General features: G+C 40.9%; 5 protein-coding genes across 6 annotated transcripts; 3 read left to right on the top strand and 2 right to left on the bottom strand.

The window, feature by feature from the left end:
- The first annotated feature begins 16532 nt into the window (after positions 1–16532).
- On the top strand, positions 16533–18968 carry msx3 (muscle segment homeobox 3). The gene is made up of 2 exons (XM_041947858.1): positions 16533–16985; positions 17400–18968. The coding sequence occupies exons 1-2, from the start codon at positions 16628–16630 to the stop codon at positions 17804–17806; spliced, it is 765 nt and encodes a 254-aa protein (XP_041803792.1). The 5' UTR covers positions 16533–16627; the 3' UTR covers positions 17807–18968.
- A 465-nt stretch (positions 18969–19433) lies between these two features.
- znf511 (zinc finger protein 511) lies at positions 19434–22420 on the bottom strand. The gene is made up of 6 exons (XM_041947943.1): positions 22182–22420; positions 21977–22050; positions 20883–21084; positions 20592–20716; positions 19903–20172; positions 19434–19623 (listed from the first exon to the last, which is right to left on the bottom strand). The coding sequence occupies exons 1-6, from the start codon at positions 22335–22337 to the stop codon at positions 19551–19553; spliced, it is 900 nt and encodes a 299-aa protein (XP_041803877.1). The 5' UTR covers positions 22338–22420; the 3' UTR covers positions 19434–19550.
- A 1053-nt stretch (positions 22421–23473) lies between these two features.
- adam8a (ADAM metallopeptidase domain 8a) lies at positions 23474–32395 on the top strand. Its single transcript, XM_041947535.1, has 25 exons — positions 23474–23563; positions 23646–23755; positions 23896–23969; positions 24106–24184; positions 25190–25266; positions 25682–25913; positions 26469–26546; positions 26742–26810; positions 27401–27570; positions 27657–27738; positions 27843–27985; positions 28098–28275; positions 28383–28472; positions 28641–28836; positions 28929–29010; positions 29107–29287; positions 29379–29465; positions 29550–29634; positions 30004–30115; positions 30245–30443; positions 30654–30701; positions 30821–30877; positions 30984–31034; positions 31132–31212; positions 31499–32395. The coding sequence occupies exons 1-25, from the start codon at positions 23518–23520 to the stop codon at positions 31541–31543; spliced, it is 2652 nt and encodes an 883-aa protein (XP_041803469.1). The 5' UTR covers positions 23474–23517; the 3' UTR covers positions 31544–32395.
- Positions 32396–32577: 182 nt separating this feature from the next.
- spef1 (sperm flagellar 1) lies at positions 32578–36026 on the top strand. The gene is made up of 7 exons (XM_041948163.1): positions 32578–32686; positions 32895–33006; positions 33616–33763; positions 33972–34017; positions 35160–35244; positions 35328–35433; positions 35913–36026. The coding sequence occupies exons 1-7, from the start codon at positions 32578–32580 to the stop codon at positions 36024–36026; spliced, it is 720 nt and encodes a 239-aa protein (XP_041804097.1).
- Positions 36027–41675: 5649 nt separating this feature from the next.
- Positions 41676–49444, bottom strand: erlin1 (ER lipid raft associated 1). 2 transcript variants are annotated; one of them, XM_041947261.1, is made up of 12 exons: positions 49315–49444; positions 47868–47996; positions 47401–47482; positions 46745–46791; positions 46596–46657; positions 46358–46483; positions 46155–46228; positions 45631–45689; positions 45389–45480; positions 45131–45220; positions 44938–45017; positions 41676–44374 (listed from the first exon to the last, which is right to left on the bottom strand). In XM_041947261.1, exons 2-12 carry the CDS (start codon positions 47978–47980, stop codon positions 44183–44185), a joined length of 1017 nt encoding a protein of 338 aa, XP_041803195.1. In that variant the 5' UTR covers positions 47981–47996; positions 49315–49444; the 3' UTR covers positions 41676–44182. The 2 variants fall into 2 exon arrangements, with proteins under 2 accessions (XP_041803195.1, XP_041803196.1); XM_041947262.1 differs by having other exon boundaries at positions 49391–49444.
- Positions 49445–51718: the final 2274 nt, after the last annotated feature.

The raw sequence follows: 51718 nt of genomic DNA, 5'->3' as shown, positions 1-51718 counted from the left end.
CTTATTACTGCTAAGACTGAGGAATGCAGCCGTCATGTTTGTACTTGACTTAAAGTGGCATCTTCATCAAGACCTTTCTACTGGCAACGAAACAAATAGAAAACAGAATATTTAATAGGGGACAATCAGCTGGAGACATCAGACTCCACGCTAAACCTCAACGCAAACTGCATCTCTGTTTGAAATGTGATAATGAACATATTGTGCGCCTGGTAGGTAAACAGAGAAGTCACTCCTCCACACTAAAACAATCATCAGCACCAAAACCTCATCATCACCGTCATTACTATCAGTAAATCCCATAAAGGTCGTCCCGGAGCGCAGGGCTGTATTTGAGGCTAACCACCCCTCTGTCTTTACTCACAGTCTTCCGTCATATCCCCCACACTCACAACATTTAGGAAAGCTGGGGTTTTCTCAATAACTAAAATTAACTCAATGATCTACAATTAACTTAATTGATGCTTCACCAACACCCATTAAACACACATTAGGTATCTCACGGAGGAGCGTAACCGCACGAATTACAGGGCTGGGGGAAGGACCTCCATGGAAGCGCAGAGGCGAACATGAAATGTTGTGACGACGGTCTGGTGAACAGGGGAGCTGTCAGACTTATGAAGCGGCCACTGAGAGAATTAGCGAGCCATCTGCTCAACAGTCGCATGCAGGCACTTCAGCTTTTAACACAGCCTTTAACATGTTTCAGTGCTGATGTTTAATAAAATGTCTCCTCGATGAACAGGTGGGATTTCGGGGGGGTAAAATGAGGGGAGTGATGAGCCAGTCAGTCTGGGGCCCGGAGCCACCTGACTATCTGGCTCCGCAGGTAATGCCTGAGGCAGCTTTCGAGCAACAATGGCGCTGATGACAGCCAAGGCTGACGAAGGGAGGTGGGCTGGGAGCTGCAACAGACAGACAGACAGAGAGGAACTTTCCCCTCTGTCTGTTATGTAACTGATGACAGAAGACTGGGACGCTCTTTGTCTTTTGGAGAGGAGACGCAGAGGAATATGGTTGACCTTTTTTGTCCAGGGCAGCTAATCTGTAAAGCTGATCCGAGTATCTGTGTGAGAGATGGCCATTAGCGACGCTAGCTGCTCAAGCTGACACAAAGCCATTACGCTGCTATGACAGCGTGTCTCAACCATGGAAATATTATATTAAGACACAATAATGAGAGGGAAAGCTCAGGTGGTCTCTCTCTCTCACACACAGGCACATAAACATACCGTACGCCCTTATCCTCCCTCAATCACACCCCTCATAAACTCAGTAAACATGTGGGAGCTGTTAAAGTAAGTTTAATGGCTATTTACTGTGTTTTGGACGCTTCTCATTAAACACTTTTTCCACTAGAGGAGAACTAATGTTTTGGAAAACTCTGTTAAATGAGACACACATCATGCCAACACTTGGCACATGTGGCTCATTAATTAAGTGAACTGCCCTCTGCAGGATAATCCGGGGAACTGCAGAAACTTGACTCCTGACACACACCCACAAGAGTCACACATATTGCTTTGTCTGTTATTCATTTTTAGTTGCAAATATTAAACGTGCAGTAACTGATTTTTTTGGCCACTCTGGGACAGTGGAAACAAACTGTGAACACTGACAAATCATCACCTTTTAGGTTGATATTATGAACTTGTGGGCAAACAGTCCCCCACGTACATCCAGCAAACACTAGCATTTGAAGCCATGTTTCTGGCCACCTGAAGTTCAATATTCACTATTAACTATTCTTGTAGCTCTGTTTTTGGTCTCCACCCAACTCCTTACCGAAATCTGGCTTTAGTTGCTAAATATTCCACTATATGAGTCACTAAAGTTGTCTATCTGCTGTTCAGCACTGGGCCAGCACATTTTCCACTGAAAACAGCTGCTCACTGTAACTGAAAATGACGCTAGCGGTGACAGTTAACCAAAAAAGGAAAACCAGAACACCAAAACAAAGAGATCAAACTCGCCAAGTCATGTGATCCATTGTTAACATAAAAACATTGATTACAGCCAATTTCACTTTAAGATATAGAGAAGAAAAATGCTACAAATATTTTTTTATTCAGCGTTTTCTAACATCTGAGAATAGTGATGGTTTATGCAAGAGGGGAAAAAGAAGGCCTTGAGGGTGGAGTACATCAAACAAGACAGAAAGAGAAACAACTTCAGCCTCCCCCCGCTCCTCTGCCTCCACCTTCTCCCCCTCCTGCTCCAGTCACTGAATGCCTCCTCACTGGAGTCCACTGCGGCCCTGGATGCCAGCTGGAGTACCCCTAACCTTTAACCTCTGACCCCCAGCACCACAGAATTCATCACAGAGCCGTCAGCTCAGCGGGCTCAGCGGGGAGCACATCCTGTGAAGCACCGTCACGGCGACAGAGGGGAGTGACAGTAGTGAGCACAGGTGTTAACAGTGAGTACAGGTGTTACAAATGTTCTTTACACTATCTGCACTGCTGCCCCTTCCCTTGATATTCACAGCACATTGTACCCGTAAGATCTCAGAAATCCTCTCAGAGTCTGTCACGCTCTGAATTTGTGTCTGTGTATGTTTGCATGTCATGGTCCCATCTGTCCTGATGCTCCTGGGTTAAAGAGAGGATCCTGCTGTTCCTTGATGGAAAGCTGCCTGCAACAGAGAGATCCGGTTACAAGAGTGCAGCGCTTTCATCCTTATTAAAGAAACATGTGCCTGCTCTGTGCAGTTATGTCGGCAGATGAAACTTTTTAGCCTCTCCTCTGTTTTTTTTTTTCCTCAATACAAATAAGGATATTACACAGATATGATCAGTTGACGTTCATACACTTCATACACTCTATTGTAAAAAACCCTCCCTGCAAGCTCAGCCTATGAGAATATATAAAGATTATATATAATGAAAGACTGTTACTTCTATCTAAGGGAATGCGCCTCATGTTTCCACTTTGTGCATCTTAATACTTAAAATAGTTGGTTTCTTTGTTACACAGTGAGAGGATAATTACAGACCCCCTGGTGCCAAAGAATGACAAATCCAGCTGATTTAATTAAAATAATCACTTAATCTTTGGTCTTCATCATCTATCCGCAGCTAATTGGAGCAGCGCTTCTAGGGTTATTCTCATGTGCAGGCCTGGTATCTCAGCAATGCTCATTCCCACCACAGAGGGACCAAATTGTCCTAAACTCTCAACCTCCTCAAAAATCTAAGCATATAAAGTAGATTTTCCAGCACCTTACGACTCAAAATTTTGGGAGGTTTAGGCGAGAGGGAAAATGATAAATAGCATCATATAGAATGTAATGACAACTACGATAAAAACAATTATCTGTTTTATATTTAAAACACACAGAAAAACAATTATCATGAGGCTCCTGATGTCAGGATGGAGACAAGAGGAGGACTTATAGATTTTGCTGTAAATGTTTAACCTCCTATGATGCTGGTCGGCTATTCCAAATACAGAATTGTTTTATATTTTCTAATCAAAATTAATGTTTTCCAACAGTATTATGTGAATTGCAAGGAGATATGAATGCAATGATAAATAAGATTGTTAACTAGAAATTCTAATTTAATGTGATTAAAAAGTGATCTAGGACTTTATGTGATGTCGCCAAACTCTATTTAATTGTGTTTTGATGGGTAAATATAAGGTGACTGTTGTGAACATTCAAGGTTGTATTGCTCCTGTTTTAATCCAAAAACCTCCAAACAAAAAAAAACAGTAAAAAGACACAGTATATATAGTATATGAGATGTCTCAACCATCTTATAAACTGCCTCCTTATATCAACCAGTATTATTTCCAGTATGTAATAAATACTTACAATGCCTATTAGCCCCTTTGTATAATTTGTTTTGTGTGCTTCTATGTTCAGTAACTGCGCTGCGTCAAAATGACAAATTGTAATCAGATTTGAAGAATCCTGTTACATGTAATGCATCGTTCATCAGCTGCAGCTACTATAACAACCTCCATTTATGCCAGATTGCAAAGTTGCTCATTACACATCATTCAACGCCACATAAACTATCCTCGGCACAGTCAGAGGATGTGAGTCAGACCTCCAAATCCACTCCACTAACAGACTTTCATTTCTCGAAGATGACTGTGCCTCTTAGATGTCTATCTCTGTAGTTTGTAGCCACCATACAGCTACTGTGCTCCCTGACCTCATCTCCCAGACCCCTGCTTTGTTCCCACGCTGTGGCCTGTGGAAAGTCTGGCTCCAACCTTTTCAAACCATAATTACATACCTGCAGAACGTAGACAACAGCGGAGGGAAGAGAGACACAGCATGAAAGGGAAAGGGGTCACCATTACTGATACGTGATAACTTGCTGTTGCATCTAATTTATGTTACAGGACAGCACTGAAAATAAGCCTTTTCAATGCATTGCTTATTGGTGTTTTGCCAAACTAAAGGTCCAGTGATAAGATTATTGCTGTAGGACATGTTTGCATAATGTGGATGAAAACAACTACAGATACTATACAGCCATATGGTTCAGAGATAGAAGACACGCTGCAGTGATGTTTACACAGTTGAGAATAAGATTGTGGAAGTCAAACTAACATATGAAGATTAGCAAGTACAATTTAATTATAATACCTGTCATTTGGGCACTGACAAATGAAAATCACACATTAAATGAAAGTTATTTTATTTCTGCTGCATAATATGGTGTGGTTTGAAATTTCTCAGGGCTCAATTAGCCTTTTAGTGATATGAACGGTGACTCATTGCTCTAATCACTGTTAAATTAGGTGTTTTCAAGCTCTCATGTTATGCAATGTGACAATAAAGCACAATATGCAAATGTAAATGATCTACCAGAAAGTCCAAGGTGTTCCTCTCAATCAAATTTTAATGAGAAGCAGGTTTGGCAGGAAAGAATGTTGTTGTTCAAAGGTGTGTGTCACTGCTTAGTGTAAGACATTAAGTCTGAGAGTAGTATTCACTCTCTGCTGTCTTGGTTTCTTTATCACTTGTAATGAGATGTGATGATGTGCAGAAAATCTGAGATTGAGTACTCAAAGGTGCATAGAGCAGAGTTAATAGAATGTTGCAGTTCACATCAGCAAAAGTCACAACTGTAAATTCAATAAAACAAACCTGGCACGCCTCTGTGCTCACGGTATTTTCAGCAGGAGCTACTTGGCGTGGAAGGCACCGGACTGAATACTGGATTTATTTCAGGATCTACTCAAACAGCGAAGAGAGTTAATATTGCACCAGGAGAGATTAAACTCAAAAGTTACAGCATTCTTTGCAAATTAAACACAGTAATGATGCCCACTGTGTCCTCTCCAAACAAGCCAACACAACATGAATCTAACTAAAGAGGGTTACTATTACATTATTGGTTTACATAGCCCTGTGAACTTATCCCTGAGGAAAGATGCTTGCCAGAAAAGGATTTTACTAATGTCACTAAACACTCCCAGCTGGCCTGACTGCAGGAAATGCTTCTTTCTTCTCAAAACCTCAGAGCAAACAGTACATGAAGCGTGGCGCATTCATGAGTATGTCTGTCTTCAGAACTTGTGTTGAACTGTCTGTCCTGGATTTCATAGCATTTAAGGTCCTCCAAGCCTGCGGTCATAGCCTGTCTCTGTTAGTCTGCTCAGCCCCTGAGAGCCCCCATTCACCACTTGACCTTTCAAAAATGGTCGACGAACTTCAGGAGGAAAAACGATTCCCGGTCTGAGAAGGTGTGAGGAACGCCAGATCAGCGAGGATTGATTCCATAATGATGGCAACAACCGCCATATGGTCAGCCACACGGTGACTGTGGGTCTAATAGACATTCGAGCAGGCTTTGGTCTCAGGCTTGTGAAAGCAGTTTAGCAAAGAGGTAAACAGCCCCGGGCCAGCAATAATAGAGTGGAACTGATTAGAGGAGGAGAAGGAAGGAGGGAGAGAGGAAGAGAAGAGAGGAAAAATGAGACAGGGACTGATAGCATCTTCTTACCCAACTTAATTATATTAGACAACTAAAGGCTCCATAATCTCTCAGACGAATGTGTGTTTAAAATCCCATGTGAATGTAAACCATAACAAAAGAATGTGCTGAAATATTTCTGTATTTTGGATCCGGGGCGGGTCACATGGGAATAAAATGTAAATTACAATCATTGACATTCATTTTAAAAGGAACTTTACTAAAGTATTCATAATCACATGGTAAAATCTAACCTTAAACTTATGTTATTAAGTCACAGGCTAAGTATTTTACCAGAACAAAATATCGCAAGCTTTTAACGAGATATATGTGTTCACGCATTTAGGTTTAATGCTGAAATAGGGCTGTGACTTTTTCAAAAAAATCTATTCATCAAACAAATGCAAACTAACACATAATTCATTCTAATTAATTAGAACATGACCCATGGAGCCTGTCCTAAAACACCTTGTGGCTTTGATCATTAAAGAATGGGGTGAGACATATTCGCTGCAGGGACACTGAAAGACCTAAATGACAAAAAAGCGCTTGATAAGAAGCTGAACCACTTTCATGGAATGCTGCTGCTAGTCCAACAGCCACACCAACGGTTTGCATCTTCAAAGATATTTTCATCGTGGCAGCCTGGGATAGGAACACCTCCGCCCTGGGCAAAACCAGTGTTTAATTCCAGTATTTCAACAAACTGTGCCGAGCTTTTCAAAAACAGATCGAAAATCTGTAGAACATGACCTCTTCCGTCAGATGGTGCTACACGGCAGCTGCAAAGTCAGCAAACAGACAAACATTTGTGCCGCGACCACGCTCCATCACTCAAATATTATATCTTTTTTCAACTTTTAACTCAATTTAAACAGAAAGGGCCATATTTTGGTACAAATTTAGTTTCATTCATTTCGATGTAAGAACAATTTTGCCCATGTCACTCTGTGATTCAGTCACATGTTTTCAAAGCAAATTGACTGTGAAGATTCTCAGTCATCCAGCTCATTGTTACCCGAGGAGGATTGAATTAAGGGCAACTGGACTCTTATCCAAGGGGATTTTCAGTCCTACACTGACCGTAATAACGACAGCACAGAGGTTAAATTCCCGGGACTCCCCACAGATCAGCTAGAACTGAAGAAGCCCCCTGCATGACACATTTTCAGGGCACTTGATTTTAACCCTCCTTGGATTTGCAAAGCAATCCTCAGAGAGAAAAGTTCAACAAACTTACCCAGCAGCAGATTGTATCTTTACATTCATTTTTTGTTATCTCACAGACGTCTACTTTCTTTCTTTTTAAATTCAATATTTCACAGAACAACTGGATAAAACATATGTTCCATCGGAGAAGAAAAGCACAGCAGAGTGCTCGAACAAACGTTTTACCATTCTTGGCGAACAGAAGACATCTGAAAGACAATATATTTTAATGTACAATTTGCAGCTGGATAACAGGTAAGCAGCAATCTTTTGATTTTTCCCCTAAAGTGTGTGTAGGGAGCAGTAAGTGACCAAATCGCAGAGTAACAAGGTCTCAAATGGGTCAAAAGAACCATTGTCGATTTGCACCCTGTCCTAATTTGAAGGCAGAGATTCAGAGATCCAGGTTGTGAAACTGTATTTCTGTTTTTTGCTCTAGTTTGACAGGATATGGACATGCTGCAATTACGAACAAAGAGAGAAGATAACCCTCTTTTCCTTTCTGTCACTGCTCCTGTCTATCCACACACGTTTAAACCCTTTCTCCATCTCTCATCCCCTCCCTCCCCCTATCTCTCCGCTGCCAACTCTTCGTATGTCAGTGAAAGCTGTTGTTAATAAAAGTTAAAAAGCAAACTATGAAAAGGAGGTGAGAGGGAGCAGAGGGAGGCGCATTCTTTCCTGGCTGCACTGGAAGAATTTTGCCGGAGCGAAAGGGAGTTCCAGCGGTCTGGGACGGGAGTGCAGGGGAGGGGGGAGGAGAGAGAGGAGGTGTGGATAGGAGCTGAGTGTCACCCCCGTCACCCCAGGACAAGGAAGAAAACATTTTGTTTCGTCAGGTTTCAAAGGCGCAGCAATTACATGTGGGACGCAGGATGACAGGACATCCCTGGACTGCAACACCAGAGCTAAAAAAAAAATGTTGAGGGGAAAGAACCACGCCTTCAAAAACTTAACAGGGGGAACTCATCCTCTCCTCTCTTCTCTCATCACCTCTCCTCGACATGGCTATAAGCAACACTAAAGCAGCACTCCAATGGCTCATCTCCATCTTCTCTGTGTCCAGAGAAGGCGGCCATTGTGTGCCCGTTCCTCTCTCCCCAAGTCAGTTTCCTATTGAGGCTCTGAAAGGGCCTTTGAGGGGCCCTGTTTTGGCTGTGCAGCTCACCTGCAGAGGCGAAACTATGGGTCTATTCTAAGGCCCAGCAGCTGCCAGGGCAGAGAGGCTGGCACCCAGTGGGAGAGAGAATAGCGGCCGCAGAGCCTTTCAATATGAAGCCACTTAGTAACAGAAGGCATGTGCCAAGCCTGCAAAGCCAGAATGAAGAGTCACCCTTTGGAGTTCACTAAATATTAGAAAACTCATCTCCTCTTCGCTCCATTTCTCCCTTATTCACTATGCCCTATCTTCGTCTGTCTGTTTGTCATCCAGCCTCCCTGTTTATGGAATCATAATCCATGGATAGCAGGACACAGAGAGATAATGGACTGCAAAATATACGGTAAAGAGATTTAGGTCAGGAGGATGGAGGTAAATAAGGTTTTTGACAAACGCAGATCAACAGGTAAGATGGTAGAGGGGAGAACAAGAACCATGCTAACGGTTTCTTCATACATGTTCAACAGTGATCGGCGAACTCATTGTCGTGCGACCGATCGAGCCGTGATACTGCTGTGAGGATCTCAGTGTCTGCGGGCCTGTGAAGAAGCCTTCACAACACAAAGCCCCTTTTCTGTCAGAAGGAGAGCTCCCACACTGGCGCTAATTTACGATGCCCTCACAGCAATTTCCACAGTCAGAGAAGTTCAATTGTGTTTTCCAGCTCATTAAGCATCAGCACAACAAAGCTTTCATCTTCTCCTTCATCCACTTCATCCCCCTCTTCTCTCCCTCCGCCCGTCTTCCTCGCCTTGTCCGACTGTCCGCTAATCTGCCTCTGTTTGCAAGCGTCCAATCTAAAAAGATTAAGTAGTACAGACAAAATGGGCTTCCTTATTCGAACAATTTTCCCTCTCCCTATGTTTAATTCTGTTCCTGCCCGGTTTTGTGTTTTGGTTTGTTTAAAGCACGGCCCCAAGTCTGAAGGTTTCCCTCATGGAGGCGTAGGGAGAATTTAATGGTTGTTTATTCAGGGGCCTCTGCTGTGCCCTCCCATCTCTTTCAGAGCTCCATGAGACGACGTGGAGGCTATTGTAAACTCAGAAGAATCAACTCAGCATATTTGTTCAGGTTGTCACTGCACTGAGATCACAGGCGCACACTCACGTTCTCACACAAACACAGGTTAGTTCCCAGGTTAGTTTAGTTCCCTAAATATATTTTAATGAAATTTTGCATAGAATCTGTATTCGAATATGAGACAGTTGAAGTACTGAATTTGTCAGAGCAGCGGGCGTGTGACCAGAACATCATACTGGCTCAAAATCTGCATGAGGGGAAGCAAATGCAATGGGTCATTCCCACCATCTAAAGCTAGCACAAAAATGCCCCAAAGCAAGGCATGTAACCCCAATTTGTTCCGGCTTCTGCTCTTCTGTGGCCAACATTATCAGAGCCTCGAGTACATGATGGTACCATAATTCTTTGACATTATCCACTTGCATTTTTTGAAGTCAGTGTGAGTCACAAGCTCTGAGGAAATATGCATCAGAAATGAGTCCCCTCTGAAACTTTGTGTCACACTGCTTTAGATACAGTAGATCCAAACAAGTCGTTCTCTCAACATCTAAGTCATTTGCACTGAATACAATCTGCATTAAAGATGTATTTACACGCTCAATAAGACACACACAAGGTCTCTTAAATGTCAAATGAAATATGGTGTTTTGCTCTTGTGGACAAAAAGATAAGTCATCTTGTATTTAATATCTCGTATAACCGTGTTTAGTTTTGCAAACAAGAGAACTAAGGAGGACTAGAGCATTGGGGATTATAAGGGTTATAATGAGATTTACAAAAAAAGGGAAATATGATCAAACATTAACAGATGGTGCTTTTATCTGCATCCAGAAGTAGTTTGACATTTTGAGAAATATGCTTATTCCCTTTCTTTCTGACAGCGGAATAAGCTCAATACTGCTCTCATATGTTAAATATGAAGCCAGAGCCAGTAGATTCCAGTTTAGCTTAGCACAATGACTGCACAGAGGGGAAACAGCTAGCCTGGCTGTCCAAAGGTAACAAAATCAATTGACCAGCACCTCCAAAGCTCTCTAAGTTATAGTCAGGCTAGCTGTTTTCCCCCCATTTCCAGTCTGTGTGCTATGCAAAGCTAACCAGCTGCTGGCCCAGCCCTGTATTGCATGTGACCTATATGACTGCACAGAGTGTAATCAATCAGCTCATCTAGCTCCCAGCATGAAAGCACATAAGCATATTTAAAATGTCAAATTCTCCCTTCAAGTTGTTCCTTGCCAACTGCTTTTCTTTTACTTTCTTTTTTTTACTAATCCGCTCATTGTTCGACATATGTGATACAGGGTTTGATATAGTCCCAACAACATGAGACAGCAAACATAACGGTATTGATTGTTAATATTTAACACAAGAAAACTAAAATTTGAGTCATAACTGCTCAGACTCAACTTTAACGTTGTTAACATTGTTATCTATTTTTCAGCTCCAGGATACATTTTAGTTTTGGATATTGCGCCAGGATATATTGTACCACATCTAATTATTAGTCTCCTTTTGAAAGAGGTATGACGTTAAAATTAAGAAACGAGTCTGATAACTTTTTTTCAACTCTGTGTACCAGTCCTCTCCTAACAGGTGCTGCTGTGTGATTGGTCACGGGTTAAATTGTCACAGCATGTTGCAGTGCAGCTGCCATCACTTGAGTCAATTTTAATATTGTTGGGAAATGTTTAACCTCATTTGCAAATAGTCAATCAGCAACAGCTGTCTGACACAAATCAGCGCACCATTCTCAGCTTCCAGTGGCCAACACCGAACTGTGTTCAGTGCCGTCTCCCACTGTGCTGCGGTCTGACTTCATTCTGCAATTCACTGAGAGGCAAAGGCAGAAACTGATGCTGTGGCTGAGATGTTAGTGTGAGGTTTAATTCAATGGGGGACAGGAACTGACCAGGAAGTGAAACAGATACGAAGTAGACCGAGAGTGAAGAAGATAATACTGTATGTATTATACGTTGTGGTAACATTCTCCAGTCAATTCATTTGACCACAAAATGGCTACAAATACTGCAAGGTCTCAGTGTCCCACAGTGAACCACTGGAATGCTGCTCTCATTATACTCACAGACTTTTTCAGTAGTTCATAGTTGAGCTTCTCTATATTTTAAGACTCAGACGCTGCATGGGGAGAGTTGTACCTCTGAATGTGTGAGTCTCAGGTTTCTCTTACTTCCATTCGCCCTGTGATATCCCATGCTCCTCTGCTGTCATCGCCCTCATACTAACAACGCCTACGTCTGCTATCATGGCCAGACATTAAAGAGCCTATGATAATTTGACATGCCTCGTCTCTGTTCGTGGGTCATTCTCTAACATCATCATCATCGTTGTCATTATCATCACTGAGTGCGGGCTGCCGTCTGAGTTCCCCCCTGCTGTCAGCGCCGTCACTGAGCTCACCCCAACCCCTGGCTCGCTCCGGGCCCAGAGAGGGTGTCCGGTTCCCTTTGTCCCCCTCTGTTCCTCCCAGATCACAACAATACAGCTACAATATCTCTGTGTTCACCTGTTAGCACCTGGCACCGCCGAGTGCCTGTCAGCCAACCACTCTGCTCGTCTCTGTCAGACGCCATGTGGAACGCGCCTTGCTGTCACCAAATCCAATATCCTATATACAAAACATGCACAGGCATAATAACCAGCTCGCTGCTTGCCTGTCAACGCTTTCCCCTGGCCGCCGACTCATGTTAACATATACAGGATAAATGAAAAGTACTTAACCAATCAACAACCCATCGGGTAATTACAAAGGTCTCAAGCATTATCTGCCAAGTGAGTCCGCAGTGTGTCCTCCTCAAGAAGGAAATGACTGAGATATCATCCTCACAACAAATTTGTAAAACAAACAGCCTTAGCTTATGCTGCTGTGAACATTTATATTCATTAATATTCTGTTTTGAATTTTTTTTCCCCCAGCCAGCTTCAAACTGTTGACATTGTAATTTTGAGGCATGCTCTGTACAGCAACCAGGGCGCTCTGACACACCGGCCAGTACGCGTCAAGCAAAGTATTAACTGATGCTTAAATGGCTTCTGAAACCCCCTCCACAAATCTTTCTGATGCTGGAGTCGTACGACTTTTAGTAACTTTCCGAATCCAACCATTCACTTCTTCCATTCTTCAGACAAGTACTTCCATCACTGTGCAGTACGGCCTGGTATTCCCATTTGTATGATTATTGTGAGTACTTTGCTCCTTCCACAAAACAGCACCCAATCAATGCACATATTGGCTGTAATGAGTAACAGCAACAAAATGCTCAGACAGAACATGTCCGTAAAACATGCCATCGAATCACATCTGAAGGCATAAGTGCTGCACTGAAAGGCCGCGGTTTCAGACACTATTCAACCGTCCAACAAGCACTTCGGTTGAAGCATAGATGTTCTGCCTTTAGTCACTCTCCGTAAAGCTTTCCGCCTCGTTTTACTATGTGACACCATGAGAAGTGTTCTCAGATGATATCTGAGGCTCCGCACCACCTGACACCGGGTGGAAGACTTAAATACGAAGGAGAAAATTTAAGCATATGTATACGGTCACCGGGTCATATCTGACCTTTCTCAGCGTTGACAGGTTAGATTTGACCGTGAGCGGGCACACAGAGAGAGTAGCAGCTCACATGTCACAATGTGCTGACGGTGGGAAAGATGAAACAACTAATCAAAGCCGACATGTTGTTGCAGTTCCCTTCAAGCTCAGATCAGATAAGGAGAAACATCACTGGGAAGACCTCAGGCCCTCCACATCCTCTTTGGCATGATTGGCATGACTGGGCCTGATTGAAACTGAGCTGGAGCCAAGTCAGCCTGTATGCTTGACTTTATTATTCCAGTAATTAATGTAACACGTACATCAATCACAGCGATTTACAGTGCGAGTGCGGCAAACATGGTGCCGCGCATACTGTAAGGCATAATTGGTGCTTATTAGGTAGCTTCGCCAAAATAAATAGTCAACGATCCCAGTTTATCTCCCGGAAGCGGTTATAGCAGAATTAGCTTAAGCTTTGCTCATACTGAAGTATTTTAAGACACTGTGCGTCCTTTATTCTGCTATATAACACAATCATCATGTGATGGCAGGAAATGAACAGAAAAGGTCACAGAGTTAACATTCCTCAATGATGGCATAATGATATGCAAATTAGGTTCAGGGGTTGTAAATTTTGAGTTGTGGGCTGAAGTCACATGACCTGAAATCAAGTCTGGCTGAAATCATTTTACTTGGATTGTGTGTAAAATGAGGATGAGACAGGATAGCTTTGCTTCTTTTCAAAACATAATGTGCCATTAGAATGTGAAGATATATTTTATTTGGACATTAAAGTGGTAGTGAACTCTATAATATTTACAATTTAGCCTGGAGTGGTGACTGGACACTAATGTAATTTACATTTGGATGTGAGACTTGACTTGTTACTTGTGTTTCAAGATGAGAGACTAATTTAAGGACACAAGAAAAGCTGAATTGCTTACATTTCTGCATGACATGGAGCGAGTCAGAAATGTGATACTTGTCTGTACGGCAATCACCACTTCATTCTGTCCTTGAAGAGTCATACAGAGTGTGATTTATTGTAAATGTCGGCATGGAAAGGAAAGTTTGTGACCTCACATCCATTGACATTTTGACATACCGATGTTGGCAGGTCCACTCAGACACAGGATAATGTTCTGTTATGCTTCACCAGGCAGGCCTCCCGTCTCTTTTAAAACGATACACTTTGACCACAAAGTTCCCCGCTGTGTGTTTCATAAATGTTTATCCCACATGACTCCAGCCCCCTCCCCAAAGTTTGCTTAGGATAGCTGTAAGGCCGGCCAACTCTCACGAAAGAGAAAGATTTAAAAATGAAACATATAAAGCCTGCTTCAACATGTTTGGTTCGAGAGCAGAACTCCTTTAGAAACCACAATTACCTCCTTAAACGATTGCCCACTTCGGCAAGCCAGTAATGTTCAGAGGTGTGTGTAAATTTGTGTGTGCGTGACATTAGTTGACTGGTTGATGGCAATTTAAGCTCAAATTGTGAGGGAAAGGTCTCAATATATTTCCAGTACCACCAACAGGGTTAGTTTAAAAGTAATCTGGACATTACTTACAAACAAATACCTGCAAAACTAATGACATTCCCATCATTCTTAACTGTACTTCATCTTTATTACTAACTAGTAAAGGCTAGCATTGTAACAATCAAACAATAATGTTTTTTTTTTTAAAAATAGATAAATAAATTACATGGATGGGAGACAAATAGGTTCAAACATCCAAAACGTATTTTTATGTTTCAGAGTTCAATGAATGTAGCTGGCTGTGGCCAAGCACTGCATTAATGTGTGTCGGTGGTTCTATGAAAACTCCTTGTCATTTCAAAATAATGACAGATTGCCAATAATTTATCTGTTTTTCACATTTTATCCAAAAATATTGAAAAATAATCCATAGAGAGAAATGACAGCAATATTTTGTTGTCCAAAAACTGTAGTGCAGCTACTGTGCTATAGATAATTTCATTTCTCAAACCAAAACAGCCATTGTTGACTTTTCTGGCATGTGCGTGCAACTCATAGAGAAGCAGGAAATATCATTTACTTATTCATTATAAAACAATGGAAGAGAAACAAAACATTACAGACAGCCCTACATCCCTTTTCAAACACTAGGAGAGTGAGAGTGGTAATATTCACAGTAAGTAGAGGAGAATGTAATGTTGTAGGGCACTAAATTACAGTCATTGAAAGCTTGTACGGTTACCCAGCGATCTATCACTGTCACATAGAAAAGGGGGGGGGGGGGGCAGACAGGCGCCAGGCGCAGCAGGATCAAAGCAGAAATGTACCTCGGGGAGAGAAACAGTTAACTCCATTTAACCAATTGTCCTACAGACATAAAGTCAGTGTGCTGCTGCAGGCCTAACAACAGTTCCCATAAGATAGAAAAAGTCTCACATATTGGGTTTCACTGAAAATGATTTGACTTGAGTTGAAGAGCAGCAAAACAAGACCAATTTGGATGGGCCTCTCCAATGGGCCTCTTCAACATTAGTTGTGGTTTTACTGTCTCTCAAAGGGATTATAGACAATGAACACAGTAGGTTGAAATATAGGCAATACACAGCCATAGATAATTTGATTACAGCCCACAAGATAGAAATTTATAGTGATAATAACTCTTGAGAGTATAAAAAGTGTTGTAAATCACAGAATAGATTGCCTTACTGCTTTAATGAAACGCGGTGATAAACTACTGTCAACATATTCTTAACCACAACTTCTCAGAGGAGGCCCTACAAAAAGTAATGGCATGATAGTTTCATCAAAGTGACAAAAAAAATTAGACTTGTAAACCTTTATTTATCTGGTGTTGGGTTTTTCCTTAACTAGCTCCAAACACAACATATGTGTTGTCTGATCAGCTCAGGCTGTGTACCTGATTAATGGAACTTCATATTCACTCTCCTTCACTCTCCTTTTAGCTTTGCTTCGGTCTACACCAACTCCTGAGGGAAATAATCTAGTTCTTTAGCTGCTAAATGTTCACCAGCTAGATGCTCATATTCATATGAATGTTTTCAGTACTGTATTATCGCATGAAAATAAGAACTGTCATTTTTTGCTACCTTAGAATGAATCTACAGAAGGATTGGGTTCTTTTCCATGATGGCCACCATGTTGCACCACCATGTTTCCACAGTAGCCAATAATATAGAGCAAACACTGGCTCTAGAGTCTAGTGTTTTTTTCACGTTTTACAGCCACTGCAGGTTATTCAGACCAAGCAAAGACGTTTGTGCATTGAAATTGATACTTTTAGCATTTGCGCAGTGGTGGATTTTTCTTGCCATTTTAAGTGTGCACAAATAAAACCCATTGATGCAAGCGCATCAGTACTGCAGGTGAAGGTGGCGCTCATGTAGGAGCCCACAGCTGTGGGGTTACTTTGGAGACTCAGAATTCCGCGCTCCGCCCCTGATCTGAGGTTTACATCTGTCAAGGCACCACAGGCGCATGAACTGGACCACAACGCTGTCATTACAAGCATGGCCTATCAGAGACTGCTTTAGCAGAGTCACGTGGAAACATCGACAGCCTGATAGGCAGGCGGCAAGATGAAAGAGGAACTTGTGGCACTTCACTGAAGGAGAGGCAAGTCCGCGCGTAAAAACTGAAGTTTACCACGCAGCTGCGCAACATCAGGGGAAGCTGGGCAATAACACAGATTCCTTCGAGACAACACGAAAACAAAAACAGCAACGGAGAGAGCGGCAGGAAAATTGGTTGTATGGCACCTCAGTCGTGCGTAATGAATCCTGCACAGGGATCGCCGCCCTCGGCCGCTCCGGGGGAGACCTCTCCAGAGGACCGAGCCGTTGGTGGCATGGGAACTGACGAGCTGGACCTGTCATCTGTCAGAAAATGCAAAAAAAGTTTAGATCTGCCTTTCAGTGTGGAATCCCTCATATCAGACAGGACGCCGGACAGGAGCCTCCACTCCCCCCAGCCTGGTTCAGGCTGCGTCCGGCCGGAGGAGACCGAGTGTGCGTCACTGAGGGGACTTTATCGGTCCAAACAAGAGGCGGTGGACCTCAGCGACAGGGAGACGACCCCCTGGAGTCAGGCTCCGTGCGCATCCCCTCCAAGTGAGTGTAGGATACTGTTTCTTAACCCTTACTCTAGAAACGTACTATCTTTCTACAATCCAGCCTCTGGAAATCTCCAGAGAACCTTGCACGACAGTGAAAGTACAAAATGTGTCATCCCTTGAGTTTGTTAAGCGTACAGCGTACTGCTGAGGAAATGATCTCATCCCTTAAAAGATCTAGAGATGGAGAGGGATTTTGAAACTTGGAGATGTGGTTATGGCCGCAATAAAAACTCTGCTACCATGGCCTAAGTAATCTGTGTTTGATATTTCCCCGACTTAGCTTTTTTCCATGCATGATGTACAATTCAACAGCAGCAAAGCAAGTAGCTTTAATACATTAATACTTTAGTCGTCATATCGATGACATATTCTCTATTCCAATGATGTAACTTTCTAAATATACTTCCAGGACTCCCCAGCCCGACAGCATGCAATCTACGGAAACACAAGAACAACAGGAAACCCAGAACTCCCTTTACAACCTCTCAGCTGCTTTCTCTGGAGAGGAAGTTCCGCCAGAAACAGTACCTCTCCATCGCGGAGAGAGCGGAGTTCTCCAACTCCCTCAGCCTCACAGAGACCCAGGTCAAGATCTGGTTTCAGAACCGCAGGGCCAAGGCCAAGAGACTGCAGGAGGCCGAGCTGGAGAAGCTCAAGTTGGCCGCGAAGCCGCTGCTGCCGGCCTTCGCCTTTCCCTTCCCGCTGAGCGCACCCATGGGCGCGCCGTCCCTCTACGGGGCCCTGAACGGACCGCGGCCTGCCTTACCTGTCCCGGGACTATTCAGTGGACCATATGGGATGTACTACTTGTCTTAACCTTCGCTAACTTTGAACTGCATCGTTGGGAAAGCCGCCTTAAGAATAATGCCTTCATACAGCAAATAACAAACACTGCAAAAATGTCCATCTTATGGGTCAATACGTCTGAAATCTTATATTAAATAAATCTTTTCTGTTATAGTGAAAAATCTAATCGTGAAAGAAGAAGAATTTTCACACAAATATAAACAATTTGGCTTAATTTTAAAACAGTGGGTTAGAAAAGGAATGAAATATTTTCAATTGTCAGTATTAATACAGCATTATAAAAGATTTACTTTAGAGTAATTTATTTGTTAACATGGTCATTTTTGCAGTGTATTTAGTAAAACCCTTTTTAAGTGACTGGCTTTGGATTAAATTTTCAGATTCTCTATGTATTGTAAGCTTTTCTATTCCAACAGAGGTATTCCGTAACTTACATACTTCAGTCCAAGTCATTTTAACCCTGCAAGATGACATGAAAATTTAAAGGCCTGTAGCTTTTTAAAGCAATAACTCATGGTGAAAATGTCTGACCGTTACAGGGTGCAGGTTTAAATTTTAGGGTGTAGGGAACACTAAAGAGCATCCACATCCATTTAGGCTCCCGACAAGGCTGAAAACCTGAAGCTGATGGCAGAAGGAAAAAGTTACCAAACAAGTCTGATTGGTATTTTGTACCTAAAATTAGGATTAGAAGCTGTAAAGAGTTTATCTCATGCTTCAGACTATGAAGTGCTCATTTGTGCCTTTTGTTGTGATGAAATCAAATGATATAAAAACTGTTCTAAAAGTTTTCATCTTCAAAACTACTTTTACTTACTTTCTTCATGCAAAGAATGAACCATGAGCTCTTTCAAGGTGAATTTACTTTTACAATATCTAAACCACACAATTTGTTTGTTTCTAACATCTTAATTTTCTCAGTTTGAAAAATACAATCAACTCTGAAATAATCCTGCTTTCCTGTAATTTTGAAATTGTATTTTTTTCATTACCTCAAATGGAGAAGTTTTTTGCACAGATGTTCAAAGAGCTCTTAAAGGTCTATGACAATAGTTTCATTTCTAAATGTAAATGAAAGTCATCAACTATTTTTGCAGGCTCTCTCAAAATGCTAAACATGACCAACAGACTCACATCGGTCATTAATGTACAGTGTATTTTATATCTGATGGGTGAAAAGGTGTTTTGTACAATTATTAAAATCTATTATGTAAATTCTGACATTTCTCTCATTTTTCTTTTATCAAAATTTTCCAATGGACTTCAACAACTTCCATATCTGTTTTGTTTATTGTAATGTAAACATCGCCTTGACCTGTACTGCATCAGTTCTTTAAAAGCACAACACACGCAGTTTGGCTTTTTAAGCCAAACTTTCCATCAGTATAACAGAAGCCAACACCATCCTATATGGTGTACTTTTTTCTTTTAGAAACTCATAGAAAAATAGTTTATTATAAAGACAAATATTAACTGTAATACTCAGTGCAGTTAGTCCCGACTGTTGACGGGCTGGATGTCACCACAGGGAAGAGAAGTGAGATGGCCGCCTTGTTTCAGAAAAAAAAAAAAAAAAAACTTACACAACAGATATTCTTCATCACCTGAACAAATGTCTGTGCAATTTTTTTTTCAGAAAAAAAACCCACTTTATTTCAAGTCAAGGACACATTTGACAGTAAATACTTTCAGTTATAAGACAAGAGTATAAGGTTGTACATCTTAAAAAAACAGAAAGCTCTATTCTGGTGTTTCATTTCCTCCTACCCCGGCGTCCTCTGAAGCCTCGAACGGAGCCATGACCGAAGCACACGGTTGTCGGGACCCTGAGAGACAAGAACATGGTTCTTATTTTGTATCTCAGATTGTACTAACCAGAATAAGGATGTAACATACATTTTAATTACAGTATATAATGTTGCACATAAATAAACAACCACAGTTTCCTTAACCCGGACTTAACTATATAATTGCACAAGTTCTACCATATGAAGATCATAATTATTTCTTATGGCTGAAAAAAATTTCAAAATGGCCAACTTAGTACAGGGCTAAAGCAGCCTGTGATATTCAGAGCCTTGCAGCAGACTTCTTTAAAGACTAACCTGTAGGAGTACCGTGGTTTTAGTGGCTCGGCGCTTGTATTCCCAGAACTGTGAACTGCAGCAGAAAGATCTGCGTGCTCCTCGGTAGAGGCAGAATTTGCCATGCGAGCAGCTTCGTTCTTGGACACATGCATCTCCATGGATTCCCTGTGCTCGGGCTGGTCGGACAACTCATCACACATAACCTCACACACACCCTCGGACTCACACACATCATCCACTACCTCCATGGCTGCATCTTTCGGCTGCTGTCTCTTCATCTCTCTGATTCTGTTAACAAAGAGATGATATTAGAAATACAAGAACAAGGGTTTTTTGTTTTTTTTTTTAAAAAAAGCAATGATTCAAGCCATTTTACTGATTGTACAGTCAGAGAAATTATACAAAACATATGTATTTAATACAATTCACACTTTTACTTAAGTCTTTACAAGAAATTGACCAAAAATTACACACTGGTTTCAGTAAAACAGCGAAGAGAATCTCATTCTATAACTTTCCTTATTATGTTATGTTAACAAAAGAAAATGAAATAGTCGAGGGACACTACAAACATTGCTTCAACTCTACAAGAATTGGTCAAAATCCTGCGTATATTAACAAACGTGGCCCTCCTAGACCAGTATCTAATATTTCTACTGATGTTTTGCTGCCATCTAGTGGACAACATATAATAAGCACAATCTTACCCTTTGTCCTTTTTGGTTTTGTCAAATCTGAAGTCTGGAGGATACCTGTGGATTCTTATTAAATGATCTTTCCTGTGTTTACTAGTCCTGAACTTTTGTCCACAGCCCTCCACCAAACACTGGTACTGAAAAATGCAAAGGAAGTGTTCTTTAAGTGTTCTTTCATGTTTGAAATATTTCACTTTACACACAGATTTTGGTTCATAGCTTACAAGGGTGAATATCAAATATAATACAATAGAGATGTCATGGGAAAGCAAGGACACAAGGTCTGAAGCCTTTTTCACTTACCATATCTTGCCTCTGAGCGAGGATAATGAAGAGAGAGTCGTGCCACTCCTGAATGTGAATGTCTAGGAGTCGAGCACTTGGCAGGGAGCGACGGCAGGAGCAGCACACATGTCTGTGCAGGGAGTTGTAGTGGTGCTCATACTCCTCCAAAGTGATGAAGACTGCACTGCAGCCAGATATGTGACAGGCAAATTCTGACACACTGAGATAGAGGAGGAGGAGGAGGAAGGTGTAAAATGTTGTTGTTTGGTGGGTTTTTTTTTCCCTATTGCTGGAGATAACTGGTCAAGTATAGATGTTGGGTTGCCACAACTACATGTCTAGCAGAGTTGTGATATAATCCAAATAATAATGATAATAATAACTATTACCTAATAGATGTTTTTAACAATTTTACAAAGTGCTTTACAAAAGAAAAATTAAAACCAGAAAAGGCAGATAAAATGAGAAAAAGGCGAATGCCAAGGACATGAGCACAGAGGAAGTAAAGACAATACAATGAATAAGATCAAATAAATGGGAAAAATAAAAACATGTATCAAACGTTTTAAAACGCCTTTCCAAAAAGTTTTAAAAAGTGATTTAAAAGAAGCTCGAGTCTAGTTGTGATTGAGTTCAGTAAGCAGAGAGTTCCTCTGATAGGAAAATCTGACCATGCTGAGTCACAAACTGTGACTAACCTGCAGGGCTCCATGCTTGGATCTTATTGCTCAGGAGGACACATACCAGGTCAATAAATCAGAAAAGAATTTAGGAGAAAGGCAGTTTAAGGCCTTGAAAATAAGAAACTAATTTTTGAAAACAATTTAAAATCTAACTTTCTTCAGTTTTTATTAGTTAAAATGTTTCAGTGTAAATGTTTAGTATTTGTGTTTTAACCACATTTATTTTAGGTATTTGTTTTTGGTTAATGTATGCATGCGTGTGTGTGTGTGTGTGTGTGTGTGTGTGTGTGATATTAATGTTCTTTGCTCGTCTGTAATGTACATAATGTTCCCTGGAATGAAATGGGCTAACTTTCCATTGCTCAAGTTTTATTTGTTGCTAGTTAGCTAGCTAGCTAGCAGTCCACAAGCATAATTTGACTTTCATACCTGAGTGTGGGCTTGTCGTCTGCGTCTGAGACGTACAGGTCTTGGAGATACATGTGTCTGTGAATGTCCCCATCCTGCAAACAGCATTTACATGCAGAATGTTATGGTAGATAGGCAGGTTAGCTAACTATATCGCGATCGTTATCCAAGTGCTTCATCAGAACAGGCAACTGTCAGGCGGTTCATCTTGCGGTTGCTACGTTACCTCGAACAGCTCGTGGTCCTTGTGCAGGTGGATGAGCAGCGGGGTGTAGTTGAACGGGTTTCCCTCCTCAGCTTCACTCTGCCCCAGCTCCTGTCGGACAGTGTTCATCAGTTTTTGACCCTCTGTTGGAAGTCGGACCGGTTCCGGCTGCAGCATCGCTGACACGCGTTTTCATGCTCTTTTGACACTTTTCAAAGTTATGAAGCCAAACTGCCGCGGACAGCCGTCTGTTTTGGTTGTTGTTGTCGTCGCGGAATGACGACGTCATCAAAAAAACAAACTGGTGCGTTGCCGCCACCAACTGGCCAGACTCAACATGGGGAAAGTTACATCCACTCCAGGCAGTCTTAAAAAGCGCATTACGGTAAACTATGAATATATCTCAACAAATATGCGTATAATGACATTATCACAGACACAAAGGGAACAAGAGGTGCGGATGAGCTGGCAGTGTCCCGCAGCTCGTTTATTTTTGGTGTGTTTTTGACAAAAATAACATTAAAACCTGTGTAAACATGCCAGAATTCACAGCAGTCATCATTATTATTATTATTATTATTATTACTTTCATATGTCGTACAGCAAAAACACAAGCTAAGTTTTGTAAGCAACTCAATCTAATCTTTCTGTTTACGGCGGTAACTGACGTCGCTGTTGACCGACTCTGACTGCTGCGCCATTTCACCAATAGATGGCGACAAAGGCCACTAAGGGGCTTTGCATGCTCCGCTGTCAGTTTAAGTGGATGACTAATTGACTGTGGTTACTAAACACCTTTTAATAAAAAAGGAGTTTCCCATAATCCAATTCTGTTCATCTGCCCGGTAAAATCTGTCTACATGTAGCTGTACTTTAGTGTTAATGTATCTTACATCTGTTATGGAAAGGTATGTGTAAGTTATGAGTGGTAAATGAGAAATCTAGACTATTGTTTAGATTGTGAAAGTTTCAAATAATCCCATAGCCTCATATCAACTAGTGAGAATAATCACGATGGAGGGAAAAGTGAAGCACTTTTTTAATAAGATAAACTAAATTACCCTTTGCACAGTTTCTAAGCAATAGTTATCGCAGCGTTTTGTTGTTTTTTTTTAATCTCCGTAAAAAACATGTCTGCAGTTTAATTATGTACTCAGTATCTCACACAATTCATATTTATTTAGTGAAAAACAAAGTTGAACTTTTTGCGGCTCGCTTTGCGACTCATGTGGTCTCTCAGCCTCACATGGTAATTTTCAGGATATTACACAGCAGAGAGGGGCGGAGAGCTGAAGATCCTCGGCGTTTCCCTCAGACTGCCGAGCACACAATGACACAGTCCGTCCGGTAGAGCAACATGTCATATTCTGGATATTTTATATGGATTTTCTTCTCCTCGTGGGGTACGACTTTTCTTTCTTTATTTCTTTCTTTCTTCCTTTCTTTCTTTCTTTTTGTCTCATCAAATATCCCTGATACTTGCAGGAGTCATTGCGGGCAGTGTGAGGACTCTACCTCATGTGATGAAGTACCAAACAGTGATCCCTCAGAGGCTGAAGGATTCATCTCTCATTAATGATGCTGCTACACTTCAGGTAGCACACACTCTACTCTGCTGTTATCACTTTATTTAAAATATTGTCTTTAACATTTAAAAAAAGTCTTTTTCTGCTGTGTGTGTGTGTGTGTGTGTGTGTGTGTGTGTGTGTGTGTGTGTGTGTGTGTGTGTGTGTAGACATACCCTGATGTACTCCAGTACTCTGTGACGATTGCAGGGCAAAACCACACACTGTACCTGGAAAAGAACAAGTGAGGAAACTTGAAATGTCCTTTCAGATTTCTGAAGAGCGTTTTTCAGTGCATGCTGTATTTTTACACATACAGTGCTTTCTTTCTTGATCTGTCAATAATATTGACATTTTAAAAGCAAAACTCTTCTTTTCAGAGATCTTGTCGGGAAAAGCTTTTCCGTGACACACTATTCTGATCAGGGAGCCCAAGTCACAACTACCCCAGCTCTTGAGGTACATAGCTTTCTGCATTTTTTCACCACTATTTCTGCACTCCACTGCATTCACAATCAGCTTCCGTTATAGTGCGATATATCTTTTAGGTAGTTGAGTCTGACAGAAACAGACGCTTGTTATTAAAATTTGAATCATCAGATTGTAATGGATGCTCAGTTGTAAGATGCAAACACTTATCTGTGTGCTTTTGTTTTTCCTTTTTGAGTGTAGTGCACTTATATACTTGTACAGCCTGATCATCAGACTGAATTACCATTTAGTGTCACGTCATTCATTCTATTTGAATGGCTGAATAAAGCAGAAATTAGAGGTCTGAAAACCTAACCTAACCCAGCCTAGTAAAGAGCATAAAGATGTAGTACAGGATATCCTGTGCCACCTACGCACCCAGTGTCAGTGCTTTTGTGACATTTGCTTTCATGTGCCAGGTTTTCTTGCAGTGTTGTACAACGCTGGTCTGATTATTGTCATGAATCTAGAATCAGAATCACAGTTCTGAACTGTTAAGTGTAAGAAACAGGGTTTTCCATGTATTTCTTTAATCTTGAAAGTTGTCCTACATGTTTCATATACCTGTCACATTTTTTTAAAGCAACACAGCACAAGCAACAAAACACAAAAAAAGTAATTCAATTCTTATCAAATTCATTCCTACAGATCCCAGTTGTCTTCATCATTGTCATCTTCAAGTTCCAGTTAGGGACATTTTATGCAATGCATGCCAGTATTTTCCTCTTATTTCAAAATACCAGATGACATGATTTCTCAATTACAAAGTTCCTCATTATGAGATCTGATGCCTCACACTGCAATGAGTGAGTCTGATGTGGAAGAGGAATTGACATATAAGGTCAAAATTGTCATTTCATCTGACCATGACGCATACTGCACAACATATCTTGTTCAAATTAGACCACAGTTTTACACTGAGCATAAGAAAAAAAAAAGTGTGAGTTGAAATCTCTCCATTGATTCTGTGACAAATAATGGATGTCTGTTCAGGTTCACTGCTACTACCATGGACACATTGTGGGAGTGGAGGACTCCTCTGCCAGCGTGGGACTGTGCTCAGGAATCAAGTGAGTAATGCAGGGTGTATATTTCTTTTCATCCTGTATCTCTAATTACAAAAAGATGATTGTTTTCCTGAGTACAAATTTAATCAAACCCATGATGATTTGAGACTGTGTGTCCAATACAAAGAGAGAAGTAGTCCCTCAGCATCCATTTCCTCCATCACGAAGACCATTAAGATTGCATGTTGCTCTGTGCCTGACAATCCAATCAACAAAGGCCTCTATGATTAAAGCCACCTTCTGTCTGCTATAAAAGACATTTTGTTAGTGTCAATAGCTGTGGGAACTTGAATGCATGATAAACAAAGTCTTTAGCGAGTTAAATTAAAATCTGCCTGAGACTTACTGTAGATATGCTGAAGAAAAAGATAGTGTGTTTCCCTCCATCCATGCTGAAGTTCCTGTTTTTGCACTACAGGGGGTTTGTGCAACTCCTGGACCAAGTGTACCTTATCGAACCTCTGGCCAGCGCCGAGGCGGGACAGCAGGATGACAGACAGAGCTCAGAAGCTCACAGTGCCGAGGGTCTTCATGCTGTTTACAACTACAGACACCTGAGGAGGAAGAGGAGCTCCTGTTCCCATGGAAACACAACCACTTTTTATGATCATGGAGCTCGTCCGTCTGGACTGTTCCAACTCGGCAGTCTGGTAAAGACACACAGCGTGGACACATGCAGACATACACCGGGGTTTGAAGCCTACAGCTTCCTGTGCTGCGTTCTTCTTACATTTGATGATTTAATGCAAAAAACAACAAAAGTGAAGTGGGTTGCACTTTATATTAAGGTGCACATGTTCACCAGTAACTAGTTGTGTATTATCTCTCTCTCTCCATATATATATATATATATATATACTGCAGTTTTCCCTCAATAGCCTAATTACTGCTTAAGTAAGGAAGGTGTTCTACAAGAATTCTGATCATAATAACCCCAAACCTTAAAACCCAGAATAAGGCATTAATAAGTTCTGACTAGTAAAGAAGCAATATGCTACTAATATGCATGCTAATAAGCAACAGGTTAATGGTGAATATGAGTCTCTTAATATAAAGTATTACAGAATATTTAACAGTTTTTATCACATTTGACTGTATTTTGGGTAATTTATTTTAAATTATTTTCTCTTTTTATTTGCTGGATTGTATTTCATAGTTGTCTGGAACTGTTTTGTGTCATATCTTCCATCTCTTGTGTTATGCAGAAAAGCAGAGCCCAGACCAAAGACCGCATGGGAAAACCCAGGACAGTGGAGCTGGTTGTGGTGGTCGACCATACGGAGGTTTGACACCTCATTTTTCTATGTCTGTCTGAGTCTGTTCTTGCAGATGTAGGCTATTATTAATAATGCTGCTATGGCTAAAACATTTTCCTTTAATAAATAGAGTGATTAACTTTTGTATCTGAGATGCTTGAATTACTAATTTAATAAGTATATGATAAATGATAAAAAAAAAATTTTCTAATTTCTTTACAGTACAAGAAGTTTGGGAGTAAGAAGACAATAGAGGCCAGAGTGCTTGAAATAGCAAATCACGTGGACAAGGTACGTCTGTTTCTCTGTAATCTGTAATTATTTAAAGTGATTCAACCACAAAAAAGTAAAAGGAGGGCATTCTAATGTTCAAATGAGTCTAAAAGCTCAATTTTGTGTAATTTTATGCCATTTTCATTCTGGACTAATAAAGTATTTAATCTATTTTTACCGAATATTTGGTGCATTTTCGTTGGCGGCAGATAAGACTTAGATTTTTCCCACAATGCAGCAGAGCCACGTGTAAGAAATCTGTCCTGATACTATCTGTTCTTTGCTGACTGGAATCTGACCAGTAAAAGGAAGGAAAAGTTCTCTTGCTGTGAAAATCTAACTTTAACTGTGAATCTTCACACCCTAGCTGAAAATTTTCACACATATCACACAATCCCCTTTTGCATACTCTGAAAGAGTAGTCCCAACATGAATGTGCCATCAGAGAGCACTAGACCCAACAGTGACAGCATTATAGATGAGGCCACTGGCTATGTGATTTGCAGCATGACGTGTATGACTCCTCACGTTCAAAAAAACTGACTTGAACTATTAGCCTGACAATTCATTCAGTTTTAGAGGAATTTTCACTTTGTGCTCTGTTTCAGCTGTACCGCCCCGTAGGTGTGCGTGTGATGCTGGTCGGTCTGGATATCTGGTCGTACAGAGATCAGATAGAGGTCAGCACTAACCCTGAGCTCACCCTCGGCCGCTTCCTCGAGTGGCGTCAGCGGAGCCTGCTGCCGAGGACCAAACACGACAACGCGCAGTTCATCACGTAAGATGCTTTGAGAGGACAATGCCAAGACGACGTGTTCAGCTGTCAGAGCAGGTGTCTAAACTTTTTTCCCCTTCCTCATTCAGGGGTGTGGATTTCGATGGTTCCACTGTCGGCTTAGCAAACACCAATGCAATGTGCACCTCTAACTCTGGAGCTGTCAATGAGGTAAATCTACATTTTTGTTTCATTAATGAAACAAGTTTCTGCATGAAAATATAGAAAATCAAAGAAAATGAATGGGAACTATGTAACTCCACTATTGTCTACAGGACCATAACACTAACTCAATAGGAGTGGCCTCTACTATTGCACATGAGATGGGTCACAACCTGGGCTTGTCCCATGATACTGAAAACTGTGTCTGTGGCTCCTTAACAAGCAAAAGAGGCTGCATCATGTCTGAGAGTGTTGGGTAAGCTCAGTTTCTCACCTGCACATAAACTCCCCAAATCTACGATTCTCAAACCCAAAGTTAAGCGAATATTTACCTTCTCTTTCCTTGCTCTCACTATCCCTTCTTCCAGCTTTGTGTATCCAGAGCTGTTCAGCAGCTGCAGTCAGCAGCAGCTCAGCAGGTTCCTGGAGGAGGTCAACCCTGCCTGTCTGCTGAACACTCCCTCTAGTGATCGCATCTACGGAGGGGCAGTGTGTGGAAATGCCTTCCTGGAGCCTGGAGAGGAATGCGACTGCGGCACTGTGGAGGTTTGTGCACGCTGCTCTCACACAGGCCGCATACACACGATCAAATAACCACAGCAAACAAAGGAGATTGGGTCATAACACTCTGCATCCCTCTGTCTGTCTCGTAGGAATGCAAGAACCCCTGCTGCAATGCCACTACCTGCAAACTTAATGCAGGGGCCCAGTGTGCAGAGGGAGAGTGCTGCCACAACTGCCAAGTCAGTAATACTCCCTGTGTCCTCTCTAGATGTGTGAAGTCACACTGATGCTAATTATGATACCATACAGCTAGACACCGTCTGACTGTGCCGTCTGGCCGGTTATGTGCGAGTGTATGAATTTCAGTAGTTGGTACATCACCATCTGTGTTTCTCTCCGCTCTGCAGCTGAAACCGACAGGCATCGTCTGCCGACCAAAGACAGGAGACTGTGACCTGGCAGAATACTGCACTGGCCTCTCCGCCTCCTGTCCAACTGACGCCTACACCCAAAATGGCCTGCCCTGCAACCGTGGTAAAGGATACTGCTATAATGGACAGTGTCCTTCACGGCAGGAACACTGCAGGAGACTTTGGGGACCAGGTAAAACACTAGTGAATCACAGTTTGGTTTAGATGTGCTTCAATTCTGATTTGAAGACCTGCAGCCATCTTGTTTGTTTTCGTTCTGTTTAGATGCTGAAGTAGCCGCAGATGCTTGTTTCTCCCAGCACGGTAACTGCAGAAAGACACTGTTCAGCCAGAGATGTTCAAGCCGGTATGTAATGAAAAGCCAAAACAGCACAATATAGGTCATATTAATAGTTGGTGTTGTTGGTTTTGGGGATCATTGCTTTGTGGCTTTTGTTTCCAGAGATCAATCCTGTGGGACACTTTTCTGCTCCGGAGGCTGGGAGTTTCCAGTGACATCCAGGAAGTCCTTCTACAAAGTGAGAAATGGAGACATATGCAATGAGGCGACTATGAACCCTGAAGATAACTACCCCGCAGATTTGGGCATGGTGCCAACTGGTACCAAGTGTGGCAACAACATGGTAAGAAATCAGCCCAGGTTGCTTGTTAGCAGTTAGCATCAACAAAACTTCTGAGGACTCCTGTCTTACGATGTCTTTATCTGTCTTTCAGGTATGCTACAATCAACGGTGTCAAGACCTCAAAAACATAAAAGTATACGGCACAAACAGCTGCTCTGCCAAATGCAACAACCACGGGGTAAGACATTTGTTAACCTCAAGGCACTCTGGAGTGCTGTAGAGCCATGACAACATGACTGACTGTGAGTGTGATCTCTGGCAGGTTTGTAACCATGAGAACAAGTGTCACTGCAACCCTGGCTGGGCCCCGCCTTTCTGTGACGTGCTGCTGTCAGAGCTTCCAGAAGGTATCATACACGTTATGCTTGTCTGACCCTATATGTGAGCACCGATAGTCTGAGTGTCCACCTTGTTTATATGTTGACCTTTTAATGACCACGCTTTGCACATGGCTGTTTGCGTCTGCTCTGTTCACCAAGACTGAATACTTGAAATAGATTTCTCCTGGACTCTCAAACAATTGCACTCTGTTCTGGAGCACAAACAGACACTGATTTAATGGAATTCCCCCATTAGTCCGTACAAATGCGGTAATGACGTCACAGTACATGCTGTTTCCTGAGCGGGTGACGAGTGGTGTTACATGCTCATCCTTGAGGATAAAAGAATACTGTCCCAATCAATGTGTGTTTGTGTTTGTGCGTGTGTGTGCACAGAGGGAGGTCTGGTGGTGTTTGTTGTGTCACTGGCGGTTGGCTTACTGCTACTGCTGGTCCTGGTTATCGGGAGTTTGATGTGCTGCATCAAAAAAAGGCGACCTGCAAAGAGGTACAGCATGAAGTTTTTCCTCTTTACAGTCTCACTATGTTAGATCACAATGTATGAACACTGAGACATGTAGACAAAACTTTTTTTTTATCCTGTTTAATCGTAGTGTCTGTGTGTATTTCTTTATAGATTCCTCCAATCTACCTCAGGACAATTCAACCCGGTGTTTCGGTCAAGCAGTACACGAGGCAGCCCTCGTCTCGGGACCACACACATCAGCAGGCCTATATTTGTGGAGTCCTCAGCCACTCAAGCCTGTAAACCTCTGTCTTCTGCTGCTGCTAGACCATATTCTGGAGCACTGAGGCCCAGCAGAGCAGCTCCGGAGGTGAGCTTCAACAGCGTAGTGATACCATGCCATTAACAATGTATGTGTTAGCATGAGCCACACACTGCAATCAGTGAGCTCCAGGAATGCTGTTTGAAATCATAAACAGGTCATTATTGTAGTTAAGCTGCAAAAAAAATAGTCAGGATCATGGTTAAAAAAGACCCATCAAGCTTTTGTTTCACTCAGCTCTGTTTTTGTCCCTTGCAGCCACCTAAGAAAGTCCAAGCTATACCCCAGCCATCAAAGATTCAGCAGGTAATGTGATCTACTGTTTTGTCTTCATTTAAATGTAGCATTATATATTTCAAGCATTGCCGTCCTTATTGTTTAGTTATCTACTGTATTTCAACCAGTAAATAAATGTTTTTCTTTAGATTGTAAGGCCATTCATGCAGCCATCAATTGTTTCAAGCAAGTCAGTCTATACTGAGGTAAACATACAGAATTTGACAATATTTCTAATTTTCTTTTTAAGGACATTAATTGTTTGTTTTGTTAAATTAAGTATTAAATATTGTTTTGGGTTTTTTTTGTCAGGATAAGCCACTACCTCCATCCAGACCTCTACCACCACTTGCAACGAAACCGGTAAGTGACCTTAAAATTCTCGTTACCTATAACTTTAATTTGTCCTCATTCTTTAACTCCAGCCTCTTGATTGAAATGTGAACATCTGCTCTCAAAGATCATGAAGCCAAAGCCTCCGATGCCTCCAGTGAAGCCAAAGCCCTTTGCAGTCCTGTCTACACTGCCACACACTCAGCTGGTATGTATTGAGACGGCAGCCAGAGACAACCGGACTCTCCTAAATCCTCCAAATCCTGGCATTCAAACATTCCTCACGTTATTCAAGGCATTCATGTTTGTAAAGACGTCTGTGGTTTTGGACATTGTCCCAACACTGCAGTGTAATGAGCAAGCAGTGGCTCAGTGTTAGCGAGTTAGTAAGCACATAAACTTCTCCCTGCCGCCACTGGATAACTGAGAGACAGATAACACATGTTTGGAGAAAGAATCATCAGCATGCTTGTTAACAGTACTTGTTTTTCTAGCTCGCAGGGAGAGTTGCCCTGATGCCCCCCAGCAGGCCCAGATGACAGAGGGAATAATTCAGCCCGGCGTAAACACCAAGATCCTCTCACAGAGGACACTGTTGTCGTTTCACCTAGAAGGACCTAGAAATCCTCTCAGGAGATGCTCGTCTGTTTTTAAAGCGGAAACAAGATCCACGGAAGGATCAGCAACAATAAATGACACAGCTTTACTGTCAATTATTGTCTCCCTGAAGATTACCGCCTTCTGTGTCTTGCTTATGTAAGCCTTCAGTATGTTGATGAAAACCTGAAGCCGTGATTGACAGACTCAGCGTCTGTGCTTTATAGCTGACAAATGGCTATGCAGCCATGATGATTTTTTTTTTCTTTTTTCAAGGGAAATGTCTCTCTGCCTTCATCCTTGGATATGTGAATACTTTATGAGGCAATTGCACTATTGATGATGTAACTGTTTCACTAACTGTTACTGTTCCCTCACATGGTTTTGGTACTGCTTTTCTAAGAAATGATGTTGTTAAGGGATTTTAAATGTGGGCACTTTACAGATTTTTAAATTAAGTAGAAAAGTTTTGACTTTTTTTGTACTAACCTTGGTATGATTGACTTTGTGAGACTGAATTATTACATGCAGCCGTTTTGTTTTGTTTTGTTTTGTGTGTTGACTTGATACATGTTGATTGTAATTCGTCAAGGGATTTTATATCATAGTCTATGCAGCAGACATGATCACACAGTCCTCCATAATGCCAACCATTGTGGTTTTTCCTTACAGGGAGGACTCTGCCTTGATTTGTCCTGCAAACTTTGAACTGAAAATGTACTAGAACCGTTCCAATTTATTGAGAACTTCCTTTTGTCTGTAAACGGAGCTTACAATAAAAGTAAATCACCACATTCAACGATTCAGTCCATTTATTCCGTCTTTACATCCAGACGCCATAATCTCTGTTGCCATAGATAATTGGCGGTTGCCTAGAAACGCCTCAAACAACCTGTTGTCGAAACGAACAAGCTAGCTCAGTGAAACAGTTTGGGGCTTTACAAACTGTCCAGAAACAGATGTCGCTGTTAGAATTATGGAGCGAGAACTGAACGAAGAGGAGCTGCAGGAGTTGTACGCATGGATAGACAAAATACCTCTGTCCCGACCCAAAAGACACATCACAAGAGACTTCAGCGACGGAGGTACCTCACTTAGCCTTTTAGCTTAGCTAGCAGTCCACAGGGAGGTGGTAACTAACAGTTACACAAGCAACAGTTGTGATATGACCTCGTATAAATGTATCACAGAACTACTGTCTTTTTTGGATGTTTACGTAGTTTATCAGCTCAAATGTCTGTTTACTGACTTACATGTGGACTGACTCCTGCCTCTCTGCTGAACTCTCGGCAGTGATGGCTGCAGAGGTTGTAAAACATTTCTTCCCGAAGCTTGTTGACCTGCACAACTATATTCCTGCAAGCTCCACACAGCAGAAGCTCAGTAATTGGAACCTCCTCAACAGGCAAGACACCCGTGTTTATTTGATCATTTATGTATTTAAATTGCATGTATGGATCTTCCTGAAGGTGGCTGCACTCATAGACTGGAGAGAGCTGAGTGAATTCTGCATGACACACAGACACTAGCAGAAAATGTTCCCCCTCAGCTGCAAAGATCTACATTTTAATATGTCCACATGTCCCCAGAACATTCTTGCACAAACACACACTCATCAAGTTCCACTCCCAGTTGCTGCCTCTTAATCCAAATGTCAGTGACTGCTTTAGTTTCTGCGTTTCAATAATGTTTTGCAACAAACGCAGAGGCAGAACATTTGTTGAGCCGTGCATTTGTTTAGCACTGCCATGGGCCTCTGCATCTGGTCGTGAGAACCAATCCAACACACACCCACTCATCCTCTCCCTGGCCACCGATATGGCACACAGCCAGCTACAGATTTATGAGCCTTCACTGTAAACACATTGGCCCCTATGGTGTTCATCATCATCATGCATCATCAGTTAAATCACTTTTTAGATGCTGCGCCTATTGTAACTAGTTTTGTCAATTAGGAACATCTGTTATTTATTTATTTATTTGTTTATTTATTTATTTCCTTCCTCGTGGACAGGAAGGTGTTTTCCAAGCTGAACTTCCATGTGCCTGAGGAGACAGTGAGGAGGATTGTATTGAGCACTGCAGGAGTGATAGAGCCCATACTGAGCGCCCTCAGAGAGAGGATAGACAAGAAACTGGAGCACCCTACAGAGAATATACTGGTGTGTGTACTGTATGTGTGTGCTTAGAGACATGTACACTAAAACTCACTTTTCCTCAGTTTAAATGCTATTTACAAAATATGTTAGTTACTGTGGATCTCTCTCTTCCATGTGAAACATAAAGTTGTCCTCAGTGCCTGCGAGAAAAAATACTGGAGGTAGAACAATAGTCTCATGTTGAGCACATTTTTTTTGTTGTTGAACTCAGGATTTGGAATACTATGACATCAGGGACCGGGAGAAACCTCGTATAGGTACAGTAGCTATTCTCTTATTGTATTTACACAAACCCTCCCTTGTATTTCTTTGCCAACAAACACAGTCCACACATTTGTAAAAACTTTATCCTCTGACCAACTGTTGTCATATTTGACCTTACATCACGTCATCGGACAGTGTTAAGCATTTCTTCAGAAGAAGTTACTGCAATTAGGTCAGTGAAACAGGAAGATGAGCTGAATTAAAGAAACTGTAGCGGCTGAATTAACAAGAATGTGATGACTGTGTTTTGACTTAACGCTTTGTGCAAGATTTGACCTCATGTTTGTGTCATCTGTGGAGTGTATTAGCTGACGCAGTCAAACTGAAACCCTGAGTGAAGCTGCCCAATCCAAAACCGACCCTTTTTTAGAACGGGGAGGGAAGTGGGTGTCATTTTAGACTGTTTTTAATGGTGATGTATGTCATCAGCATATTAAAGAAAAACTGAGGTGCTTTTTGTGTGTCTGAGATGTGTGTGTGGTAACTGCTGCAAAATGATATTTTTCCAAGATCTTATCTGCTTCCTGCCTTCTCTTGCTTGGACTGATATTGTAAGTGTTTTTGTCTTGCTAGCAACTCTCAGTTAATGCTAATCTGTTCCAGAGATAGCAGTGACCACACAGACACACAGACATGCCTACATTTAACAGAATCAGATAGGACTGATTAGAGAATGCCACAACCTTTCGGGAGTGAATCTGTGACGTGTCTCTCTTCCGTTTCCCACACCTCATCTGTCCCTGAAACTACCCTGCAAAGCTGACCTCAAGCCAGCGCCTCCTCCCTCTGCTCTTTCCTCTTCCATCCACACCCCATCCACTATCAGACACAGAGCTCAGGTCTTCATATCAGCTCTCAACATCACCAGATGGCCTTTATCGCTAGCCTGAGCTCAGCACAGCAGGACTGAAAGGCCATTTTTCTTTGTCTCCATCTTCTAATCTTTCCTCCCTGTTTCTTACTCTTTCTGCTTACAGCCATCGCCTATCTGCTTTCTGTCCTCCTCCCTTTACCCTACTTATGTCCATAAAAATTATTGTATGAATCCCGTGGGTTTCTAACAACAGCAGAGTTGTTATTCACCATGTCATTTTCACAATAAAGTTTGTGAAATGTTTTGGTTTTTTGTCTTCAGAAATTCGTCAGACTGAAGTGAAGCTTGTGGCTCAGTTGTCAGGAGAAGAGATGAAAAAAGATGAAAAGAGCAGAGAAAAAAACAGGTAAAACCCAAAATGTTGCTTTTAATTTGAATTAAATGGCAGGGTTTATCATGATAATGTGCCTTTTGTTTTTTATTGTATAGTAAACCACAGCAAACAGTGCCGTTTTACTCAGACATGGACCCGACTTTCCGACTAATCCTACAGGAAAAAGAGCAAACTGTCATGGCTTTGCAGGAGACTGTGGAGGTACACACACACACACACTCGCTCACTCACTCAATCCGGGAAACATTCAGCTGACTGGTAGAACATCTGCAAACAAAACCGTCTTCCGTTTTGATGTCCTGTAGGGGAAGAGCTTTGTCATACAGTTATACCACCTGAAATGTTGTTACAGATGTGTGTGTGTGAGAGAGAGAGAGAGAGAGAGAGAGAGAGAGACGTTTAAGCGTGTGTGATACATATGTGTTATACGCTATGTCAGCAGTGGTCAGTGAGTCAGTATCTGCTCAGCGGATGTAGCTTTTTTTCTCTTCTCTATCTGTGGCCACATCTGCATGTTAAGAAAGAAGCAGAATGATTACACAAATGTGCGACACCTCACTTTGCCACTTTAGGAAGTTTTCATCAGTTAGATAATTCACACTTTTAGAAATAAACCTCCCTTGTCTTACCACTTTCTTTTGCATCCTTCTGTGTGTGTGTGTGTGTGTGTGTGTGAATAGATCCTGCAGATGAAAGTGAGCAGGTTGGAGCATCTGGTTCACTTGAAGGACATGCGAATTGACGATCTGATGAGGCACCTGGAGACGTACAAAGCAAAAGGCAATACACGCTGACACAAGCGTGTACACCAACAGTGTGTAACACATGCACACGCACACAGAATTTGTTAAAGTAGCTCTGAGGCACAACCTGTAACATCGACTCCAATAAACTCTTGCTTTCTGAAAAGCTTCAGTCCCACCACCACACCTGTCGAAATGCACCAGTGGGATTACAGATGTGTTATCGTCTAACGCTGCCTTGTTTTGGGCTATGTTTGGGTGCAGTTTTTTTGTGTTTTTGAGTAGAAAAAGCAGGGGTTTGGTAAAAGGGACCTGCCTTTTAGATCTCATTCCAACATCACTTTTTAAAGACATTTTTAGGTTTTTAAAAGATGATCTGCTGACCATCATTAATCATTCACTACAGACTAGTGTTTTCCCCACTGCTTTTAAGACTGCCATAGTTAAGCCACTCTTGAAGAAGAACAATTTGGATGCATCATTACCAGAGAACTACCAACCTGTTTCCAACTTGCCATTTTTTAGTAAGATTCTAGAAAAACTTGTTTTAGTCAATTAAATGATTTTATAACCTCAACAAACACTGCTGAAATATATCAATCTGGTTTTAGAAAATATCACAGCACAGAGACAGCATTAGTCAAACATGGACACAAAAATGTCGTCTGTCTTCGTGCTTTTAGATTTGAGTGCAGCATTTGACACAGTAGATCATACCATTCTTTTAAATAGACGCTGTAATTTAATTGGCATCTCTGGTACTGTTTTTAACTGGTTCAAATCATATCTCACAGACAGGAAATTCTATGTCAGCATGGGTGAACACACATCTAGTTTTTATCAAATGCAATGCGGTGTTCCCCAGGGGTCAATTTTAGGTCCAACCCCTTTTTAACCTATACATGCTACCACTTGGAAATGTCATCAGGAGGCAAGGCATCAACTTTCACAGTTATGCAGATGACACACAACTTTACATCACCACTTGATGTCCTTTTTAACTGTATTTCAGACATTAAATCCTGGATGGCAGAGAACTTACTACAGCTCAACCAGGACAAAACTCAGGTTTTAGTTATGGTACAGGCGACCAGAGACAGAAACTGGCTAGCAAACTACAAGCCGTCTTTTTTAGCCTATGTGAACAAGTTAAAAATCTTGGTGTAACATTTGACGCAGGATTGAATTTTGAGGCTCATATAAAGGACGTCACAAGAAAGGCATTTTATAATTTAAAGAACATCGACATATATATATATATACATATACATATATATGTGTGTGTGTGTATATATATATTTATTCAAATGTATCTCTTGTGTTTCCTCATTTCATTTCATTTCTCTTTAATTCAAGATGGCGTTTCCTCAGTACTTAGTTCATCAAGAACAAACAAGATGTGCTCTTGTTTGTGGGTGTGTGTGGGCAGGGTGGGTGGGTTCTTCTTTATTTTCTTTATCTTTGATTGTAAAGCACTTTGTGCTACATTTCCTTTTGCATGAAAAGTGCTATACAAATAAAGTTATTATTATTAATTTCATTCTAGGAAGATTAGCTACAACTTTGATAAATATACGCTTAGCTATTGCAGTGTGTCGCACTGTCATCACATGAAAAGTGCACGTTTCTAATTTGACATAGAAATCTTTTTAATATCATGGTGTAACAAGGGCCGTGCAGCAGCTGTCTTCTCTATGATAGAAATATTTTTGCATGCCTGCAGATAGTGTATTGCATCCTTGTAAATGTAAATGGTTTAGTAGCCTGTTTTTGTGAGGATTTGAGTTGTTTAATATAAAAATTCACATCTTTCTGAGGAGTGTTTTTCACAGTGTTTATGTATGTAGCACAGTCTTCTATGACCTACTGTGCCTTTACACAGCCCATGACTTGTGACTGCCAAGTGCTCAACAAATCAACAACCCACTTTAGCTTTCCAAAGTGTCTTTTTGAATATGGGTGTAGCAAATACACAAACAAACAAATGACGCAGCCTGAGGTGTGTATATATCTATATATGTATATATAGATAGATAGATATAGATAGATTTAACTGTCACTTCCTTCCATGTCTAAAATTACATTGTTCAGTTTCAATGAAACTCTTGTTCCTCTTTACGTGTGAAGATTGGTCAAAGGCAGGCAGCTATTAATGACTTACTTTTCCACTGTTTCAACCGTCATCAACAGATGACCAAATGTAGTAAAGCATTACCAGCTGCCCACTGCTGTGGCTGAGCTCTGTTGTTTTGATCACTTTCATAACACCTAGTCAAACACCATCATTAAGCTTCAAGGAATATAACATTAAGGTGCAAATCTTACATTTTTATTGTTGACATTTAAACCTCTGACAGTTGACAGCACTTTTGTCACACTCTTGTAGGTGATTATGAATTAGCTCAATCAGGAATAAATACACTGTAAGGCATGTATTATACAGTATGCAGTGTAAATGAGATCTAGAGTGATATACCAGTTTATTAGCAGGTCAATATTGGCCAGGCAGCATTGTCCAACAGCAATATGAATGAAAAGTCTGTAGTGCCTGCAGTAACATTTCGTTTTTTTCCTCGTTTATCTAGTTTCAGCTTATATACATGTGAAAAATGTGACACATATTTAGATATAATTGAGCAAACAGCTACATCCCATATATAATAAGTGAGGTCAAAAATGACAAAGAAAAGAAAAGCTGTCGAATAAAGTATACTTATATTAAGAATAAAACTATAACATATACTGTAGTACAGCAAAAGTTAACAAACAACATCATAAGTGATAATGCTGACACAGATTTGTTCTGCACTGAATCATTTTTTGATAGATGCAGTTAACAAGGTTCCCAGAATTAGAGTTAAAATGAGGACAGTTTTCTTGATATTGTGATATTCATAATAATCACAATTCAACATGTGTTAAAGGGGCACTTCAGTAATTTAGTTGTGCTCTTCCAAGAAGCTGCAGGACTCGCAAGAACCAATTAAAAAAAGAGCGGTCAAAATTGAAGCAGCATAGGCAGAGACATCCTGAGTTTTAGTCCCCAGTGAGAGTCATTCTCCACAAACACTGAACCCTACTATTCCCATAATGCAACTCGGTAGCAGTGTTTCATTAAACCTCCTCTGCCTGTTAAATGCCCTCATCTTTTAAAGTCCACGTCCCCAGTTTATGTGCAGGTTTTAGGTCAAATATTTAAAGCTTCAGCCCTAAAGGCATTCATGACATACTTTGTTCCAGAAATTGGATGACTCAGGAACGACTACTTAGTGGGTCTAGGTGGTGAACCACCAGCTGGCAACCTAACCACTGACATGCTTGCCAACCAAGTCATCCTAGCACACACAGCTCCCCTAGCTTCTTTCCATTTTGTATGTACTGGACCATTTACTCTCCACTTGCAACTGATTCTCAGGACTGTAGGACTGGACTGACTCAGGATTGTATTTAAAACTGCAATAAAGCGTGGTCGCTGACAGAACAATATGTTCACGTAGTTTGTTTAAGAGATATATCCGAACCATCCACTCCTGTCCGATAAATGTCTTCAAACCATTCCTCTTATGTGAAGCAGTTTATACTCCAACAGAGTAGTGTAAATAAAAGTGGATGGTGACACGCAGCATATCAGCAAATTATCAACACGTCTCGCTATTGTTCAGCGACTCAGATTTATGGCTCAAAGTTCATCAAAGTTGAAAAGTTGAACGTTGAGTGGATTTTCTTTGCCTCTGCGAAATTAGCATGAACATGTAATAGTTTTACTTGGTGTGACCAGGCCTGAACTCAATGCTGATGAATCACTTTCCCAGAAGAAAGCTCCCTTCAGAGACACTGAAAACATAATACAAGTGTTTTCACAGGCTGAGTAGTTCTCCTTACAATGTTTTCCCCTTTACAGGCCGACTGATAATTTACAACAGGAGAATAAACAAGATGGGACAACACAAATAGTTCAGTCAAAAAACGCATAAATGACGCAGGATTAGGTTTACAGCCTAAACTATTCAGCCGAGTATGAAAATCCATCCAGATGATCACAATCTGAGGAGGTCAGACAGAGAAAAGTGCTGAGAAATAGCAAGGCTGACGCTTTTTGGATGAGCGTTGCACCCAACACACACAGGTTAGGAATGTGAGAGAAAACTGCAGAACAGAGCAGCTATTGATGATGGCGCTGACTGCCGCTGATGAATCATATTCAGTATCACACAGTTGTTTCGGGACTGGATTTACAGCCCCGCACTCAGAGAGGAGGGACCACACCCGTGTATCTCTGGGGAGGGACAGATCCAGGGAGGAGTCAAGGCTATACGGATCACACAGGATCTGATGATCAAGGACAAAAGGAAGGAAAATGAAGCGCTGGCTCATCCAGGAAGAAGCAAACCTGACCTTGACCCCATTTCGTGAGAGGGGGGCTTTAAACTTGCTGGCTCTGTACCCCTGACACGCCAAACCAGGCCACCCATTAAAATGAGCACAGACCACTAGACATCCAGAAAAAAAACTCAGTCAAGTAAACAAAATGAGGATGAGCGACGTTTATTTACACTCACAAATATGCTTTACGATCGTATTTCTCACATATCCTGACATCGGGGAAAAAAAAACAATCTGCGGCCAGACTAAAACTAAACACTCTCCCTCAGAAAGCAAAGATGTGGCTGTGAAAGGACACCAGAGATCTTTGTAAGGACTGAGAGGTCATAAGAGGAAGCTATCCCTCATCTGGTCATTCAGGCAGTGGTCACACGCACTCACACGCTCACTCACACACACACTTTGAATGCTTCCTGGAAAGCCTTTGTGAACAGCTGACTGGCCTCGCCGAGGGCGGGACTTGAAGTTCAGAGTCAGTCTCTTGGGATGGCAGTTTTACAAACTCCACAGACAAACACATCTCTTGTTTTTGTAATGTTTTAAACACATTATGTGGGTTAGAACAACAGGGACTGTGTGATGAATTGTGCATGTATATTCACTAAATGTTCAGTGAATCATCCTCGTGCTGCCACAGCTATCCAGACATCCAGATTAGTGACTCGCCAACATGTGCACATTTTTATGACTTATCACTTTTTTGACAGACTTTTTAATGAAATCTAAATCGGAACAGCGATTCTATATGGACATTTTGCCATTTTCAAACCTCGTCGACATAACAATTAATCTGTAAATATAGTAAACATTTGTAGTTGTAGGAAATGTTTAAATGAAATGTGGCCACAGATTATATCAACAGAGCGTCAGAATTTTGGCCCCTTAAACTAAGGCCAAATCCAAACCTCAGTATGTGTGGATGGCTAGTTTAAGTATCCCCCAGAGTATGGGAACTTTGGCTTTCATAGATTTTTTTCTTTTAATCTGTACTCTGCTGTTTTTTTCTTTGTGGAGCCTCAGTTATTTTCATTTGTGCTGTTTTATTTTCACATTCTCAATTTTATACAACTGCAAGTCCTATTACACATACACAAACATGATGTTTCTTGAAACATCACTACAAAAGCTCACTACTGACCTTCTTTTGAGTCCATAATTTGGCCCTCTTTGTCTTTGAATCACCAAAATCTGTATTTGAGGGTTGGTGATTGTACCGGAGCATTCAGTGTTTTACATGGTGTTAGCCCTCCTCCTGTTGGTGTCCAAGTGTACTACACATCGTCCACACATCACAAATCAGCACATGGAGAGGAGAGGTACCAAAATAGGTTTTATTTCACATAAGAACATTGTCAAAACTCGAAAACATTTTTGCATATAAACCTTTTAAAACAAGGAGACAATGTTTGAATTTCACAGATTGTACAAAATATTGACAAAAAAATTCATGAGTGATTCATACCCCTCTTTTGCATCTGTATCTGAACCCACCACCAAGGAAATGCCTTTAACTGCAATTCAGAGGTCAAGTAAACATCACGACATCTTCTAATCACTAGTAGTGTGCACTGCTAGATCTGTCTTTCTCAGCTGGAGTCTACGAAGAGGCCGCACAGTACAGTATGTACATCCAAGCTCTTAAGAAGCCTCACAGTTAAGTTCAAAAGGAGCTTTTAAGTTTATAAGAATCACTGAATCTTTAAGTCTGAGGAAACCTATTATTATTTAAGGCTTGAATTCTGAATATTGGAAGTATTTCTATGTTTCTCAAACACACAGCTGAAAAAAATCCATAAGCTTAAACGCACAATAAAAACTAGCACCAACTTGCATTTTATTTAAGCCCATTAACATTCATCTTTAAATAGAACAAAGCATGTTTATGTGTCGTACTGAAACTCATGTCGTCACACAAGACTGATCAAAGGTAAAAAATTTCAGTTCAATGTCCTGTTGTTATTAGGAGCTGTGTGTTGCCATTATAGTTAGAGATAAGAAATAAGATTGCAATGCATTGCAGTTCAATTATTCTTGAATTACAGAAAATTGTTACCACTGACAGAGGAAAGGTGCTTTCGTTTATACTATTTCTGGTCTGACAGACATCCTCATAATATTCACAGAGACCTACTGGTGGAATTAAGTGTGAAGGTATAATAAAAAGGCTACCTTAAATATTTGCAGGAGACACAGAGTTTGATCCTAGGTGAAAGTGGTGTTTTTTAGACAAAGGACCTTCATTTGACATTAAAACATAGCTTTGCTTTTCGTCAAATTGATCTTTGTGTATCACCAGATTCTACTGACAGATTTTTAACATACAGAACGTATATTTTGTCTGGCACAGTTGTCGATTTTGACTTTTTAAGAGTGTAAGCTCTGTTCAAAATAAAAGTCGGTTTCCTGAGAATTGACATTCCAACCACATGTGAAGAAGCTGTGAAAGAGTCGGCAAACAATTGCAGGCACTACTAATCATCTTAATCAAGCCACTACAAATTTGCACATGCACGGCCCTGATAATCAAAACCAGATGGAGGAAGGAAAGATGTACAGACTTCCTGCCAAAGAATTACGACTAATACGACTCCAATCGCACTATGATTCAACTGTTTCATTGTCGTGCTCCCATATTAAACAATTTTTGACCATTACTCAATTGGAATTAGCTTTTGGAAACGAAAAATCCGATTTTCTTTTAGCAGAACCCTATTCCTCAGCTGGCTTCACAGTAAATGCCACAGCAGGTCTTAGTGCAGAATCTGAAGTCTTTCTGTTGCGGGCGCAATCTCAACCTCAGCTAATAACAGCAAAATATCACCAAGCTAACAGAAAATTACAAAACACATTACTACCACTAGACAGCACTTTATATCAACTATAGAAACTGAACACACAATGACAGCCCCCCAACTTCAAAGACTTGAGTATCTGTAGAATAGTATGGACCTTTGTGCAGGCTCAGGTGAAAATTTTACAAATTGAGGCCACTCGTTTCTAGAACACTATCATTTAAAAAAAAATCTTTCATAGCTCATTTTCCATGTCTGTATCATTTAATCCAACTGGAAATGAAAGTGGGCTCCATGTGAGGAAAAGACTGCTGGAATAATCACACGTATAATGCTCCAACTACTGCATATAACCTGTCATAACTATTTCATCTACACGCAGCATTTGATAAGAGGTGTGATTAAACAGTCCTCACACTGACTCGTGTTGAGAGAGAAGAGCCAACTAGTGATTTAGTGTAAGAGAAGATGGCACAGAGATGACCACATCACACACTTACGCAAACCATCCCGCTTTTAATTAGTGTCACCTGTCAAGATTCCAGTTCACCTAAACCAGAAATTAATTACCAAAAATCATAAAAATTTAATCATTAATCACTCCTCTTGCATACAAACAAACAAAATGAATGCAGATCTAACAGCAAAGTTAAACACTGCACTGGTTGCAAGCACATGTAAATCAGGGCGACTACTTGCTGTCGCCTTCCCAGGCATAAGCATTTATTATGCTTTTGATTTTTAACTATGGCATCATTCTCATTCCTAAAACTTGCATTTTCTTGAAAGAGTGGAAGGTTAAAAAAACCAAAAACTTTCCCTTTTATCTTTTCTTTCCCACTTCTCACTTCTGCATGTCCTTTAATTTTCCAGGTCTTTCTTTGCCATTTAGATTTAAGACTGAAGTGTGGTGTTCACCACACTAGCTGCAAAGCTAGCCCACCCCTTATCTTCAGTTCAGTGCCCTCCGCCTCACAGACAAAACAAGTCCTCGTCAGGTTTCCTGTCCTGTGCAGAGGCAGAGCTGTGGACTCACTGCCCCTCTGGGTTCGCTTTAAGCAAGTCTGGCTGACCACTGGGTAGATTATGAGAGCGCGCAGACTTTGGGGGGCTGTTGTTTCCCTCTACAAACATGTTAGGGATTTCCTGGCCAAAGTAGATCTTACTGTTAGCTGCTATGGCCTGGTACTTCATCAGCTCCAGGTACTCCGGCGTTAACTTCAACTGTAAAGATGGAGGAGAAAGACCAGAGTATATGAAGATTAGAGTAGGGATGGGTCATTACCGTTCTTCACGGCAATACCGGTGTAACTCAATCAGATCTGACAATGTACAGCATGGCTGAAAGCGAATGTAATGTTGCCGCTAGCTCGGGTGTGGGGGATTTGGTTCCAAAAATACCAAACGCCTGGTTGGTTAAATAATCACTAGATGGACACCCAAAACAGTGTGCATGCTTTCAAAATTAGTTTACAGTTCAGTATTGATCAGCTGGACTCAGCTGACTAATGTCATTAGAGCAGGTCAATGACAGTTAGCAATAACAAAACATCCTAATGAATCCACCACAGACAGGATACATGGGCCAGCTACTTATATAAATCTAACCACACCAGCTGAAATTATGCTTTGCAATTATATCATTCTTACTATTATATTGTAATAATATTTACACTGCAGCTATCACAAAAAAATCCTTGCAACATTGTGATATGATTTTAAAGCCATTAAATTAGATGTTGAATGTGTGTGTTTATGTATGAAACTGCGTCAACACCATTTTTTACCCTATTTGCTTCAGCATACTTGGCAGCCGTGTAATATTCAGCATCAGCTCTAGCCCTCTCCCTCGCCATGAAGGCAGCATCTAAAACAAAGGGACAGTGTTGAATGAGACACACACATGACAGAGCAGTTCACCAGACGCCATCACACACGATCATCATCTCACAGGAGTGAACTGAAAGCAGTGAGCCTGACCCTCTATTTCAGAGATCCTCTTCTCCGTCTCCTTCTCCATCACCTTCTGTTGGAACTGGATCTCTGCTACCTGAGCAACTTTCTGAGCCTCTGTGAGACAGACAAGCATATGGGCTTTAGCAGCTGTACAAAAAGTGGAGGTTGATAGTAAGGTTACACATGAGTGAGTGGAAGAGGGGAAACTGCTAAAATTGTATTAAAAGTCATGCAAATGCAAACCTAGCTGACTGGTTTACAGTAAAACACTGTCACATTTACCAATAATGGCCTTCTTCCTTTCAGTCTCTGCTTCCTTCTCCACCACCTTCTGAGTCTGAGCGGTTATTAACAGACGAGTCTTCTCTGCTTCCCTACATATACACACATACACAAAAAAAAGGGGTTCTTGCAAATATTTTTGTTCCTGTGCGGTTTTACTTGAACTGAGTGGGTGGGTAACAGGAGAGAATTTAAAAACATGCACTAAGACTGTGCTGGTAAGCAGAGATTTACAAACTCACATAAGTTCAAAGTTCCTCCTGATAGACTCTGGGATCTTTGGTTTGGTAACACGGACTGCCTTCATCAGGATGTCGAAACAGTGCAGAGGGGAGGGGGAAGGAGAGAAAGAAATTGACCCTTTGCTCACAATCGATCTGTCAATATATTTTACAAAAAGGGGATGACTGGTTATCAGGTAAACTTGAGTTTTCAAGAAAGAATTAGTGTGCGGGTATGTGTCCAAAAGAGAAGAATACTGAGTCTTTCTTCAACTACCTAAATGTTGTAGTCACAACAGTCTCCACCAGCATCAGAAACTTATAGGAGAAAACACAAGCAGCCCGAGCTGACCAATCACAGTCCTCATGGTCAGCTATGGCATAGTTTACAGCAAAGCTACACCTTATACGTATGTACAACCCAGTATGCACAATTATAAATCCAATGTCAGTCGTGATTGTTTTCACTGTCACTGTGATTTAAATCCCAGTCTTCCTACTTCCTATTATTCACTACTGCTCAAGTTATGTGTATGTTTACATACCTGTATTGTAAGTCCAGGTGCCATAGCATTAAGATCTTTCTGCAATGCAGTCTTCAGGTTCTCATCAATAATGTCTGTAAGATAACAAACACACGGTGGTTTACATTTTAGGAATTTCAGGAATGAACACACAGCACAAGTTGCCCTCTCTGTATTGTATTAAAATGTAACAACACTGTATGTTTTATTACAAGTGTACTCACCAAACAACTCAATGTAGACCTCCTGTAGTGTGTGTACACTGCAGAACTGGTTGAGTTCATGGTGAATCTTGTTGAAAATTAGAGTTTTGTCATAATCAGCAGTGTAGTTCCTCACAATGTCCACCACTGCAAACAAATGAAGAAAAGCAGCAGTTATTGTTAAGCTAAGCGGCTGACAGTGTTAATGTGTCAACCAATAAGGAACTTTTGTTATGCAGGAAATTAGGACATTTTGTACCTGCTGAAGGGACCAGCATGTTCACAACTTCTATCCTGTCAAAATAAATCATCACACCACCACTGTGAAGGAAAAAAAATCTGTTAAATACACAATTCATCATGAATGGATCAATTCCTTAAAAGCTACCTCAAAAAGCTAAGTATTACCTTGTTCCACAAGGCACATTCTTGATCTCATCAGTTTGAAGTGTCGTCTGAAACACAAATATTCAAAATGATCAGGATTATTCTCCTACCACATAGGTCCTTTAACAAATATTTATCTGGATTTAACATGTGACATGATCATTTTTCCAAATTGTATGTTCCTAGTTTTTAAAAGTAGTGAAAGACAAGATGAAGTGGTGCATGCTTATTCCAAGTTCATCTGTGTCACTAATACATACAATATGCACAATTAACTTCACATATTAACTTGAGCTTTGATGGTAATTCTTGACCTTGGAAATATTAAGTTTGACAAAATAATTTAATTCAAGTTTAAGTTCAGTCTAATTTATGTCATGTGATGACAACTATTTATTTACTAAAATAAAAAGGGTTTTCTTAATCATTCATTGTAATAGAGAAGATTAAAATAAGACACATTCAAAGATTCTATTCTAAGCATATTCACTAACACAACAAAAGATGCATTAACTTCGTGTAACATAAAGCCACCATGGTTGAATGGCAACTGTTCACATGCTGCAGCTTAGGTATTAAAAGAATCTCATTCTGCTTTTCACGTGCAACATCTTCTGGTTGACTCTTAGAATCAACATGCCTCTGCTTAAAGTTTTGGGGCTGAGAGGTAAGGTTACCTGCACTGATCTGTAGGTAGTAATGAAAGGCAGCATGATGTGATACCCAGGACCGTTGGGAGAAGTCAGCAATGCCCCACCCCTGAAACAAATACAAACAAATTATTTTGTCTGACTTCTGAGCACCAGATTATCTCCTGATTATATTTAAAGAGGGTGTACAAAGGACAAGGACAAAGAGGAGCTTATTCAGGTGTAACAGTGATTTACAAGGGTGTAGTTATGTTGTTGTTGAATAATGTTATTATTATATTATTTCATAAACACTGTCAACACTTAAGGACTATGTACCACATTTTATATTGTTTATTATATATGCTGTAGTATCCCAGATAATATAACCATATCCACGCTATATCTATATGTGTCATTATCAGGAAATGGGCCTCTTACAAATAACAATTCTCCAGCCACACTCTTTTGTAATTTCTGTCAGGCACAAATGTCAAGGGTCAGTGTTGTGATACCTGTAGTACACAGCAAGGTGTCCTTCTTCTATCTTATGAATGGAGGAGTGCAACATGATGGCCATCACTCCTGCTATTGCAGCAAATACTGCCCCTACATGCGGCATCGTCATCTTCACTAGGACTCACCTACAGGCAGAGTAAGAAGCACAAACATACTGCAATATTTATATGAACTCGGTGTACTATTGGTCAGACCTGCACTGTAATTGTCAGCAGCAGTGCATACTCTCCGTTTGTTAGGTAGGTATGCATAGCTCAAACTAATGCAGTCTATTACAAAACCCTGCAATATTTCCTACCTTGATGAAGGTTTTAATGTTTGACTTTGTTGAAAGTGTTCTAGACAGGTGTTCATTCAACTTTATGGTTTTGAGGGCTGTAGTTTGTGGTGCTTGAGTTGTATTACATTATACTGAGGGGTGTTTCTGATATTTAAATATTATAAATACTATGTACACCTCCCAATAATACAAAAAGCCAGAATAGTGGCTATACATGTATTTCAATAGCACATTCACTAAACAATGTTTGACAAAAGGAATGAAAGGAATGAAAACCCTGGTGTTACAGGGCGCATTAGCAAAGCCCTGAAATTGTTGTCCCTCCTCTAGGCTAGGTTGTTACTCTATGACTTTTTGATATTGTTTCTTCTTTACTTGGTAAACTAATAGTACATACATACATACATACATACATACACACACATATACATACACACACACACACACACACACACACATATATATATATAATTTGCCACATTTAGGTGACAGTGTCATTTATCTTTAGTAAATGTATAAAAATACATTAGTAATGTAGCTTGAATTCTGAATTTAACACAAGTGCACCCTTGGTCAAAAGCGTTAACTGAACGAAGCCCAGTCATTCAAAGCAGTTGAGTTCAGTTCGCTTTAACATTTAAGCGCTTCTGCAGCAATGTTATAGTTAACATACAGTGTATGTGAGAGCAAGTTTTAACCCTATTGTGACTGTTGAACAGTTGGTTTTTATAGCGTATGACACCGAGCAGTGCGTTATAGTTAGCTGACTGGAAGGTGCACAAGTAACGTTAGCCAGAATGTTAACGTTAAACAGCTAGCGCTAACCTGCACGATTAGCTTGCAGATTTACTTGCAAGGAGACAACTCGCGAGTAACTCCTCTGTCGACACATGGAGCGACGTGTTTCCACCACGGCTAGGTCTCTTTCAATGTAACCAACACAGTAAACGTCTGAATTACCCAAACTCATTTCAGCAATAGCAAAGGCTGACACACTATCAAACCATTCGCCTGGAAACGTTAACCTAGCAAGCCGGGTTAGCTAGCTAGATAGCTTTCGTTATCGGGTGGATTCGGAAGTCAGCCACTCAGTCAGTTTCTTGTAGCTTAATGCTAACATTAGCTTGCTAGGCTATTAGCGTAAAGCTGACGAGTAAACCCACCTGCCAATGCGCTGAAACTTAAGTATCAGTATGTAGGCTTTAAAATAAATTGCTTGTTTATGAAAAGTAAAATTACCACTGCAGCGAACCGTCTTCCCTTCTGGTCTTATCATTCACCGACCCATCCCCCTCACCCCGCCTCCTACAGGTTTCGCTCTCGCTTTTACTTGTTACATTATGCTGCCTTCATGTGCGGTCGGACATTTTACCGTTACGATGATTTAAATAGAGCGCCACTAACGTCTTCATAGAGTGAGATAGTTAAATCAATATTTTACATAACAAAAATGATAACTATAATAAAATTAACATGTTTAACAAGAAGACTAAACACGAAGAACAATATTCATACCATATACACATATATACTATATACACAATATATGTATATAAACATAATACATAATTTAGTAGTAGTGTACTAGAGGTTGACATTGGAAAAGGAAGGCAGACTGCCACGTGCAGCGCCGCATTTGGATGTGTCTGACGCTTGGAGCTTAACTTCCCTACGTTTCTCCTACAAATGGGCCTTGAGCTTGTTTGGAGGTTCTAGCAGGGGAGCGCAGCTACTGGTACACCGATGGATGGTCGTCCGCCGGGGGAACCTGGTCCTCTTCCACCGAGCGCGGGGCTTCGGGAGGGACACACATGGACCGGTGAGGGAGGAAGGGGACACCCGCCTAGCCAGCCAGATCAGCCGAATCAACCCTAGCGATCAATGGGGTGACAGATGTCGCAGCCAGATCGCCCTCACATCCAACATCGCACAGGAAGCTATCTTGTATTAATAGGGTCGAGCAAAAACACCGTGTACTATTATGGTGTCAAATTTCCAAATGTTCACATCGACGTACGTATGTTTAAAACATCAAATGATGTTTTATGATGTCGTGATGTTTTTGTACACTTCAAATCAGTCTCATTCGGTGCGATCAGTTAGAAGTTTACCCATGATGTTTAGCGACAATATGTTAATTAGCCACGTTTCTATTGGCCAAAACCCACCAATCAGGTCTTCTCGCAGGGTGTCACGGCTATTGAATAAGTAAGGGATAATGCCTGACGAGGTGTCCATTATCCTAAGTTTTTCACAAGAAGCGGCTGAGCGGACTATTTAATATCTCTCGATGTGACAAGTTGCCAAGGTAACCAGCTCTGGCCACAGAACCTGCAGCTCAATGCCGGCTCTCAAACTCCTAAAACTGGCAACACTGTATTATCCTCCTTCCTTAGTCGACTGGACAGACGCATAAAACAGTCGCAAAATGTCACTGAGAGTAGTGGCAGTGTAGCTCTCAAAGTTGATGTCAATGTTTTTCTGAGCTAGGAAGTCTCTTAATGTTTTAACTGCCCAGTTTTCTTCCATGGTTTTCTTCGTGTTTACTTCGTCCTTTTCATCCTCTAAATTGTTCAGTTCCTCCGGTGTCACCTCCTTGTGTCGCATCTCCTTCTTATATTCTCTTCTCTCTTTCTCTTCTGCTGCATCCCATTCTTCAAAATGATCAAATTCACCAAATAGGTTAAATGAAACTATAAAATCACTAATGTTTTGTCTACTGTCTTGCCGTTGTGATAAATAAACTGTGAAATAACGTATGTTCTGAGTTTCTGTTGCCACGGTTACCAACTAGCGTTTGAGCCAGCGCAATAATTTAGAACAATCAGGCTATTTGACCGGAACTTCTTTTATAGGTTTCCTATAATACATGTTATACCATGGTCTGGGTGAATACTCGATTCTGATTGGCTGCAGGGTGTCGTCCTACCTCGATTTTACATACTCTTAAACCCATTTTGAAGTTGAATTTTACAAAGAAAAACTATACAAATGTGTCATAAAAGTGTAGTCCAAATAGTGTCCTTACTAACAGTTCAAATCTTTGTCATTTACAGCAATGGTCAATTCAAGGATTTGTTTATTCACCTCTTTGATATGTACCTTTACATTTAAGAAAACGAAGATATTCATGTTTAGACCCAGTTTACCTTGCCTTGAATTTTAGTTAGCGTATTGCTCTTAGCTTCCTGCAGCTGCACAGGCTGTTTGCATGTGTTGTTCATGGGTGCATTCTATGGGTGTATGTGAATGCCTCTGAATATATACTATCTTTTACATTTCTGTATTTTATTTCATTGTACAATCAAATAAAAAAAAACACAGTAACTTACACCTTAAACTATTACGTGTACTCAATTGTGGAGGTCAGTGTACGTAAAAGAACAGGTGGTGACACAGCATTGCTTTGCATGTTGTTTTTTTATGGTTACAAAGTAATTTTCCACACCTGGCAGGACACTTTCTCCTGAAGTGAATGATTAAAAAAAAAAAAGATAAAAGGTAACTGAAATCATACAGTGAGGTATCCTAACTGCACTGCCTTTAACAATGCCTGTCACTTTATTT

This window comes from Chelmon rostratus, chromosome 11 (genome assembly GCF_017976325.1).
Source record: "Chelmon rostratus isolate fCheRos1 chromosome 11, fCheRos1.pri, whole genome shotgun sequence".
Classification (NCBI taxonomy): domain Eukaryota; kingdom Metazoa; phylum Chordata; class Actinopteri; order Chaetodontiformes; family Chaetodontidae; genus Chelmon; species Chelmon rostratus.
Note: the sequence above shows the minus strand (reverse complement) of the source record. Positions and strands in the feature narration are given on the sequence as shown.

Excerpts from the sequence above, each read along its gene's own strand:
- msx3 (XM_041947858.1), top strand. The coding sequence starts at position 16,628 with ATGGCACCTCAGTCGTGCGTAATGAATCCTGCACAGGGATCGCCGCCC. Across the intron at positions 16,986-17,399 it reads TCCGTGCGCATCCCCTCCAA|GACTCCCCAGCCCGACAGCA; the intron begins GTGAGTGTAGGA and ends ATATACTTCCAG.
- znf511 (XM_041947943.1), bottom strand. The coding sequence starts at position 22,337 with ATGCTGCAGCCGGAACCGGTCCGACTTCCAACAGAGGGTCAAAAACTG. Across the intron at positions 20,717-20,882 it reads TCGCTCAGAGGCAAGATATG|TACCAGTGTTTGGTGGAGGG; the intron begins GTAAGTGAAAAA and ends TGCATTTTTCAG. Across the intron at positions 20,173-20,591 it reads AAAACCAAAAAGGACAAAGG|AATCAGAGAGATGAAGAGAC; the intron begins GTAAGATTGTGC and ends CTTTGTTAACAG.
- adam8a (XM_041947535.1), top strand. The coding sequence starts at position 23,518 with ATGTCATATTCTGGATATTTTATATGGATTTTCTTCTCCTCGTGGG. Across the intron at positions 25,267-25,681 it reads GGACTGTGCTCAGGAATCAA|GGGGTTTGTGCAACTCCTGG; the intron begins GTGAGTAATGCA and ends TTTGCACTACAG. Across the intron at positions 29,466-29,549 it reads CCAAATGCAACAACCACGGG|GTTTGTAACCATGAGAACAA; the intron begins GTAAGACATTTG and ends GATCTCTGGCAG.
- spef1 (XM_041948163.1), top strand. The coding sequence starts at position 32,578 with ATGGAGCGAGAACTGAACGAAGAGGAGCTGCAGGAGTTGTACGCATGG. Across the intron at positions 33,007-33,615 it reads AATTGGAACCTCCTCAACAG|GAAGGTGTTTTCCAAGCTGA; the intron begins GCAAGACACCCG and ends CCTCGTGGACAG. Across the intron at positions 35,434-35,912 it reads CTTTGCAGGAGACTGTGGAG|ATCCTGCAGATGAAAGTGAG; the intron begins GTACACACACAC and ends GTGTGTGAATAG.
- erlin1 (XM_041947261.1), bottom strand. The coding sequence starts at position 47,980 with ATGACGATGCCGCATGTAGGGGCAGTATTTGCTGCAATAGCAGGAGTG. Across the intron at positions 47,483-47,867 it reads CACCTTGCTGTGTACTACAG|GGGTGGGGCATTGCTGACTT; the intron begins GTATCACAACAC and ends TATTTGTTTCAG. Across the intron at positions 46,792-47,400 it reads CTACCTACAGATCAGTGCAG|ACGACACTTCAAACTGATGA; the intron begins GTAACCTTACCT and ends TTTGTGTTTCAG.